Raw genomic sequence first — 72089 nt, 5'->3', positions numbered from 1 at the left:
CACTAAAGAATGATCATGTAGAGAATGCACAAGAGGGTCAAAGTGTTCCCTCACAATAATCGAAGAAGGATCATCTTCATCAAAGAGAAGATGAATGTCATCAATGATGTCTCCCAAATTTGCAATGTAAGAATCCACAAACAAACCTGCAATGTCTGTCAAGTACTCATCCCAGTGAATTGAAGCTAGAAGACATGAAATATCCTGTTGCAGTGAATCACAAGAAGGTAAAACTATCACACTAGTTGCATCATCAGGTGCAATAGGTGATGCGATATCAATAGGAGGAGATGAAATGCATGGCTCAAGAATAGGTTCACATGTGAGAATCCCCAAGTTCAAGTACCCAAAGTTCTCCTCAAAATCAAAATCATCAACATAGGAAGAATCAACCTCATCAATATAACCAAAATGTGAAAAAGAGTACAACTGAGATGCATGATCAACCACCCCAGTTGCAATGATAGTTATAGTAACCAAGTCTCTAATGATAACTAAATCAGGTGTGAACTACACAATTTTTCTAATTGCCCCATGTGTGATTTGATAGATGGAAAGAAGATTGTTTATCAAGTGAGGTACACAACACATCATTGAAGGAGTTATCCCCAATGGAAATACATCCTTTCCCAATCACATCCATGTATTTATGATTTCCAATCAAAAACTGCAGCATTTGATAAGGCTCAAATGAAGAGAACCTAGACTGTGAAGATGTCATATGATGAGAATCCCCTGAATCTAGAAGCCATCCCCCTGAATCATGACTAGTAGTAGCACAAAGAGTTTGTCTCTTTCCTTTATCTATCCCAAAAGAGTGATCCTTTCCTTTATCATTTTCGTTGGAAGCCAAAGTAGACATTCTAGAAGGTAGGTTGATTTTGTTCTTCTCAAGAAGATGCGTCAACTCATCAATATCCTTCTTGTAACAATGTTGTTCATTATGTCCTAACTTCTTGCAATATGCACAAAAAAGATTGTCCTTATAAGATTTCCTCTTAGGTGAGGATGTAGAATCACCTTGTTGTGGAGATGATGATGTGCTCCATCTTGTTGTGGTTTTGACTTAGGTTGCTTTTGATTCTTGCATTTTCCTTGATTGCTTTGATTCCCCTTATTAGCCACCAAAGCTTGTGACTTTGAAGATTTGAGAATCCCCATCTTAGTCAACTTAGATTTCTCAAGAATCAACACCTCTGTGAATGCATCAAATCAAGGAGAAATGTATGAGGAACCTTGAGCTAACCTATGGGTGTGAAAGCTAGATACAAAGACTGCATACTCTGAAGGAAGCTTGTCCAACAAGTTATAAACCAATTGAGCATCCTTTTTGTCAATTCGACAATCCTTTAGCTTTTCCCTTAGCTCATTTTCTTTTGTGACATAATCTTGGATTGTATCAAAATCCTTGGGATCCAATATTGTGAGTTCACTATCAAGCTTGTAGCCCTTAATCTCATCAACTTGTCCATACAATTTCTCCTAAATATCCCAAGCCCCTTTAATTGTGGTACACTTATCAATGTGAAATATCAGGTCATATGATACATACTTTCTAAGAGTTCCAAGTGTCGTAGCATTCTTAATGAGCCATTCAATTTGAGCATTAGGTTCAGCCTTAGGACTAGGTGGTGTTGTAATAGTTCCATTTACATAATGAATGAGTCATTTTTCCATTAGTTCACTCCAATCCTTGATCTTCCATGATGCATAATTATGAGGAGTTAAAAGTGGAAATTTAGGATCCCATAGCACCAAAATGAAAAAATACAAGATAGAGAGAGACACAATCACACAAGACACCCCCCCAAAAAAGGTGATTTGGCACTTTATACTTAGTGTATATACAATGGACCACTTGCAAAACAAGGCAAGGTGGAATTTTGATTTCAATTTTACAACTTCTCAAAATGGAATATAAGAGACTTCAACAAATACTGCAAGTGATCTAATCTAAGATCCAAGCAAAATGCAAGTATCAAATAGGCCAAAAATGACCAAATATTGAAATTCCAATTTCTACTCAAAATCACTGCAAGCAAATGGTAGATTATGAAAGTAGACAAAAAATTATGCACTTTCAAAAAAAATGGCACCTGAAAAGGAGGTTGTATGACCCTGGACGAAGCCTCTGAAGTTGCAAAATATGGCATTAGATAGGTGCAGTCATGAGAATCTACAAATTCTAAAAAAATTGTCTATCATAATCATAAAATTCTTCCACCACTATGAAGAGAACAAAATTCTAGCCCATTTCAAAAAAAATTGATAACTCAATGATGAGAAAATAGTTCCAAACCGGTACTAAGAGGGGAGGGTGAATCAGTACAAGCAAAAAACAGTTTCTCAATCGATTCCCCAGCAATTACTCCAAATGACTAGCAAATAGTGACACCGGTTTGAAGTAGAGTGAAACCGGTAAAACCCAGAACAACTAAAACAATCATAAACCGATTACTCACTTATCTTCCTACTCAACTCAGAACTACATTACCATTTCACCCTTAAGTATGAACAGGTAATCTACCTCATATCTTCACAATAGCTAGTTCAATATGTTTTATTGATAGGCATTAAACATAGAACCATCATATGCTTAACAGGTAACATCAAAGCATCACAAGATAAAAACATCACACATGAAACACATATTTTTTCACGTGGAAACCCAACTGGGAAAAACCACAGTGGGGATGAATACCCACAAGCTTGTTGTTGAACTCTTTAGAAGTCCACTATGTTAGGAGCCTTGTCCGATTAAAGACATTACAATAGGTTCTGCTAGGAACCGATCCTGTTAGGGATCACCTGGTTAAGGGATGGCTACAATACCCGGTTAAGGGTTAAACCTAGTTAAGGGTTACCTTGTTAGAGGATTTCAAGAACTCAATAGCTAAAGGATCTCCAGAGCTCTATAGCTTCCCAGAACTCAATAACTTCAAGTTACCCTGTTAAGGGATTTGTATCAAGCCGGTTAAGGCTACCTTGTTAAGGGATTTTACAACTGTTGAAGTGGTTAAAGATCAACAGGAATTACAATGATCTGGTAATAGAACTCAATGCTAATGCAGATCCATTTTGGCTCCTCTCCACCTTCTGCACATTCACTTTGCAAGTATCTCTTCTCTCCTTTGGTCTGGCAAGAATCACGTATCACTTCCCTTGGATACACACATACAAATTTTGCCAACAACTTTAGAAAGAAACACAACATCGACCTTATAGGAAATAGACAGGTCAGTAGCAAAAACCCTAAACCCTAAACCTATTAGGTTAAGCAATTCAAACAGTTCAATCTTGACCATTGAATCATACTGCATTAAATGCAACACTCTTGAATTGATCTCAAGACATTTTCCATCGTCCATTATCCACCGATTTCATGGTGGCTGATAACCCATCATGCGTTATCACCGTTTGACAAACTTTGCACATTCCCAAGGTGGATAGGGATAGTCTTCTTCATGCAAGATCCTTCACGTGCATAGGTTTTGCGTGGCAACATGATCTATTCTTCGTTATATTGCTAACTCATCACACAAAGATCACCATTTGAGTCACACAGGCTTAAGGTACTCCAACTGGAAATCCTAAAGTGGAAACTACCTACCAACTGGTAGTCATACAATGCTTCCATGTGTCGGTTCCCATAACTACATGTCAGTTCACCTTGACATGCCTGTTCATCTAGAACAAATATACCGCTTCACTTTGGCATATATATCGGTTCACACATATGCCGGTTCACTTCACTTCACATATTGACATCAATGACAACATACAATATCATTATGTCCTCATACCGGTTCACATAATGCCAGCAATATCCCCCTTTGGCATTGATGGCAATATACAAAGATATCTCTCTGCTTCACTTCACATCTTCTCCCCCTTTGACAACAATGCCAAAGTGGAGGCACAAGCATCCCTGTTTCATTATGTTGCTCCCCCTAAGAAGTAACATCCTTCAACACATCAATCAACAAAAATTTGACTATGCAATACCTGACTGATGTGGAACAAATACTTTTAGTTCACCTCCTGAAGGAGCAGTACCCCCAATTCACCTCTTAAATGCACAAATGTAGTCTTTGGGAGAGGCTTGGTGAATATGTCAGCTAACTGCTCCTTACTGGAAACATGTTCCAGTGCAATCTCTTTATTCTAAACCTTTTCCCTCAAGAAATGATACTTAAGCTCAAAATGCTTGGTTCTAGAATGTAAAACCAGATTCTTTGAAATATTGATAGCACTCGTGTTATCACAGAATATACTTACTGGTTCAGATACAGGAATTTTGAAGCCATTTAAAACATGCTTCATCCACATTGTCTAAGTGCAGTTCATGAAAGTTGCAACATACTCTACTTTAGCTATAGACTGGGAGATACAACTCTTCTTTTTACTCATCCATGAGACCAGTCTACCACCAAGAAAGAATGCACCACTAGTTGTGCTCTTCCGATCATCCACATTACCTACCCAATCAGTGTCTGTGAATACTTTTAGAATGAAATCATTGTTGTATGGGTACCACAATCCATAGTCAATTGTTCCCTTCAGATACCTAAGAATCCGCTTGACTGCAACCAAGTGGGATTCTCTTGGACTTTTTTGGAACCTTGCAGGAATGCCAACTGCATGTGCAATATCCGGTCTGCTATGCACTACATAATGCAACTTACCAATCATTGATCGGTATTCTTTCTCATCAACTAGTGCGGAATCATCCTCTTTTGACAATTTGCAACCGGTCACCATCGATGTACCAACCGGTTTGCTATCTTCCATGCCAAAGGTCTTCAACACCTCTTTGACATATTTGGACTAAGTGATAAAGATTTCATCTTTCATCTGTTGGATTTGGAGTCCAATGAAGAACTTAATCTCCCCTATGAGTGACATCTCAAACTCTTTCTTCATCTCATCAGCAAACTCATGACTCATCTTATCATCTCCACCAAAGATAATGTCATCAACAAATACCTCACAGATCAGGATCTAATCTCCTTCAGACTTCAAGTAGATATTGCTATCTTCACTTGTTCTCTCAAATCCAATCTTCACAAGATGGGAATGTAGGCGCTCATACCATGCCCTAGGTGCTTGCTTTAGACCATATAAGGCTTTATGTAGCCTACATACCATGTCACTGTCTTCAGATAGGGCAAACCCATCTAGTTGCTTAATATAGACCTCCTCTTCAAGTACACCATTTAGGAATGCATATTTTACATCCATTTGATATACTTTGAACCCTTTAAAAGCTGCATATGCAAGAAGCATACGAACTCCTTCCAATCTAGCTACAAGAGAAAAGGTTTCTCCATAGTCTTCTCCTTCTTCTCGAGCATACCCTTTGCACACCAATCTGGCTTTATTCCTAATCACTATGCCATCCTCATTCAGCTTGTTTCTGAACACCCATTTGGTGCCAATGACATTTTTATGCTCTGGTCTAAGTACCAAGGACCATGTACCATTTTTCTCTATCTGGTCAAGTTCCTCTTCCATTGTCTTGATCCAGTCTTCGTCTTTATGAGCCTCTTTGAATAATTTAGGCTCAAATTAAGAGATCATACATGAGATTTCTCTGATCTTTCTTCTTGTCAGGATTCCTGCATCCTTATCTCCTATGATCTTCTTAGGATCATGATTCAGCTTGACATACCGAGGAATGGTCTTTACTAGTTCTTCTTTCTTTTCCTCTTCATCCACATCTTCATCAGTATCAGCATTCACCGGTTCAGGAACACTGTTACTGGTACTTGGTTGACTGGCAATCGGTTCCTAGAAGGTTGTAACCAGTTCATTTATAGTTTGCTTACTGTCAGTTTCCTCAGTTTTCTCAGAGGATTCATCAACTCTTACATTGATACTTTCCATAATTCTCTGAGTCCTATTGTTGTAACACTTGAGAGCTTTACTCTTGGTGGAATATCCTAGGAATATTCCCTCATCACATTTAGCTTCAAATTTGCCCTAATGTTCACTCCTCTTGATGTAACATTTGCTACCAAATACCCTAAATTAGCTAACCACAGGTGTCTTATCGGTCCAATACTCATAAGGAGTTTTGTCCTTACCTTTCTTGATGAGTACCCGATTCATTGTGTAGACTGTAGTGCTCACTGCTTCTCTCCAAAAGGTGTGAGCTACCTTTCCTTGAATCAACATGGTTCTAGCTACTTCAACCATAGTTCGGTTATTCCTCTCTACTAGGCCATTCTACTATGGAGTCCAGGGAGCAGACAGTTGCCTCTTGATGCCAAATTCTTCACAATACTTGTTGAATTCACCGGAAGTGAATTCCCCTCCTTGATTAGTTCTGAGACACTTGATCCTTTTACCACTTTCCTTCTCCACTAATGCTCTAAAAGCTTTGAATTTCACAAAGGCTTCAGACTTGTCCTTCAAGAATGTGACCCACATCATTCTTGAGCGGTCATTAGTGAGAATCATGAAGTACCTATCACCCTGTACACTTCTAGTTTTCATAGGACCACACAAATTAGTATGCACAAGATCAAGCAAGTTGTCAGCAGTGAAAGATTTAGCTTTAAAGGTTGAGGAAGATATTTTCCCCAATTGACACTCTCTGCACAAGGTATTATCTAGTTTGCTTAGCACCGGCAACCCTCTAACTGCCTTGATCTTACTAGCCTTCACAATGTTATCAAAGTTTACATGGCAGAGTCTCCTATGCCATATCCAGTTATCATCAAACTTAGCCATAAGACATGTACTTATATTTGAATTCAAATGAAATAGGTTACCTTTGGTCTGCATGTCGGTGGCCACCAATTCACCATCTTTTCCTTTGATTCTGCAGACTCCGTTCTTTAATTCTAAAGTGAGGCCATTGTCATTCAACTGGGCAACACTCAGAAGGTTGTGTCTGAGACCATCAACCTAGTACACATTGTCAGCACTACTCTTTCCATTCAGAGAGATGGACCCTCTGCCTTTGACCATACATGGTGCATCATTGCCAAAGCGAACCACACCACCATCATACTCCTCCAAGGATAGAAACTTGCTCTGGTCACCTGTCATATGGTGAGAACAACTACTGTCAATGATCCACTCATTGAAATTATCAAATCGAGAGACAAGAGCCTTCTTGTCTGACACATCTTCTTTCACAGCAACAAACACAATATCTTCATTTTCTTCATCCTCTGATTCTTCATCTGTGACACCTTCATCAACTGCCACAAAACAGTTTCTCTGGTTTCCTCCTTTGAATTTCCTGAACCTTTATGGTTTATCCTTGTTATCACCATTAGGACAGTTTATAGCAATATGTCCTAGCCGATTACAAGAAAAGCATTTCAAAGGTAACTTACCTTTGTATTTCCCAGTTCCTTTAGGAAGCTTCCTGGCAAGAAGAGCTTCAAATGCCATCAAAATCTCCTCATCATTCATTTCCCTACTTTTTCTAGGTTCACCACTAGTGCTAGCTTCTTTTCCTTTTTTGGATGGTAAAGCAGAGGCTTTAAATGTTGATTCAGTCCTTTGAACACTATCATCAAAACTATTTATCTCATAGGTTGTCAACTTGGCTATGATGGAGTCCAAGGATACCTTAGTCTTGTCTATTGATCCCAGCTCCTGAATAGCAGCAACCCTTATTGCATAGACCGGCAACAGGGATCTCAGGACTATGCTTACCATAGTGGAATCTTCTATTTTCCCACCTGCACTCTTGATTTCTCCAACAACTGTTTTGATCCTTATTCCATACTGCTGAATGGTCTCACCTTCAACCATCCACATATCTTCAAACTTCCCTCTCAGGCTTTCTTCCTTAGCCTATTTTACATGTTCATCACCACCATAGATATTTTCAAGAGCATCCCATACCTCTTTGGGATTTACCTTGTCCTGAACATCAATAAACTCAATGTCAGATAGACTACTAATAAGGGCTTCCATGACTTGCCCATTTTCTTGTATCTCTCTCTTTTGGTCATCGGTGAGAGTACCGGTAGGGACAACATAGACATTCTCAACATAACTCCAGTGTTGAGCACCCATGCTTCTGATGAATATCTTCATCCTATCTTCCCATATACCAAAATTTTCCCTACTAAACTTTGGACCTTCCCTCTTCATCATTTGATTGGGATCTTTACCTCAAGCAGATAAGCTTAAAACACAGAGGACCTAGAGGATTCTCTGATACCAATTGATAACTCAATGATGAGCAAATAGTACCAAACCAATATTGAGAGGTGGGGGGGTGAATCAGTATAGGCAAAAAATAGTTTCTCAACCGGTTCCCCAGCAATTACTCCTAATGACTGGCAAACAATGACACCGGTTTGAAGCAGAGTGAAATCGGTAAAACCCAGAACAAATAAAACAATCATAAACCGGTTACTCACTTATCTTCCTACTCAACTTAGAACTACATTACCATTTCACCCTTAAGTATGAATAGGTAATCTATCCTCATATCTTCACAATAGCTAGTTCAACATGTTTTATTGACAGGCATAAAACATAGAACCATCATATTCTTAACAGATAACATCAAAGCATCACAAGATAAAAACATCACACATGACACACATATTTTTTCACGTGGAAACCCAACTGGGAAAAACCACAGTGGGGATGAATACCCACAAGCTTGTTGTTGAACTCTTTAGAAGTCTGCTCTATTAGGAGCCTTGTCCGGTTAAAGACATTACAATAGGTTCTGCTAGGAACCGATCCTGTTAGGGATCACCCAGTTAAGGGATGGCTACAATACCCGGTTAAGGGTTAAACCTGGTTAGGGTTACCTTGTTAGAGGATTTCAAGAACTCAATAGCTAAAGGATCTCCAGAGCTCTATAGCTTCCCAGAACTCAATAACTTCAAGTTACCCTGCTAAGGGATTTGTATCAAGCTAGTTAAGGCTACCCTGTTAAGGGATTTCACAACTGTTGAAGTGGTTAAAGATCAATAGGAATTACAATGATCTGGTAACAGCACTCAATGCTAATGCAGATCCATTTGGCTCCTCTCCACCTTCTGCACATTCACTTTGCAGGTATCTCTTCTCTCCTTTGGTCTGGCAAGAATCACGTATCACTTCCCTTGGATACACACATACAACTTTTGCCAACAACTTTAGAAAGAAACACAACATCAACCTTATAGGAAACAGACAGGTTGGTAGCAAAAACCCTAAACCCTAAACCTGTTAGGTTAAGCAATTCAAATGGTTCACTCCTGACCGTTGAATCTTACTACATTAAATGCAACACTCTTGAATCGATCTCAAGACCTTCTCCATCATCCATTATCCACTGATTTCATGGCGGTTGATAACCCATCACGTGCTATCACCATTTGACAAACTTCGCACATTCCCAAGGTGGATAGGGATAGTCTTCTTCATGCAAGATCCTTCACACGCACAGGGCTTACGTGGCAACATGATCTGTTCTCCGTTATACTGCTAACTCATCACACAAAGATCATCGTTTGTGTCACGTAGGCTTAAGGTACTCCAACCAGAAATCCTAAAGTGGAAACTACCTACCAACTGATAGTCATACGATGCTTCCATGTGCTGGTTCCCATAACTACATGTCGGTTCACCTTGACATGCCTGTTCATCTAGAACAAATATACCGCTTCACTTTGGCATATATACCGGTTCACACATATACTGGTTCTCTCTTCACATATCACATATGCCGGTTCACTTCACTTCACATATTGACATCAATGACAACATACAATATCATTATGTCCTCATGTCAATTCACATAATGCCAACAAAAATGAGCCAAAATGAGCAAGTTATGGTCTCCTGAAGTCATACTGCAAAATTGAAAAAGCTCACTGAGAGGGGGGTAAAAAAATTTCAAAAATACTCCTGACGTAGTGCTAATGTTAGAAAAACATGAGCTTAAATTTGATGTCCGTCTGACCATCATAAAAACCTCACTGGCCTCCACCCTTCGTGGCTTCTGTACCATATGTACATGCTAATGTGGCATAACCAAAATCCACCAAGTGTCGTACGAACACTGACATGTCTACACTAATGGTCACTGCGTGTCTGCATGCTTGGCAGCCAACTAAGATGTTGAGTTGGTAATTCATACTACTCACAGTGCAAAAGAAACACTGGGTGGGCGAATTGAGTGTCACCACGTGGTTGGCAGAGCTGGTCGACATGAAGGAAGCATTGCCCAAAAAGGAGGTGAGCGGGTCGTCGGAAAGTCGCGGTGGTGCGTGGGCAAACTAGCAGCAGTAGCGGCCGAGAGAAATGGAGCCTGGGTGGAGAAGTCACTGGAAGCGGAAGTGGTGGATCCTAAGTGGAGAAATTGTTGGAAGCCAGAGCGGTCGCTGGGAGCCGAAGCCAGGGTGTGTAGAGCCAGAGCCGAGAGGAGCGGTCGACAGGCGTGGTGGTCAGCAGGAAGTAGAGGCTCTGATGGAGTTTTCTAGAAAGAGAGAAGTGAGGAGGATGTGGTGGGGCCCAAAGAAACTTGTAGTACGAGCCCTACAAAGACAATAATGCGCAGGGTACGGTGGTCGGGTGGGGTCCGACCCCCCCCCCCCCCCAAAAAAAACAAATAATTTTTTGATTTTTTTTTTGAAGAAAATAAAACTTTTACAAATATCCCTCATTTAAAAAAATATATTTTGCGTATTGATAATAAATAAATAAAAATTCAGAATAATAAAAAATTATATATATATATATATATATATATATATATATATATATATATATATATATATATATATATATATATATATATATATTGCAAATCCATACGACTATAGCCAAATAGGCGGAAAAAAAATTCTCACCAAAATAGGTCAAGTTTATACTCAGTTTTTATGGAATTGGCCTCTCGGACTCAACCGTGATGTCTAAATCACCATAGGAAACCCCCAAAAATATCACCTCCCCAGATCTGAAAATTGAAGCCTCCGAAAATGACTAATCAAGACAAATCAATGATGCTCTATAGGCTGTGATACCATGTGCAATTTTGCCAAGATCAAGAGCTCAATGAAAAGTACAATAGAGAGTCAAAATAGATGATAGGAATAAATTGTATTCTATCAAGAGAAAATATTGATTAATTGGATCATCAATTAATCAATCAATTAATTTTGTTACATACAATGAATATGAGTCTACTTATATAGGCAAGGTTATATGAATTATAGGCAAGGCTATATGGATATGTGAGCACACAAACATGACATGTGGCTCAATAAGAAACAAGGGTAGGTAAGAAATAGGTGTGGTAGGTAGGAGAAACAATATAATATTCCACATGAGGTGGATCACCCACTGAATGTGGAATGTAACAACAAGATAAGACCACAAAAGGTGGAAATTCTCCTACACACACTATCTCAATGTGGCACAAACACCCAAGTGTCTCATACCCAAACTACTATGATATGCATGTACCTAAGTAAACTTTTAAGTAAGGTGTAATAATATCCAAGATGAATAAATAATTACACCAACAGGGAGGACTATGACCATTTCACCTTTTTTCGGTTTCTATCTCTAGTGGCATCATCCTTCTTGAACTTATGCTCTTTTCTAGTAGCCTTCTCATATGCTTCATCCATAGTGCTTGGTGCAAGAACATCTACTGACCCACCTATTCAATTATTGAGACCCATGATAAACTTCCTTATTTGGTATTTCTCATCTACTTGGAATTGGGGTACGTACTTAAGTAGTTGGGTAAACTTATCCCAATATTCATTAACAAAGAGTTCCCCTTGTCTAAGATCTTGAAAATCTATCAATTTGTGTTCAAAGAAGAGATGAGGCAACCATATTTGCCTAAACTTCTACAAATTGATCCAAAGTTACATCAACAAACCTCAAACCTAACTCAACCTTCTTGTTTTCCCACCAGCTGATAGTTTCTCCTGTCAATTGGTAAGATCCCCATGCAAATTTCATGTTCTCAGTGTACTCACGGATCTCAAAATACATTTCCATTTTAGTCAACCATAATTCAGTAACATCCCTTGACATTGAACTATCATACTTGGGTGTCTTGATCTTTTTCATGTCATCAATAATGACACTAGGTACATGTTTCCTTTTCCTATTTTGAGTAGGAATATGAGATTCCCCCCTCCCCTCTATTTTCACTTTGGATAGTGTGCTCGTGTCTACTATAACTATATTTGAATTGAGACTCTTGCTCCTCATCTCTATTTTCATTTCGACCCTCTACATGCTACTCCAAGTTTTGGAGAGTGGTATGGGTTTCTTGCATCAAGTGAAGGATTCAATCAAGTTTAGCCACCAGATTCTCTAGTGTCTTGATCCTTTGCTTCTATCTTGGATGTTTTCCATCTTATAGATTTATTTTAGTTCCTAGTGATATAAACATTTATCCAATTTTACTAAACATTCTAATAATTTACAAGAATTGAGAGACGTTATAAAACATAACAAAAATGGTATGTTTTCATTCATCACTTCCAAAAGATTATTAAAATGATTTAAAATCCAAGATCTCTATGTAAGAGTTGTTATCACTATCAATAATGGGATCTTCTTGCCATTCTAAATTAGTGTATGGAATAAGTATGAATCTCAGTCTAGGTGTTCAGTGTTCTACTGCTATTTTTTGTTCAACATGACCTTCAGTTGGAGTTTATGATTTTGGCTCAAGTTTCAAGTTTGTCTTAGAAAGGATGGATGCATTGACTACTTCCTTTCCTAAGGTTGTCCAACTATGTCTCTCCCTCTGAAGATGCTTTCAGGCTTTTTGCTAAGGTTTCTCTATCAAAATGAAGGGGACAACAAGAGTAATCAGGTGTAAGTCTAGTTGACCAAAGATGGACATATACTAGGTCGTGGACCTTCTTCCATTTGGTTGTTTGTATCCATATCTTGGCATCACCAAAATGCTTCGTTTTAGTTTACAATTTAAGTTTTTCTTGATGGTGAGCCCTAGGTTCAATGTCAAACCTGGTAGCTCTGATACCACATATGTAACAAACTAAACTCATAAAGTTGAATAAGAATGTAATACAAAATTCTAAAACTTAACAATTGACCAATGTAGAATTGGAATTTTTTTTGGAACAAAGTAAAGGAAGTTTAACTTTCCTACAAGGAAGTAGTATAATTAACTAATCATAAAAGAATACAAGTGCATATAAACAGTTTAAAGAACCACTCTATCATAATTCCACATAAAATTAAGAATAAGAGAAGTTTAAAGTTTACAATATGATGAATACTAAGAGGGGGGGTGAATTAGTATACCGAAAAACACTGCACTTAAACACTTAAACAGTCTAAAGATAAACCGGTAAAATAGTTTAACAGACAGGCTGGTTATCACACATGCAAACCAAAATGCAAATAAAGCATTCACCCACAAAAGCAATACAACCATAACACAAGATATTTGATGTGGAAACCCAAATGGGAAAAACCACGATGAGATGGAACTCACAAGTCACTATCTGCAGAATAGAAACCAGACCGGTTAAGGTCTTACAACGTTCTTTACCAGAACAGATCCTGTTAGGAATCTCAATCTTTGTTAGGAGATAAGTCCAATTAAGGACTACCTTGCTAGAGGATTTTAGATTCACAGAGGTGAACCACCTTGTTAGAGGATTTTACAAAAGGCTTTTGGGCCTACCCAGTTAAGGGCTACAGACTTGTCAAAGATGTGAGTAATCAACAAGTGTTTGATCTATCTAATAGCACAGACTGCTCGGTTAGATCCTTGATAGCTGTTTCTTAATGTACTCCTACATTACTTCAATCTTCTACACATTCATATTCTTTTCAACTCCTCAACCACCTTAAACCCTAGCCACAACATAAACCCTTTCAGCAACAACATAAAACCCTAGACATGATGTCCTTTTAGAGGAATCCGATTTCATGTCGGTCCAATAGGATTACATTTCAATTTCCTAGGCTCAATAAATCTAGACATACTCAGTAACATGACACAAGAAGCACCACTAGTGTGTTGGCACCATCAAACAATCGGTGGATTGGTAACTCATCACAAAATGTCGGTTGGTAACTCATCATAGAGTATTACTGGTTCATACAAAAAGCCGGTTGCCGGTTTGACAAAAATGAAGACTGGTAGAAATGTGTTATGTCGCTTTAATCCCTCGTACCACTTGAGGTCAACATGCCGCTTTAGATTGGTAAACACATTCTACAAAACATCAATAGTCTAATGACTATAATACAACATACCTGCAACATACTGGTTGAAACAAATACCGGTTGTGCTCTAACTCATACATATAAAGAGGATCTTAATGCAAGTGTGTGTCCATCAATGACAATCACAACATAAACATCAAAAATGCCAACACAATATTCATATATCAATATGAATTCTTTATGTACCAATCATCTGACCAAAGGGAAAGTATCATCAAGGTGGTTTACCACCCAATTATTGACCTGGAGATCCCCCACACATCTTCCTACTAGAAGTAGCCTTTCCCTTTGTGAGGGTGTAAGTAGGATGATAGATCTAATGCCATTTGTGCCTGGTGTTTTGACCCTACACAACTCTAGTTGGACACACACTATAGGTACCTCCTAACTAATATGACCTCTGACTAAGTAGTGCATCTAGACCATGTGAACTGATGGATACTTTCATAACACAACACCACCTTGGATAAATATTTTCATAGTTGCAAGCACATATGAACTTGCAGTCAATGTTCACCACCCTACTTGAATAGAACATCAATCTAGGGTTTTATCATATTGATCAACTAGGTTGTCTCTTATGCTAACTGCATATTGACAAGGGTTTAGAGAAACACTTTACTCTAAGTTTAAGAACTACTTTTTAGACTATTCTTGGTGTAGTCTTTGTTGTGCTAAGTTCATGGACAACTACCATTCACAACATGTTCATGTTATTTTAAATTAATTTAATTGTTGCTAAAGTTAACTGACACCATACTCATGAACATGAGATTTCATACTTGCATCCTTATATTTACAAATATATGCCTTCAACTCAAGGATTACACAATTGCTATCTTTACTTTTGAAAATCCAACAATTTTTAGTAATAATGAACCTTAACACACAATAGAAGAGTACAAATGTACTTTCTATACAAAACAAAGATGAAGACACAACGCAAACCCTTTCCTTATTTGTACCTTGTAACTGAATCCTAAAGCCCTGTTAATATGGTTTAACATCTTCAATGTACGCGCTAGTACAAGTATGAGTTAAGCATAGTTACATCTACTATTTATTTTTCAAGTATATCTCTACATAAATAGACTACCAGAGAGCATACAATTGTATGCTTTAACTTTTAATATTTTAATAATTATTATACTAAATTTTCTTCCCTGAATGTTGAATAAATATAAATGTTCACCACTTTGCATTTTGGATTGTAATAATGAATTATTTCATATTGATTTTGCTACTACTATATTCTCTTTGTCTCGGAATAGAGACACAACAAGAGGTAAATCATTACTATGTTAACCATAAAGGCGTTCAACATAGCCATGTTTATTGAATTAAATTTCTTGAAAAATAAGAATACTGTTGCAAGTATAGTTTATAAACCTAATTTCTCAAGTCATGAGATTAATTCATTCTGAACTAGGACAAAGTATTCAACTAGTTCAACTTTCATCATATCAGAATTTAACAATTGATTTTAGAGAAAGAACTTGACATATGTGCTTGTCTTCCAAGAGTGGTTGAGTTGAAAATTATTCCAAGGCCTTCGATATACCTTTCCTAGCTATGTCACTATAATCCCAAATCATTGTTCGTGTTCCTTAAGCTTCTCATACGAAAGAAAATAAGACCCACAGTTTCAATCTTCTAGTACTTGCAAATAAAACTATATAAAGACCCACGGTTCCAATCTTCTAGTACTTGCAAATAAAACTATTTCAAACTCATTTTGGTAAATAATTTTTTTATTATAATTCAATTATTATAATAATATCAACATAAGATTAATATCAATATTTACATTATATTGTTAAATAATAAATATATTAATAATTATAATTATTTAAAAAATTATTATTAATTGTTATAAATATTAAAATAATATGTTAATTAAATTATAATCTACATTACATATTAATTATTATGAGATTAAAAAAAAAAAAAGAAATTGTTATAGTGAATGATAATTAATTTTTCAACACAAATTTTTTAAAATAATATAATATTTTTTTTATCTCTATATTTATGACAATTCAAATTATATAAATAAAATTAATTATAAATTATAAATTTTCAACTCTTTTTCATTATTCTCTATAAATACTAACATGGAAATATTGTACCAATTGTTCAACTAAAATCATATTTATATTAAAAAATATTTCTTATTAATATTATGTTACTATAATTGATAATTTCATCTATTTATTAATTTGTTAATAATCAATTGAAATTGACATATTTGTTATTTATATAATATATATTATATGTTAATAAATTTATTATATAATTATATTTATTATTTATTATTTATTATTGAGATATATTCTTAATTATTAAATATTAAATTAATGAATAATTAATTAGATTTATTTATTTTATTATTAATGCTAAATTATTATTTTTTAATTTTAAAATATTAATGTTAATGATTATCATATTATACCAATGCTATATCATAATATTAAATCAATTCTATAATAATTAACTAGATTTATTTAGTTATGATTAATGCTAATTTTCTTATATTTTTATATTAATATATAAAATTTATATTCACAATTATTCTATTATATCAATATTATAAGGCAAGTACTCGCCACTACGTGGCACTTGTTTTCATAAGTATGGTTGATATAAATGTGGTTACTCACATATTCATAAATATGACCTTTGACAAATATGTATATCGATCACGAATAAAGAAAGATTCTTACAGTTAAATTAGTATCACTACATGATACTTATATAACTATGGGTGTATACTATATGTGGTGTGTATGTGTATGTATGTATGTATGTATGTATGTATGTATGTATGTATGTATGTATACACATATATATACATATATATATATATACATACATACATATATATATATACATGTATTTATGTTTATGTATATATATATACATAAACATACATATGTATATACATACATGTATGTGTATATGTATATGTTACTACTTATCAGATTGCCATTATTTTTATGTCAAAGTTATACTATATACTCTATTTGGTTATCTATTACCGAAATATTCAGTCGGTATGTACAGTCTAGTTGGTTACAGAAGAAAGCAGTCACAGAACGCAGTATACACCGAGCTGTCTACCGAGTATCTTTACATGTTTACTGAGCAGCAAAGATGACACACCGAGTTGATTTACACTGAGTGAAACATGTTACCAGATTCATTGAACCTAGACATGCACATGAAAACGTGTTACAAGATTGAGGCACATCTAACCGTTATCACATTGGAAATTGCACTTAAAGATTGTGTATGATTTTGAGGTTATCTAACCAATTAAATATTTTGCATGGTTATTCATTCAATAAATCATGTTTGTAAGATCGAAGCAATGAATTGGATCACCAGCATAAGAGATCTATTTATACAGCATGAGTTAAGAGTTAAAGGTGTGTGCATGAGTGTAAGAAGACTGTTACAGAGACACAGAGGTCACCGAGAAGGTTTTTAGAGAACAGTCAAAGAACAAAGTAAATAGAAGGGTTTACTGAGTTACTATATGGGTTACCGAGGTATGCTATAAGCAAGGTAATCTATTCTGAGCACATAGAATCTGCTATAACATTCCAGATGTAAAGTTGCAGATAATTGTAATGATTTTATTGTAATATTGTGAAGTTGAAAGAGAAACCTTTAATAGGGTAAAAGACTCTAATCAAGCCTATAAATTGTAAAGCCTCTAACCAGGTGCAGCATTTAGGTGAAGTGTTGTAAAATCCTTTAGCAAGGTAGATCTAACAGATCTTGTTACTCCTAACAGGGTAAGCTATCAGAAATAGCTAAACATGTAGCTCTAATTGAGCACTCTTTATTATTGCAGTAGTAAAGTTGTGGGTGCCATCCCCACCACAGTTTTTCTCTCTAACCAAGAGTTTCTACGTAACCAAAATATATGTGTTATGGAGTGAATCATGTATGATTGTTATCTATTAGTTTTAGTTTTATATTATGTTACTGCACTATTCGGTTTATGCATAATAGTAAAGATATTGTTGAAGAAATGTTTTGAAGTATTGATTCACCCCTCCCCTCTCAGTACATTAGCTTCCATATTGGGCCTAACAATTGGTATCAGAGCTTGAATCTTGGAAAAGGGTTTAACTACCTAAAGAGAAAGATCTTATCAATGGAAGGCTATAAACAATCTTGGAGGATTGTGTATCTGCAAGAAGAGTTGGACCATGCTAATCAAGTGATTGCAGACATGCAAAGGCAAATGCAAAAATCTCTGAAAGTGAGAAGAAGATTATCTAATGATTTGTAGGACTCTCAAGAGTTAGTGGAACAAATTGAGACATCATTTGAGAATAGTATATCTGAAGAGACTGAAGAAATGATTGGAGTATTGAAAGAAAAGAACAAAGCACTGGCTGATCAACTAAAAGCAATGAAAAGAGAACATGAACATTTCAGCACACAGATGACTAAAAATCTAGATGCATTGAGAATAGCTGAGGATAAAGTAAGAGATCTAGAAAGAGAGAAACAACAACTTGAAGTCTTAGTATCTGATAAGAATGATGAAATCACAAGGTTGAGTGGAATTCAACAAAACCTATCAGATCAACTAGGCTATGCACATCATGAAGCAATTTTGAAGAATGATGAGAATCAAGCATTGAAATTTGAAGTATCAAAGTTAACCGATGAAATTGAAACAAAGAAGAAATCCAAAGAAACACTGAAGAAGAGTTATGAAGCATCAAAGATGTTGGATGAGCAACTGAATGCAAGAAGACCCAACAAAGATGTAGGACTCGATTACAAAGGAAAAGACTCTACCGAGAAGGGAATTCATACTACTAAGAGAGGAGAATCATCAAAGCAAGCTGGAAATAGGAATAACATCAAAAGAAAGAAGCCTATTTGCAACTACTGTGGAAATCAAGGTCACACTGCCAACATATGCCAAATCAGAAAAGGTAAGCAACCAAATGTCACTAAGTCCAATGGTTATTGTTACAATTGCAATAAATATGGTCACACATCTAATCAATGTAGGACAAAGTCTATTAACAATTATTAGAAGGCAAAATTCAAAGGGTTTTGTAAAAACTGCAATAGATATGGACATAGTACCGAGAAGTGTTGGTTTAAGCAAAAGAACTATATGTGGTATGCACACCGAGCAAATGCTAGAGGTTACCGAACTCACACAGATCCTTACCGACAGTATTCTATAGTACCATGGGATTACAATACAAGGATATGTTGTGAATGTTGTGGAAGATATGGACATATTAGTGCTAACTATTTTATAAGGTTTGGGATGTACAACCGAAGATCATGGAGAAATCCTGGTATAGCATGTTTTCATTGTCACAAAGTGGGACACTTAGCTGGAGATTGCAGAGATCAACCTAGAAAAGACACCAAGGAAATAAAAGAAAAATTAAAGATGATTTGGAAAAAGAAGGAAATTGTGTCAAATGAAGAAAGCACCTTACCTACGAGTTAGGCGCTCCTATTCCAAATTAATCGATAAAGGTATGAAGGGACTGCATTCTCTGAAGGTTAAAATCTTAATAGTTCCTATTATATTATGTACTAAATTCAAAATCTGCATAGTTAAGATGTATTAGTAAGTTTGAAATTCTATCAAAGTCTTTTGAAGCATTTTACAGGAAACTTGTCAAGTCGATGAATACAGGAAGTTTGTCAAGTCGGTAAATGAAGGAAGTTTGGTTACTCGGTTAAAATGGAAAAAGGAGAGTAAATCGGTTAAAGAGGAACCGAGTGCATTTAATGTTTTTGACCTAACCCACACAGAGCCCGATAAGGTATTTTGTGTACTTAAAAGCATTTTCGTGGTCATTTACACTTACCAAGTTTTTGAGAAAGCAGAGCAAGCGATTCAAAGGCGATCAAACCTCCTACAAAGCAAATTCAAGGTATTTACATCAAATCTCAACACATTGTTAAGCTGGTTTACCGAGCGTATCTAGTTGACATTATCTACTAAGTATATAGCGTATGTCGTTTGAAATCCTGAAACCCTAAGGACTCTTTGTTAGTTTTTTATCTGAAATCTTCAAATGGCGCCAAGATCCAAGATCCCATAGTTGTCAAGAATGTAGAGAATCCCTCACTAAAATACTCTTTGACTCCCAAAGTTGCTTCTAAACCGGATGACAAAACCGCCTTTTCACTCATCCCGGATAGAGTGTTACTAGTCGAAGATGTGAGATTCTTCACCAAATGTCATGTTGAAGAACTCAGTCATGTTGAAATCAGAGACACCTATGATGAGCTATGTACCGATGGTATATTGAACAGCAAGTATGAGCACATCAAAGTCAAGGGATTAACTGAAGCCCTAACCTATCCTCATGTGTTCAAACCCCAGTGGGTCAAGTTTGTTCTGAGCAGAGTTCACGATGATTTCATGTGGCTAGAAGAACAACCATTTAAGATTACCAAGGAAATCATTCATCTAATTACCGATTACCCTATCTATGATCATGCTCGAGCCCAGAAGATGATATCACAGAAGGAATTGATCAGTTTAACCAGAGTGGAATCTAATTGCAAAGGATTGAAACTGAATAATGTCACTGATGAAGAACTAAAATTTGCCATTAGAGTAATGGGTTACTATCTCTTCCAATCGGCAAGGGAAAATAGTGTTCCCTGTGCAGCAGTAGACTTGGCTTACAAAATTGTGAAAAAGGGAATGAAAATTGAACTATGCGAGGTATTGCTGAAGAACCTATTTGAAAATTTGAACACCATTAGGAAGCCGAAGAAGAACAACTCATCTAATACTCTAAAGTTTGGATCACTACTGGTATGCATGTTTTTCTACTTTGAAAAATTCTTTCCATCAGTTGGTAAATTTATTTGGGAGCTACACTGACCAATCACCCATCAGATTAATGACTTCATTAAGAAGTTAGGAGATAATTTCAATGATATCATGGATGATTACTTCAGTAAATTTCAAGAGAAAATGCATAACAGATATAGGATACTACCCCAACTAGTAGAGAAATACAAAAATGATATATGTTTTGAAGTTGACACCGATTACTATTATGTGAATGTTGTGGAACTGAGGACTCAATCTTTATCACCAATGGGTTACGAGATTGATTTTGACATCACAAAACAGCAAATTGATGCATTTCTTACATTGCCCAGACATGCTACCAAGCTGAGGTATGGTACCTATGAGGAAGTAAAGGAAAAGGTAAAGATGAATATTGTAGTACCCAAAGCTACAAGAAAGACAACAAAGATGATTAAGGCATTGTCTGAGAAATTCGGAGAAGACTCTTCCTCTACACCTGTCAAAGGAACCATTTCCATTACCGAAGAGGAATCTGAAGCCCAAGAGGAAGCTATAACACTGAGCACTGAATTGCCTAAGGGTAAAGTGTTAAAGAGAAAGAAACAGGACACATCAAAAGTCTCACCGACTCCACCTCCAGTAAAGCGACCTAACACTAGAGCATCTGTAGCTTCACTGAGTAAGAAGACAAAGAGTGTTATTTTTCCCAAGGTAACAAAGACATACAAGAAATCTACTTGGAGACTCATTTTGGCAAAAGAGTCTAGTGATACCGAATCAGAGGATGCAAGCCAATTCCAGATTGTTAAGAGCAAGAAGGTAAATGTACATAGTGTTGAAAACTTCTATGCTAATCTGAAAGAATATGGAGGATTTGGAGGATTTAGATATGTTAAGTATGAAACTAGGAACAATGATGAAAAGAGACAAATTGAAGAAGTTGTCATCTGCACACTTCTAAAGTTCCGGTTAGCTCCATTGGAACTAGCTAAGTCACTTCCAAATGAACTATATCTGCATATTGATAATAGGTGGAAGTATGCAATGGACTCAGAGAAACAGATCAGAGAAATAAGTCTAGTCCATCTCTTTCCTGATATGGCAATAGCTGAAATAAAAGAACATCTGACAACCTACAATTCAAAGTTTCTTGTCAAACAAAGAGCCTTAAAATTGATGAATGGGCTATATATTGATGTAGAAAATGAGACAAAAGCAAAGTGGCAGGAAATCTTTAAAATCAAGGATGTCGGTGAGCAAGCTACAGTTGAAATCGTTGATGTCACCAAGCACAATCCTGATGTCACCGAGCAAGGTCCTGATGCTACCGAACAAGACCCTGCTGACACCATTCAAATAGATGAAGATGTCATGGATTCAGAGGCCCCAAACCAAGAAATGATAGAAGGCACTGCATATGCAAAACTTGTATCTAGTGAATCAGTCTTGGAACAAGTTCAGCCTTATCCACTGGTCAAGCAACCTATCTCAATCGAAACTCCTCAGGATACAGATAAAGGCACTGAAGGTCACAAATCTGCAACAGGAGAAGGTGCTACTCAAGAGCAAACATCTCAAGCACTTTCTAGCACTGAGAATGTTGCAACTGAGACACCAAGTACCGAGATACCAAAGGACTCTATAGAGGCTAAAGGAACTGATCAAAGTGTTGCCTCTACCAAGCAACCTACCGAGGGTAATCAAGCCTCACAAGCAATTGTCTTAATTCCATCGGTGAAAGGTAAAGAAAAGAAAGTGAAGAAGCATAGTTTTAAAGTTGATTTCAAAACTAATAGTGTTTCCCAATGTAGACATAGCAAAATTAAAAGGGCAAGCACTCATTAATTTCAGTGAACTGTGCAAAGCAAAGGCCAAACAAGAGAAGCAAATGGCCATTCAAAAGAAAAATAAAGTACTTTAGAAGGTAAAAGCACTCCTAATAGATATGCTACCTGAAGCTACAGTATCAATAGATGTAGCCATCCACATTCAACTGGATGAACTCCTAACAAAGATAGAGACATCTGGAGTAGATGCATCAGAGTATTTGAGCAAGCTGAAAGACAAAGAACTCATTGCCAAAATGATAGAAAAGGTACAAAAAGCTATAGCTATTGGCAAAGTTAAACTTGTCAAATTTATTGCTGAGTTGACTCCTCAACTCAAGCACATTCATTAATTATTTCAAAAACTCTGCACATTTTCTTCATTCATTAAAGACATTAAGAATAAAACAGAGGCAATTGAGAAAGAGATCACCAATCTCTCAAATAAGTTGACCACAGAGCCAAATTCAATTCAAAATTTTTATACAAAGCTTCAACAGCTCATGGCTCAACAATTGGACTTAAGAAATGAAGAACACAAGATCGGGATGGACATAATGACACTTCAGACATTATTCCTTCCACATCTTTCATCGGTCCAAGAACAAATCAACCAAGCCACATACTTATCTACTACTCAAGAGGGAAGCACTCTAGATGGCTTAATATCACTATTGGTTGATATTCAAGCATAGAATTCTTTAATGGACAGTGTAAAGGATGCACTCTCTATCGCTCTCACCGATGCCTGGACCAAGTAAAAATCCATTTTTGACTAGTTACCACCCCCGAATGGAAATTAAGTTTTTGATGTTTGTCAAAAAGGGGGAGTGATACCATATATTTGGGGAGTAATATGATATAGTCTTGGGGGAGTGATACAATATATTTGGAGAGTGATACAGTTTTGATACAGTATTAAGAGAATGATATAGTATTCAGAGTATAGTATACAAGGGGAGTATACCGAGCAGAATAAGCAGAGTATCCAAGAGCAGTATACAGAATAGTAAGCAAAGCACACAAGAACAGATCACCAAGCATGCAAAATCAGAGTTATGTATAGTATATCGACAAGGGGAGTATATCTGATATATTATTTTATTGACTATGGTATATACTGTCAGTATAGTCATTTTGCAAAGTATATAGATGTTTGAGTTATAACTTTGAAAGTAGTTTTTGTCAAACATCTCAACTAATGTCAAAAGGGGAGATTGTTACTACTTATCAGATTGCCATTAGTTTTATGTCAAAGTTATACTATATACTCTATACTATATACTCTAGTTGGTTATCTATTACTGAAATATTCAGTAGGTATGTACAGTCTAGTTGGTTACAGAAGAAAGTAGTCACAGAAGGCAGTATACACCGAGCTGTCTACTGATTATCTTTACATGTTTACCGAGTAGCAAAGATGACACACCGAGTTGATTTACACCGAGTGAAACGTGTTACCAGATTCATTGAACCTAGACATGCACATGAAAACGTGTTACAAGATTGAGGCACATCTAACCATTATCACATTGGAAATTGCACTTAAAGATTGTGTATGATTTTGAGGTTATCTAGCCAATGAAATATTTTGCATGGTTATTCATTCAATAAATCGTGTTTGTAAGATCGAAGCAATGAATTGGATCACCGTCATAAGAGATCTATTTATACAACATGAGTTAAGAGTTAAAGGTGTGTGCATGAGTGTAAGAAGACTGTTACAGAGACACAGAGGTCACCGAGAAGGTTTTTAGACAACAGTCGAAGAACAAAGTAAACAGAAGGGTTTACTGAGTTACTATATGGGTTACCGAGGTATGCTATAAGCAAGGTAATCTATTCTGAGCACATAGAATCTGCTAGAACATTCCAGATGTAAAGTTACAGATATTTGTAATGATTTTATTGTAATATTGTGAAGTTGAAAGAGAAAACTTTAACAGGGTAAAAGACTCTAATCAAGTCTATAAATTGTAAAACCTCTAACCAGGTGCAACATTTAGGTGAAGTGTTGTAAAATCCTTTAGCAAGGTAGATCTAACAGATCTTGTTACTCCTAACAGGGTAAGCTATCAGAAATAGCTAAACATGTAGCTCTAATTGAGCACTCTTTATTATTGCAGTAGTGAAGTTGTGGGTGCCATCCCCACCACAATTTTTCTCTCTAACCAAGAGTTTCTATGTAACCAAAATATATGTGTTATGGAGTGAATCATGTATGATTGTTATCTATTAGTTTTAGTTTTATATTATGTTACTGCACTATTCGGTTTATGCATAATAGTAAAGATATTGTTGAAGAAATGTTTTGAAGTATTGATTCACCCCTCCCCTCTCAGTACATTAGCTTTCCATATTGCGCCTAACAGTATATGTATATATACATACATATATGTGTATATGTATATGTACACACACACACACACACAAATATATATATATATATATATATATCATGTACATGTATGTATATGTATATGTATATATATACATGTATAGACATATACATTAATGTACATGTACATGTACATACATATATATACATGTATGTGTATATATATATACATGTACATGTGTATATATGTATGTACATGTACATGTGTATATATATATACAAATGTACATGTACATACATATATATACATGTACATGTGTATATATGTATGTACATGTACATGTGTATATATATATACACATGTACATGTACATACATATATACACATGTACATGGATATATATATATGTGTGTGTGTGTGTGTGTGTTGATCCTAATTGTAAGTTTGACAGCTATAATTCTTCTTCGTTTCCATGTAATAATGGGTCGTTTTAGTGTGAATGGTTCGTCAAATATTTGGATGTATTTGTAAAAAAAAAAAGAGGACTATATGTGAATTCCCAAAGTTCGCCCAAGTTATAATTGTACTTCACATCATGATGGTGAAGGGTCGCAAATCATGTTTTTGAGAAAATTGAGAAACTCTTTGTATTTGTATTTGTAATCCTATGAACGTTTTCAAAGTAAAGGATATGATTCAAAATAACATGTTGACTTCTAAACTCTAAGTTAAATGATCCCTCGAATCGCCAATAAATGAATGATAATATTGTATTGTCTAGGATTGTTATTGGCATTTCCGAAGAGTTTAAAGTAAACATGATCATCAACGGTCTACGCTGATAGTTGACCAAGTGTTAGCGGCAACATGGTAAAATGGTTAAAGGGACCAATGAACACCAACTTCGAGTTGCGAATGAGAAATTATCATCAAGTTGGTAAAAATCATCAAGTGACCGATATGTTTCTTTACGCAAGGTTTAAACATTGACATCTTCTTCATCGGTGAGTTGGCCAACTTTAACAAGTTACCAAGCATTTTGCATCAAACTCACTTATGCATGAAAGATATCAACAAGTTGACCAAAGGCTAAGCAAGCCAATACAAATATCGATAGCCAACTAACTGTTTTAAGTTATGTTTTGGATTGCTATCGGCAGCTTGGCTAAGTTGGCTAACATGCCGATCCTTCTCCAACTGGGAAATCGCTCGACCAAGCTCATTTGAACGTCCATTTGGCAGAAGGAACCTACCGCGTGGCTAGGAAAGAAGGTGAAAACTGGTTTTATAACTACCTTCACCGTTTGTTTTGCATGCCGATAGATATGCCTGCTATCGTGCTCTCTAGACTCCTATCGCAAGTTGAAGACCGCTCGCAGAGGTTGGATAAGAAGTGTTTAAACACCTTATTTCTGCATGGCTCCTTTCACGCAGGTGTAGAGGTATTCATTTCCAAGTGAATGGAATTGCAAACATAGCGCCAGGCTCTGCAAACATGGAATAGGTTGTAAACATCCAACAAACCATCGATGGGAGGAAGATGTATATCAGATATCACAGTTACAAATGCTCTGGTCGACCTGCATGCTATCGTGTCCCTTAACTCTACTCGCACTTGCAAATTTTAAAGATGAAGTATTGCATTTCAAGGTGTATTCTAGAAGTTATCGATGAAATACTGGAGAGTGTATGCTGTGCATGACTATTTACATGTTATCTGTAGCCAAAACAACTGCGTAAGCATCAATGAACCTCCATCTGCATCTCATTATCTATTGTGATAGGCATTCTCACAGAAATGAGACATAATGAAATGATCGATTTAACTCCCTTGGTCATTCATTTTTCGGGGTAGGATAATAGTTCATGCAGAATGCCTACACTATAGAGTTTCCTGCACGTTTTGAATAGTGAATATAGTTGCGATGGTGCCCACCGGAACGTAGGAAGATTTTGGTGTGAATGCCTAGGGTCTTTTGAAGATAGCACTTCATCGCCACGAGAAAGAATAAGGGTTTGTGTGAGCAATCTACAAGTAGCAAAGTGCAGTCGTATATGAATGATAGTGAGCAATCTACAGGTAGCAAAGTGCAATTCATATGAATGAAGGTAACATTGTGTCATTGATTGTCAAGATAATCATGAGCAGATTAATATCAGATGCCAGCTAAGAATCATTATGATGATCACTTAAAGGCCAATAAAATAATATCAAATTCTATGAGCAGCCATTCAAGGAGGAACAAATGGATCATCCATGATAAAGACAGTGGGTAGATCTTACTTATGGGCGAGACATAGTCACTTAATCAAGTCAGTCGCAAATCTTCAAAGTCTCAAAGTTTCAGTAACATTGACATAGAGGACTTCAATACAAAGGGTCTGTGAAAATACCATCATGAAGTACAAGGCTCAGGAGTATGAGTACGCTTTGATGATCACCACCATGATTCCAGAGGTTCATGATACCAAGATTCGGCACATAAATTTGCAGGAGATCAAAAGGTTCTTCATGAAAGGTGACAGATCAAAATTGTCTTGTAGAGTGGTGGGAAGTGGCTTGATTGAAGCAGCATGTTTTCCCATATCAATTCAATGTGCAGATTTGGTACTAGAATGCTCAAAAAGATATAATCCCGATGCAAGAGAGATAAGAGCTGCAGATGGATCCTTAATGGCCAAACTAGACGGAATTTCAATAGCTATTATTCTTCGTTTGCCATATAAGGAAAAGTTCACTCACATCAATAAGCAAAAAGCTTATAAATACTTCAGTGACAATAGAAGCAAATGCCTCAACAATCTGGCTAAAGAATGGATGGTTGCACCATGGGGAGGACAGTCTCAGCTTCCAAAAACAATCCATCGTTCTCTTTTCATCAAAGAGATTTGTTACCTGATTTTGTTACTCCATAGAGTGACAGGAAGTCCTGACTCCACTGAGTTTGAAATGTGGATGTATCTCTTCATAACAGTCATCTCTGCTGGTAAATAATTCATTGACTGGGGCCATCTCATCAGCAACTGCATACATGACCAGTTTGTGCACTTCAAAACAAGTCAACGTTTCCATATGATCTCTTACTTGATATATGCTATTGCTAATTTGAGGTCATGGCCAGGGTTGCGTACTAATGGTGTCCTGAATCAAGAAACTCAAGTTTACCATTATTACAAGCAATTGCAACTTGAGGAAAGCTTTGTGTATTTCAGGCGGGTGAATGATGCTTTCACAATGTGGGCAGTAAGGTTATTACAAGGAGATATTGCCACCAGAATATCAAAGGAAGCCACTAAATTGATAAAGAAATATGGAAATTTCTTCATCCAGTTTCGGAGATTTACCTATCTTCGAGTAGGAGGATTTGAAGGTTATCCACACAAGCTACCCAGATATGTTGATGATAAGCTCATTTTAGTTGAGCTTTGTTGGCAATTGGTTTCAGTTCAAAAGAAATGCAGAGATAGAAAGAATAGAGGGGTAGCCTTTCCCATTTGTCTCGGGCACTATAGATGTGAGTCAAGTTCAAGAGCAGATGAGACAAAAAAAGATTTATCCAACGTCAACTTGTCTCCATATCAGATGAGGTTTCCTTTTGATAGTAAGGATTATGTCAAGAGCAGCTTAAAGTTAGGCCCTGGCTATTTTCATTTTCCTAATCTCGAAGACTTTTGGGAGGATTGCGAAGACGAGTTCGAGGTTAGAAAAAGAGATTGGACTAGGTTAACTTTGAAGCAAATGAAAGATTTCAAGATGGATTGGACCATAGAAGGCATTGAAGATGATGGATCTGATTTGATTGATCCTATCTATTTTGAGCAAGTCCAGTCGCAGCCACTTCCCAGTTTGAATTGGGCAGATCCAGAAATGAGAGATGTTAGAGAAAGAACAAGTTTTGTAATCAAGAATTCTAAAGCCTGGATTAAGAAGAAGATTACTCAAATGACTGCTACCAGACCAACAAAGGAAACTCCAAGAAAGAAAGGAAGTCAGCTTGAGAGCTCTACGTCGCTACATTCTTCCCATACTCTAGCTAGGGATACTCCTTCTTACCAGAATACTCAAGGAAGTGATGGAGATGAAGACCCTCCAAGGAGGAACAATCTTCAAAACACATGTGGTGATGAACCCCGACAAAAGAAGAAGAAATTGAGAGCAAAAGACATAGAAGAAAATTCTATTGCAAGTCAAGTAAAGGATCAAGTTCCAGTGGAAATTCTGGATGACACAAGATTTGATGATGGAATGCATTCCATATCTCCCTCAGTTCCTATTGAATCCCTACGACAAGAAGCACAACAAAATACTTTAGTCATGGATTCATCATTTTAAAGTAATCCAAGCGATCAATTTGAAGAAATCAGAGAGGTGACTACAACACTGGTAGCAAGACAGGAAAACATCCAAGAGTCCACAGAAAATTCTTCATTCCCATGGTTAGAACAAAGTCTATTGAAGAAGAGGAGGGTAGAAAAGCTTGTGGTACCTGAATTTAGTAGCATATATGATCTTTTTGAAAGAGCTGAAAAACCGAAGAAACTCAAAGTATCCTCAAGAATAAAGACTGATCCAAATTCAAGGAATATGTGCTTAGAGATTGCTCAACCCATATCTGAGAAGGATACAAATGAGGCCACCTCTGCGGACTTTGTTATGACAAAGATTGATATGGGACCTTCTTCTCATGAGTCTGATATTCAGAACTTTAATGTGATGGCAGCTAGAATGGTGGAGAGAACTGAAAAGGATAAGCAATCCAAGGATCAATTGAAACAACAAGTGCACACTTTGTCTTCTTACTTGAGATCCATAGTTGATACCTCCACTATACCACTAAGTGTAGATCGCCAGCCAATTATGTTTACACCAGAAGGAGTAATTGAAAAGAATGTTATGGATAATCTTCAAAAGTACCAAGCCTATGGAAAGGTAACTGAAGGATGGGTAGAAAAGGTCAAAACTCTCACATGTGAATTCTTAGTCCAAGCAAAATCTATCCATGATGAGGCCTTAATAAAGAAAAATACTATTGAGAAAGACTTGAGGAATGTCAAGAAAGAGGAGGCAGCCTGGAAAGAAATTGTGAATGATTTTAAACAAATGATAGAAATTGGAGTGGACACCCTTGCAACCGAGAAAATCTTGCCTAGTAATGAAAAAGATTATCCAGAGATATGGATAGAAAGCATTAACTGGAAACTAGTGATCATAGATCAAGTTTCATCAGAGTTAGAAAAGCTCATGCTTTCATGTGATCAAGTGTGTACCAAACTCCAAGGACAACTCACTACTCTTCTCCCAGATGTGACATTGATGGAAGATTTGCAGGTGTTACATAATAGCTTCCAGAACATGGTAGATCAACAGCTTTTTAACAAGACAAACTTTAGTGAAAATACCATCGAAAGGTTGATTGATATTCACTATTCCTTGAGAACTTCTATGCCTCAGACACTCAGCATGGTGACAGAGCTAAGTGGCATTCATAGAAACTTGAAGACATGGAAAATGAGGATAGCTAACATCCTAATTCCCAAAGGAAAATCTGTCACTTCGGCCATTCTACTTTTCAGAATCTTCAGAGACAAAGGACCTAGACAACCTAATGTGCCTACAGAAGCAACAGCCTCATCGGCAATGCAAGGAGTTAGCTTAGAATAAGTACAGAGTTGCATTTTGTATAGTCTCCTTTTTTGTTGTGTTACTCGGATCATGTTTTTGTCTTTCTTTGTAAATAACTCTCATGATCGAGTTTCCTTTCTCTCATCTCTATTTCTGTATTGTAATAAAGGATAATCTTGGCTCTTTTCATATGAGGTAGTTATCCTAAGTTCTCATTTTGGGTAGTTATTCTAAGTAGTTATTTCTCCCAAAGTTGAGGAAGTTATTTCAAGTAGTTGAGGAAGTTATAAAGTAGTTATAAAGGTGGTTAGGGTAGTTACCTCAGGTGGTTACCACTTCACCTATATATACCTCATTATTATTCAATGTATGGGATTCCACTTTTTCACAAGCTTTGTATGAGAGACTTGGATAGTATTATTCAAGAAATTAAGCAATAGAGATCAATTTGGATGTGTGTTCAACTTATTCTCATGGGTTATTATCAATGTTCTTATGTTTAATTGATGATTACCTAATGCTTTCCCTTTAAAATTGAATGTGAAGAAGATTATTTCAAGTTGTGGTATCTCAAACTTGATTATATGGAATTTATTTTAAACTAGATTCATACCTTGTATGGCATTCAATCTTTCTTTATTGTTCGTTCTTTAAATTTTTGAAAAATCCAAATACCCCCATTATACGAGGGAGCTGCCCCTCTCAAACGCAGAGAATAATTACCATTCTTTTGTTTTTTGTGATTCTTCAACTGTTGTGAACACTTTGTTGCTAATTACAAGGCAAAACAAAGTTTTTCAAGAAAGTTTCTTAAAGCAACAAATCTGTTTACCAACAGATTTTTGGTGACTCTGCTGGGGATCGAAATCGAAACAAGAAGACAGTCGCTTTGATATTGTTTTTACTTGCCTGTCATGAAACAAGATGGTTCTTCCGCATGAGAACCTTTTCCCTGTGCTACAACTGAATCTTGATTGGATTCATGCAGAGCAAGAGGATATACTTTCGCAATTGGATACTTTAGCTTGGAGGAATAGAAGAAGTAGGGCTGAATATCAAAGAGTAAGTGCTATATTGGTAGAAGAAGAAAGACAAGCTCAGAATTCAGTGGTGGTCAGTGAAAGAATACTGGAAATATTTCCTCGTGTGTTCTTGATTCCATTAAATCAACAACCAAATCAAAGACAACCTAGAATATGACAAGTTGATCCAGAATACTAACAACTACATCAAGTGTTTTTGGAAGAAGTTGAATTATTACTTTCTTAGGAGAGTACATCCTAGACAATAACTTATTGTCATTAAGAGAATTTTTCTGTGCTTCCTAGGTGAAGAAGACAAAATATTTGATGTATGCAAGACTAGTACAAGCAAGGTGATTAGCAAGCACGCTGGCAAGCAAAAGGTATACTAGAGGTGATAGAAGCAAGGGTATCATTGATCCTGATTTTGTTGAACTATACAAAGTTGATTTTTCCATACCTTCTACCACTTATAAAAAGAAAGTTAAGTCTACCAGTAGACCTTCTTCGCCAAAGAAAGCAAGTGCTCATTCCTCATTTGTCCAAGCCTTAACTTTACTTCCTCCTCTTGTTATTAACTTTATACAACCAATCATGGCTCATCCACAACCAGTTCCATGGGGTGCTGCCATAGGCCCTCTAGCTTTAGGAAATTAATTGCATGATTTGCCAACAGGTTCAAGGAAGCATCTTCCGAAGTTCTCAGGAGATGGAAAAGTCACTGTAGAAGATCATATTAGTGCTTTCTTTACTGCATGCGCAATCCTCGGAGTTCAATATGAGGATGTTTCTATATGACTTTTTGTTGAAACTCTAATTGATGCCGCAGCTGAATGGTTTAATTAGTTACCATCCGGTTCCATTACTAATTGGGCGACTCTGTTACAAAAATTTGAAGAAAGATTTAAAACTATAGATGATGGTCATTTACTTCTTGCTCAATTAACCCAAATGAAGAAAGAAGTGCATGAGCCTATGAGAGACATTTGTGGCTCGTTTCAACAAAATAGTCAATAAATTAGCAGCTGATAAGAGGCCTACGGAGGAAAATCAAAAATGTTTCTTCATTAATGCACAACCTCCTGACATCAATTTCCAAATAAGAAGAGGACGAGTAGCTGATCTTGCTGCAGCACAAAGGTTAGCCATTGAAGTTGAAGATGACCTATTGAGTGCTGGAAAGTGGAATAAAGAATTACAGAAAGGAAAAATTCAACAAGCCAATCCTGCAACTACCGATCCAATGATTCAAAAGCTAGCTAATGATTTACTTCTATTGAAGAAGCAATTACCACAGAATCCACCACCTATGTATCAAGATATTCCTAGAAGGAATTATATTCCATATCAACAAAACCGGCAACCAAAGCTACCAACTCCAACACCAAGGTTGGCGATTGAGCATCCATCTACAAGTAATCATCAAACTGCTGCAATGTGTGATTTTCATCTCACAACAGACCACGATGGAGCTTCATGTCTCGAGATGACTAGGTTTATGCAGATGAACTAGACCAGTGAAAAGATCGAAGAATATGTTGAAGATGAAACTAATCAACAGTTTGGTCCACCTACAGTCAACTTTTTAGAATATGAGTCTGGCGAGGAAAATGAGAAAGATAGTGACATAAATAATCATTCGTGTAATGTGTTTACAAAGAATTGGTGCCAGAAGCTCAGGGAGAAAGCTAATTTAACTACAAAAGATAAAGAGGTGGATGAGGTTCCTAAGCAAATTCTTTCCAGGAAACAAAGTAAAGAAGAACTAGGATCATCTAGAAAAGCTGAAAAAGAAGTTGAACATGGTAATTCCTGTTTTGAAGATTCTTTTGATTTCATTGAATATTGTAAAAAGACTAAGGTGCAAATTTCTCAATTTGAGTATCTTAAGAAGAATCCACAACAATTGGATAAATTGGTGCATTGTATCAAAAAGGATTTCAAGCAACCTCACTCAGACGTACATCAAGAATTAGGAGAGAATTTTGATGAGGATGAGCAAGAGGGGTTTGTTTCAAAGGAATCATCTCTTGTTGCTACTTCCTTTTCTAATAAGCCAGATCCTTTCTATATTTCCTTATACATTGCAGGTTGTAAGTTGAGTAACTGTATTATAGATTCAGGTGCTTCTGATAACGTAATGCCTTCCAAAGTTGCTCATGCACTAGGCCTATCTTTAAATAAACCTACTGGTAAAGTGTTCTCAATGGAATCAAAGCAAGTACCCTTGGTCGGACAAATTAAGGATGCTCAAGTTGTTTTAGCCGCTCATCCTCAAAAGAAGTTGAAACTTAACATCTTGGTTGTCGATATTCCAGCCAGCTATGGTATGCTCTTAAGCCGCAGTTTCTATAAAGATTTGGGTGGAGAGATTCAATTAGATTTGTCACATGCCTTGATACCTCTTGGCAACAAGATTGTTAGATTGGACCCAAAACCCAAAGCCAAATACACAGTTCTCAAATCTGATGATCCAAGAGCTGAAATATTATATGTTGAGACGGGCCCAGGTACATATATGATGTCATCGAAGAAGGAGAATGTTCCTGAAATTCTGGCTCCTGACATATCTGCAGAACTTTGGGTAATGTAATTTGATGGAAGTTCTTCATCTTTGGGTTCAGGTGCTGGTGTGGTGTTGATATCTCCTTAAGGGGAAAAGTTTCCTAAAGCCTACAAGCTCGCATTTGATACTACCAATAATACGGCAGAATATGAAGCTCTTCTTCTAGGTTTGGAATTTGCCAAAGAAAAAGGAATCAAGAAGTTACAAGTTATGGGAGATGCTGAACTAGTTGTCAACCAGGTGAGAAGTCAATATCAGACTAAAAATAAAAGGCTCAAGTCTTATCGAAACAAAGTATGGGATGAGATCGAAAGTTTTGATGCTTTTTCCATACAAGCCTTCCCAAGAGAACAAAATACAAAGGCAGATTCTCTTGTTGTTTCAGCCTCTTTATTACTACCCCATCCTAAGTTTGAAAAAGATGTGTATATAGTAGAAATGATCTACCGACCTAGTGTGCCAGATAATAATCAAAATTGGCAAGTTTTTGATGATGATAAGCATATCATCTCATTCTTAGAGGGCACCGGAACCTTCTCAAATTCATCCTTTGATGGTAATCATTCTTTGACAAGCCAACAAAATATAAAAGAAGAAGATAAAGAATCAGAGATTTTGCAACTAAAAGGAAATACTATTCCTAAGGGATTAGTCACTCTTGAGAGTCTCTTTGATAAGAATGATCAGTTTGTAAAGAATGATGAAAAGAAGCCCTCAAGTTCTCCTGATACAGAAAAAGTAAATATTGGTTTTGAAAATGATCCCAAGATTGTTTTAATTGGAAAATGCTTGTCCCACAAGGAAAGAAAAGTCATCATTGATTTGTTGAATAGCTATATTGATGTATTCGCATGGTGCTATGATGATCTCAAAGTGTTCATGAATGGCGAATTTAAGCATCATATTCCTCTTAAGCCTGATTCACCCCCATTCAGGCAAAAACAAAGGCAATTCAATCCAAAGATAGCAGATGCAATCTTTGCGGAGGTAGATAAAATGTTAAAGGCTAAAATCATTTATCCAATCCATCATTCTACATGGGTTGCAAACATAGTGCCTGTTAGAAAGAAGAATGGTGAGATAAGAATTTGTGTTGATTTTCGCAATCTCAATCAAGCATCTCTTAAAGACAACTATCCCTTACCAGTAATGGACCATCTCCTTCAAACTATCTCTGGTTCGGAGATGATGTCGATGCTTGATGGTTTTTCTGGATATAATCAAATCGGTGTAAAACAAGATGATCAGCATAAGATAGCTTTCACTGCTTCGTGGGGAACATTTGCCTATAACCATATGCCTTTCGGTTTGATTAATGTTGGTGCCACCTTTCAACGTGCAATGGATCTTTCTTTTGGTGACTTGAGAAATAAAATTATTGTTGTATACCTAGATGACTTAACTGTTTTCTCCAAGAAATGTGAAGAACATGCTTATCATTTAGAGTGTGTGCTACAACGTTGCAGGCAACAAGGTATTTCATTGAATCCAAAGAAATCCATTTCTGGAGTGACAGAAGGGAAATTATTAGGTCACATTGTTTCGAAAGAAGGTATTCATATTGATCCAGAGCGAGTCAAAGCCATTCAGCAGTTACCATTACCTTCCAGTAAGCCTGGTGTTTGCTCTTTCTTTGGCCAGATTAATTTTATAAGAAAGTTCATTCCTGATTTCTCAGAAATTACAAAATCCATTGTTGACATGATGAGAGATAATGTCACATTCAAATGGTCAGAGGAAGGAAAAAGGGCTTTCAATCAGATCAAGTCAGCCATTGTGGATGCACCTACATTGGTTTATCCAGATTTCTCCAAAGATTTCAATGTATATTGTTATGCTTCTGACACTACATTATCCGCAATATTGACCCAACATCATAATGAAAACATTGAGGCACCGATTTCTTTTATGAGTATTCCACTGAAAAAGCATGAATTGAAGTATTCTCCAATTGAAAAGCAAGCTTATGCAGTGGTCAAGGCTATGAAGCAATTTCACTTTTATGTTCTAAATTCTCATTCTATAGTGTATGTCCCAGATACTGCAGTGAAGACCATACTCACACAACAATAAATTGGTATGAGCAAGCGAGCCTCTTGGATTGCAAAGGTTCAAGAGTATGATATCGGTATCAAACCAACCAAGCTTGTTCGTGGGCGTGGGTTTTGTAAGCTAATAGCTGAGAATAATTCTAATGGGAATGTTGTTCAAAAGTCTGAACTACCTTTGGTTCTATTTGTTAGCACCACAGATGAGTGGTTTTCCAACATAGCACATTTTCTCACATACGGAGAATGTCCTTCTCATCTAACCCCTAGGGAGAAACGAACTATCAAGTTGAAGGCTACTAAATATATTATTTGGGGTGATGTTCTTTATAAAAAAGGAATAGATGGCACATTTCTTAGGTGTGTAGACAAAGAACAAAGAAAGAAGCTCCTTCAGTTCTTTCATAATGAAGCCTGTGGAGGGCATTTTTCTTCCTCAGTAACGGCTTTCAAAATATTGAGAAACTGCTATTATTGGCCTGGAATGTTCAAAGATGCGGATGAGTGGGTAAAGAGATGCGAAGCATGTCAACAATTCAAGGGAAGAGTACAACTTGCCGCCCTACCTTTGAAACCTGTGATTATTGAAGAACCATTTCAGCAGTGGGGACTAGATTTTATCGGTCCAATCCATCCTCATTCCAGTGTGGGTCATACTCACATCTTGGTAGCCACTGATTATTTCACCAAGTGGGTTGAAGCAGCTCCAGTTAGACAAACAACATCAAAAGTAGTTTGTGACTTCATCAAAAAAAACATTCTTGTAAGATATGGAGTTCCACAGAAAATCATCACCGATAATGCTACCAACTTCTCTTCTTATGAAATATTGGCTTTTTGTTACAAGTATGGAGTTATACTTTCACATGCATCTGACTATTATCCTCAGGGAAATGGTCAAGCTAAAGCGAGCAATAAGAATATCATCACTATTCTCCGCAAGTTAGTCAATAAAAATCAGAGAACGTGGCATAAGTATCTATATGAAGCACTGTGGGCTGATCATACTATGAAGAAGCGGGCTATCAAGATGTCTCCATTCGAATTAGTTTTTGGTGTGGAAGCTAGATTACCTATTCCATTGGAGCTAGCTTCTCTTAAGTTGCAAGAAGTAGTCGAAAATTATGAATTTAAAGATGCATTGGAAAAACGGATATTGTACTTAACCAAGATGGAAGAACAGAGAGAAACAGTAGTGGATAGAATCAGAGAACATCAAATGCAAGTGAAAGAACTATTTGACTGGGAAGCCAGGGAAAGATCTTTTCAAGTTGGCAATTTGGTCCTATTATGGGATAAACAAAGAGAACCAAAGGGACTACATGGTAAATTTGATTCACTTTGGAGAGGACCTTTTCAAATCAGGCAAGTCTGTGGTACAAATTCATTCTATCTGGCATACTTAGATGGCACACATATGCCCCTTCCTTATAATGGGAAACACTTAAAATTATATAATCCATAAGCTTATCTACCTGTCGTCTTGTATATAGCTTAGTTAGGAGTTTTGGCTTTGTTCCCTTTTGTTTGTGTGTGTGTCGTTCTTTCTCCTTTTTGGTTTGGTTCTCCCTCCTTGTTCCATGTAAAGTAGTGCACTGATCCTTTTGACACTGTTGCCCAATGAATACACTGACTGTCGTTAACCAAAGATTATGGGTTCCTTCATCGTCCCTTACAGTCCTCGTCCCCAGTCAGAGCCAGTTGTTGATCCTAATTGTAAGTTTGACAACTATAATTCTTCTTCGTTTCCGTGTAATAACGGGTCATTTTAGTGTGAATGGTTCGTCAAATATTTGGATGTATTTGTAAAAAAAAGGAGGACTATATGTGAATTCCCAAAGTTCGCCCAAGTTATAATTGTACTTCACATCATGATGGTGAAGGGTCGCAAATCATGTTTTTGAGAAAATCGAGAAACTCTTTGTATTTGTATTTGTAATCCTATGAACGTTTTCAAAGTAAAGGATATGATTCAAAATAACATGTTGACTTCTAAACTCCAAGTTAAATGATCCCTCGAATCGCCAATAAATGAATGATAATATTGTATTGTCTAGGATTGTTATTGGCATTTCCGAAGAGTTTAAAGTAAACATGATCATCAACGGTCTACGCTGATAGTTGACCAAGTGTTAGCGGCAACATGGTAAAATGGTTAAAGGGACCAATGAACACCAACTTCGAGTTGCGAATGAGAAATTATCATCAAGTTGGTAAAAATCATCAAGTGACCGATATGTTTCTTTACGCAAGGTTTAAACATTGACATCTTCTTCATCGGTGAGTTGGCCAACTTTAACAAGTTACCAAGCATTTTGCATCGAACTCACTTATGCATGAAAGATATCGGCAAGTTGACCAAAGGGTAAGCAAGCCAATACAAATATCGATAGCCAACTAACTGTTTTAAGATATGTTTTGGATTGCTATCGACAGCTTGGCTAAGTTGGCTAACATGTCGATCCTTCTCCAACTGGGAAATCGCTCCACCAAGCTCATTTGAACGTCCATTTGGCAGAAGGAACCTACCGCGTGGCCAGAAAAGAAGGTGAAAACTGGTTTTATAACTACCTTCACCGTTTGTTTTGCATGCCGATAGATATGCCTACTATCGTGCTCTCTAGACTCCACTTGCAAGTTGAAGACCACTCGCAAAGGTTGGATAAGAAGTGTTTAAACGCCTTATTTCTGCATGGCTCCTTTCACGCGGGTGTAGAGGTATTCATTTCCAAGTGAATAGAATTGCAAACATAGCGCCAGGCTCTGCAAACATGGAATAGGTTGTAAACATCCACCAAACCATCGATGGGAGGAAGATGTATATCAGATATCACAGTTACAAATGCTCTGGTCGACCTGCATGCTATCGTGTCCCTTAACTCTTCTCGCACTTGCAAATTTTACAGATGAAGTATTGCATTTCGAGGTGTATTTTGCAAGTTATCGATGAAAGACTGGAGAGTGTATGTTGTGCGTGACTATATACATGTTATCTGCAGCCAAAACAACTGCGTAAGCATCAATGAACCTCCATCTGCGTCTCATTATCTGTTGTGATAGGCATTCTCACAAAAATGAGATGTAATGAAATGACCAATTTAACACCCTTGGTCATTCATTTTTCGGGGCAAGATAATAGTTCATGTAGAATGCCCGCACTATAGAGTTTCCTACACGTTTTGAATAGTGAATATAGTTAAGATGGTGCCCACCAGAACGTAGGAAGATCTCGGTGTGAATGCCTAGGGTCTTTTGAAGATAGCACTTCATCGCCATGAGAAAGAATAAGGGTTTGTGTGAGCAATCTACAGGTAGCAAAGTGCAGTCATATATGAATGATAGTGAGCAATCTATAGGTAGCAAAGTGCAGTTTATATGAAGGTAACATTGTGTCATTGATTGTCAAGATAATCATGAGCAGATTAATATCAGATGCCAGCTAAGAATCATTATGATGATCACTTAAAGGCCAATAAAATAATATCAAATTCTATGAGCAGCCATTCAAGGAGGAACAAATGGATCATCCATGATAAAGACAGTGGGTAGATCTTACTTACGGGCGAGACATAGTCACTTAATCAAGTCAGTCGCAAATCTTCAAAGTCTCAAAGTTTCAGTAACATTGACATAGAGGACTTCAATACAAAGGGTCTGTGAAAATACCATCATGAAGTACAAGGCTCAGGAGTATGAGTACGCTCCGATGATCACCACCATGATTTCAGAGGTTCATGATACCAAGATTGGGCACACAAATTTGCAGGAGATCAAAAGGTTCTTCAAGGAAGGTGACAGATCAAAATTGTCTTGTAGAGTGGCGGGAAGTGGCTTGATTGAAGCAGTATGTTTTCCCATATCAATTCAATGTGCAGATTTGGTACTAGAATGCTCAAAAAGATATAATCTCGATGAAAGAGAGATAAGAGCTGCAGATGGATCCTTAATGGCCAAACTAGACAGAATTTCAATAGCTATTATTCTTCGTTTGCCATATAAGGAAAAGTTCACTCACATCGATAAGCAAAAAGCTTATAAATACTTCAGTGACAATAGAAGCAAATGCCTCAACAATCTGGCTAAAGAATGGATGGTTGCGCCACGGGGAGGACAGTCTCAGCTTCCAAAAACACTCCATCGTTCTCTTTTCATCAAAGAGATTTGTTACCTGATTTTGTTACTCCATAGAGTGACAGGAAGTCCTGACTCCACTGAGTTTGAAATGTGGATGTATCTCTTCATAACAGTCATCTCTGTCAGTAAACAATTCATTGATTGGGGCCATCTCATCAGCAACTGCATACATGACCAGTTAGTGCACTTCAAAACAAGTCAACGTTTCCATATGATCTCTTACTTGATATATGTTATTGCTAATTTGAGGTCATGGCCAGGGTTGAGTACTAATGGTGTCCTGAATCAAGAAACTCAAGTTTACCATTATTACAAGCAATTGCAACTTGAGGAAAGCTTTGTGTATTTCAGGCGGGTGAATGATGCTTTCACAATGTGGGCAGTAAAGTTATTACAAGGAGACATTGCCACCAAAATATCAAAGGAAGCTGCTAAATTGATAAAGAAATATGGAAGTTTCTTCATCCAGTTTTCAAGATTTACCTATCTTCGAGTAGGAGGATTTGAAGGTTATCCACACAAGCTACCCAGATATGTTGATGATAAGCTCATTTTAGTTGATCTTTGTTGGCAATTGGTTTCAGTTCAAAAGAAATGCAGAGATAGAAAGAATAGAGGGGTAGCCTTTCCCATTTGTCTCGAGCACTATAGATGTGAGTCAAGTTCAAGAGCAGATGAGACAGAAAAAGATTTATCCAAGGTCAACTTGTATCCATATCAGATGAGGTTTCCTTTTGATAGTAAGGATTATGTCAAGAGCAGCTTAAAGTTAGGCTCTGGCTATTTTCATTTTCCTAATCTCGAAGACTTTTGGGAGGATTGCGAAGACGAGTTCGAGGTTAGAAAAAGAGATTAGACCAGGTTAACTTTGAAGCAAATGAAAGATTTCAAGATGGATTAGACCATAGAAGGCATTGAAGATGATGGATCTGATTTGATTGATCCTATCTTTTTTGAGCAAGTCCAGTCCCAGCCACTTCCCAGTTTGAATTGGGCAGATCTGGAAATGAGAGATGTCAAAGAAAGAACAAGTTTTGTAATCAAGAATTCTAAAGCCTGGATTAAGAAGAAGATTACTCAAATGACTGCTACTAGACCAACAAAGAAAACTCCAAGAAAGAAAGGAAGTCAGCTTGAGAGCTCTACGTCGCTACATTCTTCCCATACTCTAGCTAGGGATACTCCTTCTTACCAGAATACTCAGGGAAGTGATGGAGATGAAGACCCTCCAAGGAGGAATAATCTTGAAAACACATGTGGTGATGAACCCCGACAAAAGAAGAAGAAATCTAGAGCAAAAGACATAGAAGAAAATTCTATTGCAAGTCAAGTAAAGGATCAAGTTCCAGTGGAAATTCTAGATGACACAAGATTTGATGATGGAATGCATTCCATATCTCCCTCAGTTCCTATTGAATCCCTATGACAAGAAGCACAACAAAATACTTTAGTCATGGATTCATCATTTCCAAGCAATCCAAGCGATCAATTTGAAGAAATCAGAGAGGTGACTACAACACTGGTAGCAAGACAGGAAAACATCCAAGAGTCCACAGAAAATTCTTCATTCCCATGGTTAGAACAAAGTATATTGAAGAAGAGGAGGGTAGAAAAGCTAGTGGTACCTGAATTTAGTAGCATATATGATCTTTTTGAAAGCACTGAAAAACCAAAGAAACTCAAAGTATCCTCAAGAATAAAGACTGATCCAAATTCAAGGAATATGTGCTTAGAGATTGCTCAACCCATATCTGAGAAGGATACAAATGAGGCCACCTCTGCGGACTTTGTTATGACAAAGATTGATATGGGACCTTCTTCTCATGAGTCTGATATTCAGAACTTTAATGTGATGGCAGCTAGAATGGTGGAGAGAACTGAAAAGGATAAGCAATCCAAGGATCAATTGAAACAACAAGTGCACACTTTGTCTTCTTACTTGAGATCCATAGTTGATACCTCCACTATGCCACTAAGTGTAGATCGCCAGCCAATTATGTTTACACCAGAAGGAGTAATTGAAAAGAATGTTATGGATAATCTTCAAAAGTACCAAGCCTATGGAAAGGTAACTGAAGGATGGGTAGAAAAGGTCAAAACTCTCGCATGTGAATTCCTAGTCCAAGCAAAATCTATCCATGATGAGGCCTTAATAAAGAAAAATACTATTGAGAAAGACTTGAGGAATGTCAAGAAAGAGGAGGCAACCTGGAAAGAAATTGTGAATGATTTTAAACAAATGATAGAAATTGGAATGGACACCCTTGCAACCGAGAAAATCTTGCCTAGTAATGAAAAAGATTATCCAGAGATATGGATAGAAAGCATTAACTGGAAACTAGTGATCATAGATCAAGTTTCATCAGAGTTAGAAAAGCTCATGCTTTCATGTGATCAAGTGTGTACCAAACTCCAAGGACAACTCACTACTCTTCTCCCAGATGTGACATTGATGGAAGATTTGCAGGTGTTACAGAATAGCTTCCAGAACATGGTAGATCAACAGCTTTTTAACAAGACAAACTTTAGTGAAAATACCATCGAAAGGTTGAGTGATATTCACTATTCCTTGAGAACTTCTATGCCTCAGACACTCAGCATGGTGACAGAACTAAGTGGCATTCATAGAAACTTGAAGACATGGAAAATGAGGATAGCTAACATCCTAATTCCCAAAGGAAAATCTGTCACTTCGGCCATTCGACTTTTTAGAATCTTCAGAGACAAAGGACCTGGACAACCTAATGTGCCTACAGAAGCAACAGCCTCATCGGCAATGCAAGGAGTTAGCTTAGAATAAGTGCAGAGTTGCATTTTTTATAGTCTCCATTTTTGTTGTGTTACTCGGATCATGTTTTCGTCTTTCTTTGTAAATAACTCTCATGATCGATTTTCCTTTCTCTCATCTCTATTTCTGTATTGTAATAAAGGATAATCTTGGCTCTTTTCATATGAGGTAGTTATCCTAAGTTCTCATTTTGGGTAGTTATTCTAAGTAGTTATTTCTCCCAAAGTTGTGGAAGTTATTTCAAGTAGTTGAGGAAGTTATAAAGTAGTTATAAAGGTGGTTAGGTTAGTTACCTTAGGTGGTTACCACTTCACCTATATATACCTCATTATTATTCAATGTATGGGATTCCACTTTTTCACAAGCTTTGTATGAGAGACTTGGATAGTATTATTCAAGAAATTAAGCAATAGAGATCAATTTGGATGTGTGTTCAACTTATTCTCATGGGTTATTATCAATGTTCTTATGTTTAATTGATGATTACCTAATGCTTTCCCTTTAACATTGAATGTGAAGAAGATTATTTCAAGTTGTGGTATCTCAAACTTGATTATATGGAATTTATTTTAATCTAGATTCATACCTTGTATGGCATTCAATCTTTCTTTATTGTTCGTTCTTTAAATTTTCAAAAAATCCAAATACCCCCATTATACGAGGGAGCTGCCCCTCTCAAACGCAGAGAATAATTACCATTCTTTTGTTTTTTGTGATTCTCCAACTGTTGTGAACGCTTTGTTGCTAATTATAGGGCAAAACAGAGTTTTTCAAGAAAGTTTCTTAAAGCAACAAATCTGTTTACCAACAATATGTATATGTACATGCATACATATATATATGCATATATATATTTACATGTATATACATATATACATGTACATACATACATATATATGTATATGTATATACATATATATGTATATGTATATGTATATACATATGTATGTACAAATACATGTACATGTATATGTATGTACAAATACATGTACATGTATATGTATGTACAAATACATGTACATGTATATGTATATGTGTGTATATATGTATATGTGTGTGTGTATATATATATATATACATACATATACATACATACATACATATATGTATATGTATATATATACATATAACACATAGACATATACATGTACATATATATACATACACATATATATATGCATACATACATATATATATATATATATATATATATTTATATGTGTGTGTGTGTGTGTATGTACATGTACATGTATATGTATATACATATACATATACATACATGTGCATGTGCATATATATATATATATGGATGTATGTATACATACATGTATATGTATGTACACGTATATGTATACATACATATACATACATACATACATATATATATATATATAGACATATACATGTACATATATATACACATATACATATATATATATATATACACATATATGTATGTATGTATGTATATGTGTGTACATGCATATGTATATGTATATATATGTATATGTATATGTATATACATACATATACATATATAAATATGCATATACATATATTGTGTGTGTACATGTGTATATGTATACATGTACATGTATACATATACATATACATGTGCATATATGTGTGTGTGTATATGTATGTATACGTATATGTATACATATACATGTACATATATGCACATGTATATGTATATGTATGCATATTGATATACATATACATGTAAACATATACATATACATACATAAATATATATGTATATGTATACATGTATAGATATAAATCTATATACATATACTTATAAATATAAATATATATATATACATATACATATACATATACATATATATGTATATATATATATACATATACATATACATATATATGTATATATATATATATATACATATATATGTATATGTATATGTATACATGTACTATGTGTATATATACATATATGTATATGTATATATACATATATGTATGTATACATACACACATACATATGCATATATATATGTATACATACATATATGTATATATATAAATATATATACATATATATTTACATACATATACATACATATATATACATGTATATGTATACGTATATGTATATATGTATGTATGTATTTACATATATATGTATGTGTATATATACATGTATATGTATATGTATGTATGTATATGTATACATATATATATACATATGTATACATATGTACATATGTATATGTATACATATGCATATGTATACATGTGTACATATGTATATGTATACATATGCATATGTATGTATACATACACACACGCACACACACATATATATGTGTGTGTGTATATGTATGTATATGTATATATATATATCTACATATGTATACATGTATATATATGTACATATATACATGTATATACATGTATATATATGTACATATATATATATATGTATATATATATATATGTACATATATATATATATGTATATATATATATATGTACATATATATACATATATATATATATATGTATATATATATATATATACGTATATATATGTATGTATATATTTATGTATACATGTGTATGTATGTACATATATATACATGTATACATGTATATATATGTACATATATACATGTATCTATATGTACATATATATATATATGTAAATATATACATATATACGTATATATATGTATATATACATATACATATACATATATATATATAGATGTAGATATATATATATATATATATATATATATGTCTGTCATGCCTGTGAAGTGTATACATGTGATACCTGTAGCTGCAACACAAAACACTCAATAAATCATTGCAAGCATGGTTAATGAATTTAATGCAAAGAAAGATACAAAGAAAGATAAAATCATAGCTAAGCGATCTATCGCCTCCTAGTAAATGCGAGTATGAATTTTGCTCTCAGATCTGGTTAGGCAAATTCCAGTGACTTGACTACACCTAGATGGAGGATTTAAATAATAAATGATGCATTTAAGATAGAAATGATAATGATTAAGCTACATGATTCCATGATTATGCTAGAAAATATGCTAAAATGATGCAATTAAGCTATGATAACAATGCTCAAATGATAAACTAATATTGCATATGCCTTTAATAACAATGCATAAAATGTAAATGAGATGGGATGAATGGGATGGATGGAGATCCTTTGTGCTCCAAAATGGGGCTATTTATATGATTTCCAAGGCTATGGGTGAGGTGGTAGGAATCAACGGTCAAGATCAAATCTGAAGATATCAATGGTGAAATTGGAGGAGGTTGGCAAAAAGGTGGGATTAAAGGGAACATTTTTCATCTCTATGGTGACAAGTGTCAAGAAGCTTCTAGAAGAGGTTGGATGAAAGGGAACATTTGTCATCTCTATGGTGACAAGTGTCAAGAGGATTCCAAAAGAGGGAACATGTGGCCCAAGAATGCCATGTGTCTCAAGGGGAGAGTATCTACACCCTAGGAGGTTAGGATAAGGAGGTTAGAATGTGCAAGCCAAGGTAGGTTTAATTAAACCCAGGGTTAGATGGAATGGGTTAGGTTTAGAAGGGATTAGGTTAGGTGGTTAAAAGTTAGGAGGCATGTGGGTAATTTGAATTTAAAAATTCAAATAATAAGAAGAGACTAATTAATTCTCAACAACTCATAAATTGATTTGTTTTAATTAATTAGAAGATCAGAAGAAATGATTTTGATGCAGAAGAATTAATTAATTTGAATTAATCAATCAAAGGGAATTATTGAAATGAACCTATTAAATAAATCCTTAGATTTATTAATAAGTAGATGAAAAGGGAAGATTTTAATCATATTGTTGATGAATTTAATTAAATTGGGGATGAGGATTAATTAAATAATTGCTTATTCAATTAATTATCTTCAGACCATTTTTAGGTATATACAATATATACACATGTATGTGTGTATATATATGTGTGTGTGTGTAGATATATATGTATACAAATACATATGTGTGTGTGTGTGTGCATGCGTGTGCGTGTGCGTGCACACACACACACATATACATATGTGTACATATATGTGATCCTTATACTATACGCACAAAATCATTTATGTATTAAGTACATTACATTTAAATTAAATTATAAGTTCAGAATGATTATCAGTTCAATTCTTAGCTTCGAACTTAGTTCTACAAAGTCTTAATTCAACATCATGAGTTTTTTATTAACAACGAACCTTAACAACACAACTATTTGTCTAGGGTTAACCATAATAGGAACCTAGTTCACGGCTCCACAACCCTAGGTTCTATCATAGCATGACATGACCAATACTTATAGTCTTTAGAGACTTAGATGGCAACTCAAACCTTCACTTGCTTACATCCCATACCCGATGATACTTTCCCCACCTTCTTGGAGGATGATGAATTTCATGCAACCACTAGGTTATAAAAATGTAGTTAGCTTAAAATCTTATCAATTATTCTAGCATGTATAAATATGATTAAATGGAAATACAAAACTTCATTGACTATTTTAGAGTCCTAAATTGTACTCACCTAAAATTTTGTCCTCACTTAGACCTCACTTTGGTGCTTTAGCTTCCAAGGCCTAACTAAAGTGTTGATTTTGCTCAATTTTAATGGGGACCTAGATCCCATTTTGACTAGTGTCAAAAATTTAATGTTTTTTGACAAGAAAATATAAAAGGAGCTCTACCTCTCTCATTTTAAACCTAAAAAATTGAAATTGAGGTCTACATTCTAGAAAAATCAAGTAAGCAAGCAATCAGTCTTTCATCAAGCATTAGGGAAGAAGTCAAGTCAAGTTTCAAACATTAAAGATGACATCCATTGGTGCAAGAGTACCTCATCAATAATCTATTCATGACCATAAGGATGAATATTAGGATCATTAGCATGTCTTAAGAATGTATTGTGTTTCATGTATGCAAATAAACCCCACCATGTAAGCCCATGCTACCAATTAGGCAATTTGAGAAGCCAATTGGGACAATGTGGTAAAAAGGGGTAATAGATGGTCTATATTTGTGTTTGATAGGTTTTATACATGTTTTATGTGTATTTGGTTGGTACATGTATGTGGATCCCAACCTTAGAGAGTATGACAACTTTTTGTGCAAAATTGCAAAAGTGCAATTTTTTTGTAAAATGCAACTTTTGAGTGCAAAAGTGCAACTTTTTGTAAATCGGTTGGGAGAAGCATTTCAACAACTCCAACCTACTCCAAATTTGGTGGGAAAGCATTGGAGATTTGTATAATCCTTGTGCACTCGATTCCCAAGATTTTTGATGTTGGATTTGGAGTTTTGAGAAGTAATAATACGCAAAATACTATAGTTTTCCCAGAAATCCTGAGTTTGCAAGACTTGCACATGCCTGTACGGATTGATTTGAATCCAACCATCCATGGAGTAGATAGAGAGATGAAATATATTTCTTTTGGTGGAGGTCGAAGGTCTTAACTATTCTTGAGTAGAGAGAACCCTCCATTTTTTTTACTATAACCTATAAATTGAGGGTTTGGAGAGGGTTTTGAACAAAAATGACCTTATCTTGCACTCCAGTCCATTAGAAGACTCTTCCTTTGGAGGGATGTAGTATAAGGAACTATAATTTAGTGTTTTCATGGTTTTCTACAGGGGAAACTTGGTTGTGTGGAGAAAGGAACAAGCTTAGGTAGGCATCTCTATGTGACTACCTAGGGCACAATTTAGGACAGTCATCATAAGTTGTCATAGCGGTGGATTCTAGGCATGCAAACCTAGAATTATAGGTTTCTCACTATCCCCCACATGCCCATAAAGTTTTTTATTCATTTGGTGTATCGGTAAAGGTAGTTGCTTTGGAAAATATGGCTAATTGCCCCTATTAGGTCTCGTAGCCTTTGACGGGAACATACCTTGTATTTGTAGATCTGGCCAAACCATTTTGGGGATCAATACAAATTCCAAAAGGGTGTCTGAAATGGTAATTTGTTTGTATGGGTGTGATCCATTCTATCATCAAATAGGGCTAAAGTCGAGGGGGTAGGCTTACAGAGGAGGTATAAGGAATTGATGCTCTAAACCAAAACCAATGATTGAAAGAATCCTTAGATGACATGTGTTGGCCAACTTCAAAATTCCAAGGAGTAGAGGTCACCGATAAAGAATGTTTGAGGAGTTGAAGCCTTTTACTCATCTTGAGTAGGCCTAAGCTTAGTGAATGTGTGTGCAGTTTCACCCAAGGTGTAGAGTCCTTCCTTGTAGGACCCTTGTGTGTAGTTAGGGGGTCACTAGCCTAGCCTTGTTTGGGATTTTCATTAGGATTTTGGGTAGGCCTCTGCATCAAGTGGTATTAGAGAAAAGGAGTGTCCTTTGGAAGAGAAGGAGAAGACAAGATGTCAAAAGAAGAAGGGTCCCATGAGGCACCTTCAAGAATGACCAATGCGGAGTTGAATGTCCTAGTGAAGAAGCATATGGTAGAAAGCAGAGCAGTCAAGGCTAAGAATCAGGCCTTGAGAAGTGAGATGGACCAGTTGAAGGATATAGTGAAGAGGGGAGAGAGAGACTCTGGAGAAGAAGGGGATGAAGAGGATATCCCTATGCAGGAAGAGCTAGAGGTACATGCAGAGCAGAGACCCCTAATGAGTGTCCTCAAGTCCATGGAAAGAAGAACAATGGTTATAAAGATGGATCTATTAGTATTTGCAGGCAAGATGGAGCTTGATACAGTGATGGAGTGGATAGACTCCTTGGACAATTTCTTTGAGAGTGAAGACATACTAGACCACCAGAGGGTGAAGATGGCCCAATCTAAAAATGAAAGGGACTGCCCTAACTTGGTGGACTTTCATCCAGTATGAGAGGGTGAAAGAGGGAAAGAGAAGAGTAGCTACATGGAAGAAGATGGTGGCTTTGGTGAAAGAAGCCTATGTCCCAATGGACTACAATATCCAATTGCATAGGAGGAGATAGAATTTGAAACAAAAGGAGATGGGTGTGAGTTCCTATACCGAGGAGTTCATGAATTTTTGTGTGAGGACTAAGGTGAAAGAGAGTGAAGATGAGAAGGTGGCAAGGTATCTCAATGGGTTGAGATTTACAATCCAAGAAGACTTGAATCTCCACACCCCGGAGATAGTCCAAAAGTGTTTTCAATTGGCACTCAAGGTGGAGGAGAAGTTGAAGAGAAGGTAGGATCAAAATGGCAGAGGCAAAGGGAGACATCAAAGAGGAGGAAGAGGCCCTTTCAGAGGTAGAGGAAATGGTTTTGGATACCAGGGAGACTCTAGCCAAGAAGGCAATAGAGGAGAGAGAAGTTACAACCAAGGAGGGGACTATAATCCAAGAGGGAACTTTAGGGGTAGAAGACCACCCTCTAGAGGAAGATCCCAAGGCAGAGGACCTCCTAGATGTTACAACTACAACCAAGAAGGGAACATGGCCACTAGATGTCCGGAGAATGCTTCTAGCTCCATGGGAGAAAGGAGAAGCAATTTGGTGGAGGAATCTGATTGTCAAAGTGTGGCAAGTGCAAACACTTATCAAAGTGTTAATGCTCCTGATAGTTGTGGCTATCCCGAAAGAGGAGAGGCTCTGATGATGAGGAGAGCAGTAACCACCATCAAGGTACCTGATAAGGAGCCTAAACAAAGGAAATCTCTTTTCAAAACCACTTGCAAGGTAGGAGGAAAGGTATGAAAGGTTCTGATAGACTCTGGCTCCACTAAAAATTTTGTATCACTTGAAATGGTAGAAAATCTTAAACTTAGGAAGCTACCTCACCCTTACCCCTACAAGGTATCATGGCTCACCCAAGTTCAACAAGTAGTGGTGGAAGAACTTGCTTGGGTGGAGTTTCAGATTGGATCTTACAAGGATAGACTACTATTTGACATAGCCAAAATGGATGCATGACATCTCTTGTTTGGGAGACCATGGCAGTATGACTTGAAAGCTCATCACAATGGGTTGAGAAACACCTACTCAATCACCAAAGATGGGAAGATGATAGAACTCTTACCTCTGATAGAGGAAAAGATGGAATCAAAAGGGAAGGATACAAGAGTGTTGATAGTAGAAGGTAAACAATCCATGAAGAATATTGTAGAGAAAGGTGCAGTTTTCTATGCCCTCATGACTATCCCCAAGGTGATAAGGAAAGAGAAGTTTGTAGAGGAGAAAGAAGGAGGACCAAAGCACATAGACCCGGCAGTCAGACAATTGCTTGATAAGAATCAAGGCATCATATCAGATGGAATGCCAAGGTCCCTACCACTGGTAAGGGACATCATTCATTTCATAGATCTAATCCCTGGATCTACATTGCCAAGAAAAGCAGCCTACAAGCTCACCCTAGACCAGAATGCAGAAATGGCAAGGCAGATTGAAGAGTTGCTTGAATCATGACTGATTGGAAAAAGTCTAAGCCTATTTGCAGTATTGGCAGTCCTTTCACCCAAGAAAGAAGGCACTTGGAGGCTTTGTATAGACTCAAGAGCCATCAACAAGATAACCATAAGGTATAGGTTCCCAATCCCTAGAATAGAGGATTTACTTGATTTCTTAGGGAGTGCCAAGTATTTTACAAAAATGGATCTAAAAAGTGGATACCATCAAATTAGAATAAGGCCAGGGGATGAATGGAAGATAGATTTTAAAACTAATGAAGGGTTGTATGAATGGAAATTCATGCCATTTGGGTTGTCCAATGCCCCTAGTACCTTTATGAGGTTAATGAATGAATTTTGGTGGAATTCATAGGAAAATTTGTCATAGTATATCTAGATGATATTTTGATCTCCAGTCACACAAGGGAAGAGCACCTCAAACACATAGATATGGTTCTCAAGAGGTTACATGAAGAGAAACTAATGATAAATTTGGATAAGTGTTTGTTCATGTAGGAGGAGATCATCTACTTGGGTTTTGTAATCTCACAAGGTGAGTTGAAAATGGACCAAGAGAAGGTAAGTGCTATACTATCTTGGCCTACACCTAGAACTATGAATGATGTCTAAAGTTTCCATGGGTTAGCAACTTTTTATAGGAATTTCATAAGAGGATTTAGTCATGTTTGTGCACCCATGCCTAACACCATAAAGGGAGGACAAAAGTGCAGGTTTAGTTGGACCAAAGAGGTAGATGATTCATTTGAGACATTGAAGAAGAAGGTTGCATAACAACCAGTCCTTGCCTTACAAGACTTCAATAAGATATTTAACGCGGAATGTGATGCAAGCCACGTGGCTATTGGAGAAGTGCTCAGTCAGGAAGGAAGGCCTATTTCTTTTTTCAGTGAAAATCTAAATGATGCCAAGAAGAGATACTCATCTTATGACTTGGAGATGTATTCTCTGGTACAGTCTGAAGAAGAGGAGGCACTATTTATTGCCTAAGGAGTTTATAGTTTTTACTCATAATCGGGCACTTAGTTTCATAAATAGCCAAGATAATTTAAACTAGCAGCATATGAAGTGGGTAGAGACCCTACAAGCCTTCACATTCACCCTCAAACACAAGAAGGGAGTCAAGAACAAAGTTGGAGATGCTTTGAGCAAGAGGGTCTTAACCATCAACCAAATCAAGATGCAGAGTGTTGGTATTGATTCCTTGAAGAGTATGTATGTTGTTGATGAAGACTTTGGAGAGATCTACAAGGTATGTGAAACTTTTGGTGACCGGTATCATATTGAGTTTTCTAAGTTTTTGATACAAGATGGATTTTTGTTCAAAGGAGTGCAGTTGTGTATTCCTAAGTGTTCCATGAGGTTGAATATTATTAGGGAGAAGCATTGTAGAGCTATGGTAGGTCATTTTAGCCTTGACAAGACCCTAGACCTTGTGAAGAGACATTACTTCTGGCCTAAATTGCAAGCAGATGTAAGAAAGTTTGTGAAGACATGTGTTATATGTCAGAAAGCCAAGGGGAAATCTCCAAATGCAGGTTTGTATCAGCCCTTGCCTATTCCTTCTAGGCCATGGGAGAGCATAAGTATGGACTTTGTGTTGGGTCTACCTAGGACAGGGAGAGGATTTGATAGTGTTATTGTAATGGTGGACAGGTTTAGTAAAATAAATCATTTATTGCCATGTAAGACTTCTTGTGATGCATCATATGTTGCAAACCTATACTTCAAAGAGATAGTCTGGATACATGGATTGCCCCTAAACATTGTTTTAGACATAGATGTGAAGTTCATAGGTCACTTTTGGAGGACTCTTTGGAAGAAGTTGGGGACTAACCTAGCTTTCTCATTAGCCTACCATCCTCAAACGGATGAGCAGACTGAAGTTGTCAATAGGTCATTGGGAAACCTATTAAGGTTTTTGATAAGGCAACATGGAGAGAAGTGGGATAACATTTTGTCACATGCAGAGTTCTCTTACAATGACACTATAAATAAGAGTACCGGTAAATCTCCTTTCCAAATTGTTTATGGCATGCACCCAATGGGAGTGTTTGAGTTAAGAGATTTACCCAAAGAAGAAGCCATTAGTGCAGATGGTGAATCTTTTGCATCAGCCATCAAATAGGTGCATGACCAAGTCAAGTCTCATCTCCAATAATCTACAATAAAGTATAAGGCTCATGCTAATAAGAAGAAGAGAGATGTATAGTTTAATGTTGGGGATTTGGTATGGGTACATTTGAAGAAGGAGAGACTCCTAAAAGGAAAATACACCAAACTCATGCAGAGGAAAACTGGACCATGTCAGATATTGAAAAAGTATGGACAAAATGCCTATCAGATCCAACTTCCTCCTAATCTTGGATTATCACCCATTTTTAATGTGTTTGATCTTACACTTTTTAAAGGTGATGGCAATGAATAAGAAGAACCAATGCAGGTTGCAGCAGACAATGACATTCCAACGCATGAATCACCTAAGTTGAGAAAAGTGTTAGACACTAGAGTCACAAAGAAGACAAAGAACAAGGAGTATATTGAGTACTTGGTGGCTTGGTAGAACAAACTAGACTCTGAGGTAGTTTGGATGACAAGTGATCAAATATCTAATCATGGTGCAGATGTACAAACATTGATCTCAAGTGGGCTTGAGATCTCTTCTCCCAGGGAATATGGTGCAGGAGAACCTCATCATCAAATCTATTCATGAACCTAAGGATGAATATTAGGATAATTAGGGTGTCCTAAGAATGTCTTGTGTTTCATGTATGCAAATAAACCCCACCATGTAAGCCCATGTCACCAATTAGGCAATTTGAGAAGCCATTTGGGACAATGTGGTAAAAAGGGGTAATAGATGGTCTAGATTTATGTTTGATAGGTTTTAGACATTTTTTATGTGTGTTTGGTTGGTCCATGTATGTGGATCCCAACCTTAGAGAGTATGACAGCTTTTTGTGCAAAATTGCAAAAATGCAACTTTTGAGTGCAAAATTGCAAAAATGCAACTTTTGAGTGCAAAATTGCAAAAATGCAACTTTTGAGTGTAAAATTGCAAAAATGCAACTTTTGAGTGCAAAAGTGCAACTTTTTATAAATCAATTGGGAGAAGCCTTTCAATGGCTCCAACCTACTCCAAATTCAGTGGGAAACCATTGGATATTTGTATAATCCTTGTGGGATCAATTCCCAAGGTTGTTGATGTTGGAGTTGGACTTTTGAGAAGCAATAATACGCAAAATACTATAATTTTCCCAAAAATCCTGAGTTTATAGGAGTTGCACATGCTTGTACGGATTGATTTGAATCCCACAATCCATGGAGTAGCTAGAGAGATGAAATATCTTTCTTTTGGTGGAGGTTTGAGGTCTTAACTATTCCGAAGTAGAGAGAACACTCCATTTTTCTAACTGTAACCCAGAAATTGAGGGTTTGGAGAGGGTTTTGAACAAAAAAGGCCTTATCTTACACTCCAATCCATTACAAGACTCTTACTTTGGAGGGATTTAGGATAAGCCATTTTAATTTAGTGTTTTCATGGTTTTCTGTAGGGGAAACTTGGTTGTGTGGAGAAAGGAACAAGATTAGGTAGGCATCTCTATGTGACTACCTAGGATACAATTTAGGACAGTTATCATAAGTTTTCATAGCGGTGGATTCCAAGTGTACAACCCTATAATTAGAGGTTTCTCACTGTCCCCCACATTCCCATAAAGTTTTTTTTTCATTTGGTGTACCAGTAAAGGTAGTTGCTTTGGAAAATAGGGCTAATTGCCCCTATTAGGTCTCTTAGCCTCTGAAGGGAACAGACCTTGTATTTGTAGATATGGCCAAACCATTTTGGGGATCAATACAAATTCCAAAAGGGTGTCTGAAATGGTAATTTGTTTGTATTGGTGTGTGGAACATTTTGAAGATAAGATCCATTCTATCGTCAAATAGGGCTACAAGTCGAGGGGGTAGGCTTATAGAGGAGGTATAAGGAATTGATGCTCTAAACTAAAACCAGTGGTTGAAAGAGTCCTTAGATGACATTTTTTATCCAAATTCAAAATCCCAAGGAGTAGAGGTCACCGGTAAAGCATGTTTGAGGAGTTGAAGCCTTTTACTCATCTTGAGTAGGCCTAAGCTTAGTGAATGTGTGTGTAGTTTCACCCAAGGTGTAGAGTCCTTCCTTGCAGGACCCTTGTGTGTATTTAGGGAGTCACTAGCCTAACCTTGTTTGGGATTTTTATTATGAGTTTGGGTAGGCCTCTGCATCATCCATGATCTATGTTTTATGAAGACAAAATACATGAAATCCTAATTCCTTTATGAAGATCAAACAAAACTTCATTGAGGTATATCATTAAAGTGTTTCAATCATTTTCAACATTTTCATCAAAATAATAGTATTTAACTGTAGTCTTTCATTTACATTTATCAATTCAATTTCATGGTTAATTCCAAAACCAGGGTTTGCCTTAGGCAAACCCTTATTCCCAACAATTTTCCCTTTCTCTTTATGTGCAGGAATAGGTGTAGAGCTACATTCAAGAGGATTGAAAGAGTTCACAGAAATGAGTAGGTTCATCTTTCAACAATGAAAAATTCAAAGAACCATGGCAAATTGATACTACCTGGTCCCTAAAAATCAGGCCAAATGTCATGCCCTGCCATGAGGCCCAGAGGACAAACATCCATGAACATGAAAATGTGAATAATGTTTTTTTAAAAGATACAATTAACAAGATACATAATGAATCAACTGACAAATGTCCTCAAGGCCCCATAATGATATAACATGAGGTTATACATCATCTCAAATAATTAACAAGGAACTGCTATACAAATTACAATATAAATCATTATATGGGTACAAGTTTCTCATTACATTACTTGGGAAATTTACATAAAAATTTCAAATACATAAGATGGATCCTCAATATAAAAATCTCCAAAAGTCCCATGTAGGGAAGTATACATGAATCTAGTAAATCAATAACAGTCTTCAAAACTTCTCCAAGCCATCACGATCATGAAGTTGAAAGAGCCAAGCCCAATGGGTGTAAAAAGTAGTCCACCTAACCATGTGGCACCAAAATGTCTACCTCCCATGCTAGGAGGTACCAGCCAGACCCACTACGCAAAAGCAAGACAAACAAGGGTACCAACATGACTCACATGACAATTCTATTAAAGAAGCTCACAAGGGAACACCACAAGATTCATATAAGAATAACATCCAAACTCGAGAAGCCCCAAGCAAACCAAAAAATAATAACCAAACATGAAAAAACCAACCACTTCCAGAAGCTCAACAATACATAGAAGGAAATAAATGCAAGTTACCACTAGGTGGCAAAGGGAAGAGTGTCATCACTAGGATGTCATGGGTTACCCTGGTAGCTCTTTGCTAGGTCCTGACCCCCATCCTGGGTTACCTTGGTGACCTCTCCTAACCCTCGACCCCCATACATTCACTAGTGGACCACACCAACCTTTTGAGGAGACAAGATTGGTGGAAGCCATTCTAGGCCCTTCTCCACTTACCCTCAAACCTATATGAGTGTTTATGAGCAAGGAGGCATCAGAGAATTATCTTAGTTAATGTGAACTAACTACCCACCCAAGTTAATTAATTATATTATCACTTGATTACAAAACTTCCATTGGGTTACCCTAGGAACCACTTTGGGTCTCGACCCCCAATAGAATCCACTCCCCCTAATTGCACCTAGGAATCAAAATAAACAAGGCCATGATATATAGAACATAAGGAGACAAGATTCCTACCATAGCATGACATATCTCACATGCTATAAAAGATCCTCAAAAGGGAGAAATAACATCAATAGGCTAGGAATGGTCATGTAGCACACAAAAATCCACTGAAACAAAATATCAAGAGAAAACAGTACATCAATGGCCAACAAAGAATACTTGACTAACAAGGAGGTCTAGAAAGACACCAATAACATAACATTCAAAGACAATAAGTAGCATGCACAAAAGAAACTCTAACACTGATCAAGCCTCTGGAAGCTAAATACAATTAAAATATTATAAATGGGTATCCAATTATGAAGGACAAAACAAACCAATACCAAGGTCGCATAAAGAAAAATGTAACGAGTACAATTCTACTATTAACTCCAAGGAGTTCAAAATAACATCTATACTTTACTAATTCCCATTTAACCTGAAGTTTACTAATATCCCAAGTCCAAAATGTTAAAATTCATTCAATTCCTATTTACACCATAAAAATAACTTTTCATTGTTCATTCATCTTTGACAACAAAATATATTAATGCCAAACTAAATGCATGAATTGATCAATACTATAAGGAACAATTTAGAACTCAAGGATAATTTATACATTTACTTATACAACCATAATATGATTTAAATAAAACTTAAACTTAAACACAGTTTTGTAATCAGCTATACTCCAAAAATCTGAAAGACATAAACGTAAATCTTTTTGTATATAAAAGTATATATACATACACACATATATAATATATATGTATATGTATATGTATAGATACATATACATATACATATACATATATGCATATATGTATATTGTTAGGGTTTCAAGCAGATCTGAAGCAAATATGAACTAACAATTATATGCATATTTAAATACAAAATATAAAGAAATAAAACAAGACACAGATAACACAGTGATTTAACATGGTTCACCCAGAATGGGTTATGTCCACCATACATAGCCGTCCAATCTTTCTTATTATACAGCAAAAATAGTACATCAACCTTACAATGCCTTAAGCATCCCAGCCACTTATAACATGTGTTTTTAGGGCAATAAACAAAGTCAGCCTTTTTAGGGTTTTATTACAATGTTGGTTTTCATCAACAAAAAAATGGCAAAAAAAATTTTCTCGGGGGCTGCCGGTCCGGCCCCGAACCCCGGCGAGGATACGTGCTGAGTGTATAGTACTTTGCTGATCAGTCACCACATTTCAACAATCTCCCACTTGGAGACTGATACTACACGACACCACTGTACATGCAACATCCGCTAGATAAAACACTAGGACTTGACTGGTATAAATTCCACAATTATCAATCAAGAAGACCAACAGAAACTGATGAAGAAATCAGCTTCTCCTGTGGAACTGCCTTTGTGAACATATCGGTGGGATTCTCACTTGTGTGAATCTTCTCAAGCTGTAACTGACCCTCCTCCAAAATATTCTGGATGAAGTGGTACCTGAGCTGAATGTGCTTTGTCCTTGAATGAAAAGCAGAGTTCTTCACAAGATGAATGGCACTCTGGCTATCAATATACAATGGGCTATCCTCTTGTGTCTGACCCAATTCCTTCAGAAAACATTGCAACCAAATCATCTCTTTGCTGGCTTCTGTAGCAGCAACATACTCAGCTTCAGTGGTTGAAAGTGCAACAACCTTTTGCAGCCTAGAAATCCAACTGACTGCAGTTCCCCCTATAGTAAAAACAAACCCTGTAGTACTCCTCCGTGAATCAATATCACCCACCAGATCAAAGTCAACAAATCCACTTAGAGCAGCATTAGATCCTTTGAAACATAATGCCTTCGTAGTAGTTCCTTTCAAATACCGAAGAATCCATTTCATAGCATTCCAATGTTCCATACCCGGATTACTCATAAACCTGCTCACAACTCCCACTGCATGTGCAATATCTGGCCTCGTGCATACCATTGCATACATCAGACTGCCAACAACTGATGAATACAGGATGTTAGACATTTTATTAACCTCTTCTTGTGCCTTTGGGCACATCTCCTTAGTCAATTTGAAATGACTAGCCAAAGGTGTACTAACTGCTTTTGCATCCTGCATGTTAAATCTTTTCAACACCTTTATATACTCACTTTGGGACAAATTCAAGGTTCTATTTTTCCTGTCCCGTGTAATCCTCATACCGAGAATTTGCTTAGCTACACCCAAATCCTTCATAGCAAATGACATGGCTAATTTCTGTTTAAGATCATTTATATATTGCATGTTAGACCCAGCAACAAGCATGTCATCAACATAAAGCAACAAGATAATATAACTGCCATTATCAAATCTCTTAAAATATACACAATGATCAGAATGACATCTATGATAACTGTGTTCAGCCATGAAACTATCAAATTTTAAATACCATTGTCGGGGTGCTTGCTTTAGGCCATACAAACTTTTCTTTAGCCTGCACACCAAGTTCTCCTTACCTTTGATCTCATATCCCTATGGTTGCAACATGTAAATTTCCTCCTCCAAATCTCCATGGAGAAAAGTTGTTTTGACATCTAATTGTTCAAGATGTAAATCATCTGCAACCACAAGACTAAGTACAGTTCTAATTGAAGTCATTTTTACAACAAGAGAAAATATTTCATCATAATCTATACCCTTTTTCTGTGCAAAACCTTTTACCACAAGTCTGACCTTATATCTTTTCTGACCTCCTTCCTCCTCCTTCAGCCGATAAACCCATTTGTTAGGCAAGGCTCTTTTTTCTGCAGGTAAAGGGACTAAGTCCCAAGTCTTATTTTTCATCAAGGAGTCCATCTCCTCTTTCATGCCTAGCTGCCACTGTTGTTTGGCATCCACCTGCATTGCTTCTTCATATTCTTCTAGTTCACCAAAATCCGTTAATAAAATAGAATACAAAGAAGGAGAAAATCTTTCAGGGGGTCTACTTGTCCTCGTAGAATGTCTAACACTTGCAGGAGTTTGTAGGATAATCTATTGTTGCTGAGCATCAGGTACCTGTGGCAATTCATTTTCAGGAATCTCATCCAACACCACATATTCTTGTTTGTCCTATTCATGCTTCTTTTCCTACATTTGTTCTTTATACATAACCTTCTCATTGAATATAACATCTCTACTTCTAATTATTTTCTTATTTTCAAAATCCCATAACCAATAGCCATATTCATCTATCCCATATCCAATGAAGGTACATTTCTGAGATTTAGCATCAAGCTTGGTTCTGTTTTCTTTATCAACATGGACAAAAGCTTCGCAACCAAAAGTTTTTAGAAAAGAATAATTTACCTTTTTACCATTCCATGCCTCCTCTGGAATACCACCATCCAAAGGGGTTGAAGGTCCTCTATTTATCAAATAGACAGCAGTATGTACAGCATCTGTCCAAAAATGTAAGGGCAATCCAGCATGCAATCTCATGCTCCTCGCACGTTCCATGATGGTCCTATCATTCTCTCTGACACACCATTTTCCTGTGGAGTTCTTGGAACTGTCTTCTGCTTTCGAATCCCATTTAAGGAACAGTAATCTTCAAATGCTTTGCTGCAATACTCACCTCCATTATCCGATCTGAGACACTTCAACTTTTTTCCTGTCTCATTCTCAACCAAAGCTTTCCATTTCTTAAAAGTTTCAAAAACATCTGATTTTTGTTTTAGGAAATATACCCATGTTTTTCTGGTTGAGTTATCAATAAAAATAACATAATAACAAGAACCACCAAGAGATGATACCTGAGCCAGTCCCCATACATCTGAATGTACAAGCTCTAACTTCTCACTCTTCTTCTCTTTCCCAACCTTGAGAAATCTGACTATTTTCTGTTTACCATAAACACAGTTTTCATAGAACTCTAAATCAATCTTCTTTAGTCCTGGCAATAGATTTTTGGAGTGAAGGAGTTTCATCCCTTTCTCACTCATGTGCCCAAGCCTATGGTGCCACATTATCGAATCTGTTCTTGCAACATTTATTGTTGTTGTCCCTGCAGTAACTTTATCTGTAGCAGCTAAGGTAGAGTAAGTGTTACCAGTACACAGATATAATGTGCCTACCTTCACACCTTTAGCTACTACTAATGATCCTTTAGTGACCTTCCACATACTGTCTGAGAAGGTAACTATGCAACCTTCACTACCTAGTTGCCCTACAGAAATTAAATTTCTTCTTAAATTAGGAACATGTCTTACCTCTTGCAAAAACCAGTCATTACCATTCTGCAACTTGATCTTTATCCTTCCTTTTCCAACAATTTGACAGGGCTCATCATCACCCAAATATACCTGTCCAAAATCACCTTGAACATAATCTAGAAAATATTTTCTATGGGGTGTAGCATGAAATGAAGCCCCAGAATCTATTACCCAGGAATCATTAACATTATCCAAACATAAGATTAAAGCATCTTGTAAAGTATTACTTGCAATATTAGCTTCCTTACTGTCCTTTTCATTTTTGTCTCCTTTTTTATTTTTCCGAGACCAACAGTCTTTCTTTAGATGACCAGGCTTTCCACAGTACCAGCAATCTTTCTTTCCTCTAGATTGAGAGCGTCCTTTCTTTGACTTCCCTCGTGACTTCTCATTCCCAGGGCCTTTTCCTCTTTCCTTTGATCTTCCTCTGTTCTCCACATTCAAAACACTACCCAATAATGTTGGAGTCTCACCTGTTCTTTTCCTTCACATTTCCTCGCTTAGGATAACACCAACAATATCATCAAATACCAAAATATTTTTACCAGAGACAGAGTTACTTACAGCCATAACCAAGCTATTCCAGCTTTCTGGCAAAGAACATAAAATCAAGAGAGCCCTAACCTCTTCTGCAAAGGTAATTTTTACCAAAGACAATTGACTGGTAATTGTATTAAATTCATTTAAGTGCTCCGCTATAGATCCTCCCTCACTCATTTTCAAATTAAACAAACGCTTCATAAGAAATACCTTATTCGAAGCCGAGGGTTTCTCATACAGCTTAGCCAATGTTGCCATCAAATCTACAGTCATTTTTGCTTCTGTTATATTGAATGCTACAGATGACGCAAGGCATAGTCGAATGGATCCCAATGCCTTTCTATCTAAAATGTCCCACTCTTCATCTGATATTGTGGTCGGTTTCTTTGCCTTTCCTTCCAATGGCCGCCACAAATCCTTTTGATACAGGTAATCCTCCATCTGCATTTTCCATAACTGATAATTCTAGCCATTAAACTTTTCGACCTTGAATTTGGAATCCTCCATTGCTCCCACTCAAATATGAAAGTCCTGCCAATTTACAGAAAAACCTCGCTCTGATACCAATTGTTAGGGTTTCAAGCAGATCCGAAGCAAATATGAACTAACAATTATATGCAGATTTAAATACAAAATATAAAGAAATAAAACAAGACACAGATAACACAGTGATTTAATGTGGTTCACCCAGAATGGGTTACGTCCACCATATACAGCCGTCCAATCTTTCTTATTATCCAGCAAAAACAGTACATCAACCTTACAATGCCTTAAGCATCCCAGCCGCTTATAACATGCATTTTTAGGGCAACAAACAAAGTCGGCCTTTTTAGGGTTTTATTACAATGTTGGTTTTCATCAACAAAAAAATGGCAAAAAAAATTTTCTCGAGGGCTGCCACCCCCGCTTTTCTCAGGGGCTACCACCCCCGAACCCCTGCCCGGGGCCCGGCCTGGCCCCGAACCCCAGTGAGGATACGTGCTGAGTGTACAGTACTTTGCTGATCAATCGCCACATTTCAACATATATATATATATACATATATATATATATATACATATACATATATATATACATATACATATATATATATACACATATATATATACATATACATATATATATATATGTATATATATATATATGTATGTATGTATGTATGTATGCATATACATATATGTATATATACAATCACATTAATACTTAACAAAACTGAGTTTTATTCACAGTTAATGAATACTGTTATATTCCCTTATCTGAAAGAAATAGACAAAAATCTTTATTTGTACACACACACACACACACACATATATTACACTATACAAAATTAAATTTAATTAATATTGACAAAGCAAATTAATAATTAAATCATCGCACAGTGAAGGCAGAATAAAATCCCATAGCGAATGGAGAGGAGCACGGGTGTCATGGGGTATTTCCCCACCCCACGGAAGTAGGGATGGCTCCCCACAGTAAGGGGAAGCCCACATTGTGGTTCGAGTCCCCCCCACATTGTGGGTGAGAATCCCTTCGGCCCATAAAAGATCACACAGGGATAACAAGTGAATACGCATGGAGATGACACAGATCAAACAAGTATTATAAAACACGGACCAAATTATTAGTGTGCACACATAGATATTACAAATAGCTATATTCATTTATATAATTACACACACACACACACACACACACACACACACACATATATATATATATATAACCGAGTGAAAACTAGGATAAAGATAAATGGTTAGTTAAAACACAAATAAAGATAAGCATTCAAATAAACTTAACCAATATCATTATACCTTCATAGTCCTCACTTGCTCCTCAGATTGAGAGTGATGAGGTTGTAATAGCGCCCTTCTCCAACCTGATTGGATTTTATCCTTGATTAGATGTGATTGGCTCTCCAAATATGCACAAGATGATGATAAAATAGATGGATTGAGGATGGGATGTGTATGCAAGATGGGTGGCTAAGTGATGGTTGTGGGGAAATTTCACTATAGTTTGGGTGATTGGATGATTGCTTGGGCTCAAATGGGCAGCATGAACTTACTTAATTTTGAGATGTAAAATGAAGGAGTGGAATCTCCAATTTATATAAGAAGGAAAGAGGAAATGGAGGGCTAGGATTGATCCAATATGGAGGGCCAAGATTGCATGTGATCCAACACATGGATCAAGGGAAGTTGACAAGACAAGTGTGGAGTCCAAGAGATATGTCATAAAGGCATTTCTTGTCTCCACACTACTCAAGGTTCATTGGGAAGGCTTCCCAATGCACCTAGGGAAGACAAAATGAATAAAAATATTCCTTGGATGATGGGAAGGAGGAATTAAAAATTATCCAAAAAAGGGAGCATGGGGATTGGAGGAATAAAAAAGAACTAAAAATTCCTTGGGTGAAGGGAAACCTAGAGGAATGTGAGATTTTGAAAATCTCACATTCATCTAAGAAAAGATCATTTAAGGAAGGTAGTTGGATGGGGAATGCATAAAGAGATGTGAGGAGATCAATTAAGGAATGTGGTTAAGTGAGGGGACAAGGAGTTGACTTTGTGGCTAATCATGAGGATTGGCCACTAGAAACCCATTAGAAGAGAGTTTAGAAGACGGATTAGGTAAGATTAGAGCAAGTGTGATTTGTAGGAGGATTTGACTAGGAGAGATAATAAGTGGAGGCAATTAAAACTTAGAGGAATAATGGTAAGTGGAATTAAGAGAGTTTCTAGAAGAATTAATTAGGCTAATGATGGATTAGAAAAAGGTGATTTGTAGGAATCATAAGGGTTAATTAATTAATTGAGATTAATTAATTAAAGGGAAGATTTAGGAAGAATTACTTTTGGATACCTTATAAGAATAAAGGAAAATTGATTTATTAAATAAATCAATCATTGGACTATAGTGACAATATTAATTAAATTCAATTCAATTAATATTGAGAAGAATAAGGATTAACAAATTAATTATGTGTGAGAATTAAATTAATTAAAATAATTAATTTAAGTGTCTACATTTTGCCCCTCTTTTACGCAGTGGCAAAATTTGGCAATGGGTAAAAGATAAAAGAAAAATGATGCCCCAGTGTAGAGTGTGGGTGGTGTATACCCCCTCAAGAGTTTTTTGGAATTTTTTGAAAAAATAAGCGGATAATTCTTGAAAAGAAGAAGGGAGGAGAAATGACGAGCGAATGAGAAAGAAAGAGAGAAATGATTGAGAAAGTATGAGAGGAGATAGAATAAGGGAGAAGGTGAAGGGATGGGCCCGCAAGGGCGCCCATATAAGCCACACAAGGCCCAATGAAGGGTCATTGTCACACATAAGCATTGGAGCACATAGAAGCTTAGAGAGTAGAAGAAGAGATGGACCACGTTCTGACACATGAGCACCGCATCGAGAGGGTTATCCTATTAATCTAAGAGGATCCAGTTAATACTGAGAGGGGGGTGAATCAGTATTAACAATAATTCATAATTTAACGTTAAACTGAAAAAAAAATTCACCAAATCAATCACAAACCAGTAATAAACTATATACCCTTACCAGTAACCACTGATATCCAACTATTAAATTGATTTATCAGAACTCCTCATTAAGTGTTCATCAACATGCATAAAATAAAAGTAAATCAAATCAACACATCAAAACCATTCACCATATGAACACCAGGATTTTCACGTGGAAACCCAAATAGGGAAAAACCACAGTGAATTGGTACCCACAAGACTTTGCACTCTTTCAGAATATGCCCTGTTAGAAGCCTAGCCCAGTTAAGAGCTTACAATGATGCCTTGTTAGGAGCAGACCCTATTAGGAGTCACTTAGTTAAGGGATTTGCTATGATGAGCTCTATTAGGAGCTTTGCCCTATTAAAAGCAACCTCGCAAGAATATTTAAGACTCGGATGTTGAGCTACCTGGTTAAGGGATTTACAATTTAAGGCCTATTAGGACCTACCCGGTTAAGGGATTTTGTCTACTACAACTGTTAGGGGACAACAAATGAAAGACCTAAGAATAGCACTAACTGCTCGTTGGTTCAGATCCAATTCAGCTCCAATTTTCTACACTCTAGCAGATACACCACACCGGTTCGGCTTCACACTCTTTTCTCAAATCACCGACACAACAAACATCAACTATACCAACCTAAATAACCTTTACATCTTAGTCAGTTACAAAACCCTAGATACAACAAAACTCAAATGAATTTACAATAGACATCATCATTCAGATCATTAAAACAATTTACAAGATAATATCAGTCGTTGAATGATCGTAACTCATCACCGCAACTCGATTTGATAGGTAGTCAAAACCTATAAAACACTCTTTTATGCTCTTCGTTGTTTCCCAATAAATTTCATCCTTAATCCTGCCAAAACAACAACTTATCTTTTCACACGGGTTGTGCCACATCACCATTAATATTTGAATATGATATAAATCACCGCCAAACCATAAAACATCATCGGAGAAAGAATTTGTTACCAATTCTAAAACCCTTCTTAAACCCTATAGAAAATACAATAGAAATCATAAACATGACTTCCAGTAATCAAAACATGATGCGGTTTCGGTCAAAAATACATTACAATAATACAAATACATGTTCCAAACCTTAACACTTGACTCATCACCAATCTCCATAACCAATAAAAACATTTCCACGTTTACCGGTTAAGGTCCCAATTCCTATTTCACCGTCTTCATTACCAGTAAGATATTTCCGGTAGACCAAAAAGACTTAGATGACAAAATAAACATTTAAAACATAGTTGCCACATAGTTTGCCATCAATGAAAACACAAATAACTGATCAAAGTCTTTAAGACAATAATCTCAATCTCTTCATCACTATATCATTATCATCAGTCCTTTACCAGTTCATCAACATTCTCCATCAGCATCAGTTATGCCAATCATGCCAACATTCTCCCCCTTTTGCATTGATGGCAACACCAACATATTCAACTGTCAACTATGAACTTCTCTGCTACCTTCACTCGCTCTTCTTCTTTTGCACTTCATCTACCGATTACTTATTCGCCTGCTCTAATTCTTCTCCTCTAGATCATATTACTTCTCCCCCTTTCTATTAAAGTTCTTCTCCCTCTTTGACAGCAATGCCAAAGGTGCAAATGCATCACCGATCTTCATTCCTACTGTCGTTGTCTCCAATATCTCTACAAATCTCATCTAAGTTGCTCCCCCTACGGAGTAGCCAACATTTCATCAATCCATGATGAAAAATATTCATTAGGCCCACTGGACTGATGCATCTCCTGCATCTTAGTTGATCTTATCTAGGGGTATGACCCCTAATTTACCTCTGAGGTACTCAAAGGTTGTCTTCAGCAAAGGTTTAGTGAAGATGTCTTCTAACTACTCTTTGATTGTCACATATTCCATTATGACTTACTTCTCTTGTACTCCTTCCCTCAAAAAGTGATGTTTTAGTTCTATATGCTTTGTCCTTGCATGTAACAAAGGATTTTTTGAAATATTAATAGAAATAGTATTGTCACAATAAATAATCACTAGTTCATACATATCTTGCTTAAAACCTTCCAACACATGTCTCATCCAGATTGTTTGTGTACAATTCATAGATGATGCAACATATTTTGTCTCTATCGTTGACTGTGATACACAAGTTTGCATTTTACTTGTCCAAGCAACCAATCTACCTCCAAGAAGAAAATCTCCACCAGTAGTGCTTTTTCGGTCATCAACATTGCCTGCCCAATCTATATCAGTAAACACTTTCAAAGAAGAGTCACTTTTATAAGGATACCATAAGCTATAATCCATTGTGCCTTTCAAATATCTAAATATCCTTTTCACCACTACCAAGTGAGTCTCCTTGTGATTCTTCTGAAATATAGCAACCAAACCAACAGCATGTGCAACATCAGGTCTACTGTGAACAATATAATGCAACTTACCAATCATGGAGTTGTATTCCTTTACATCTAGAGAGGGTGAATCATCCTATTTTGACAATTTACAACCTGTCACCATCGGAGTACCAACTAGTTTACAATCTTCCATGCCAAAAGTTTTCAATACTTCTTTTACATATTTACTCTGACAGATAAATATTCCACCATCCAGTTGCTGGACCTGCAACCCAAATAAAAATTTAATCTCACCAATAAGAGACATTTCAAATTCTTTCTTCATCTCCTCAGCAAGAGCTATACATAAATCATCATCACCACCAAAAATTATATCATCAACAAAAACTTATGCTATCAACATTTTGTCATTGTTAGTCTTTAAATAAACGTTAATGTCCTCACTGATACACTAGAATCCTATCTTGATCAAATGTGCATGAAATATTTCAAACCATTCTCTCGGTGCTTGCTTCAAACCATATAGTGCCTTGTGTAATTTTCAAACCATATTTTCATCTTCACTTAATGCAAATCCATTTGTTTGTTCTATATATACTTCATCTTCTAGGATACCATTCAGAAAAGTTGATTTAATGTACATTTGATATACCTTAAACCCTTTAAAAGCAGAAAAGGCAAGTAATATTACACCTTCCAATCTTGCCACTGGTGTAAAGGTTTCACCATAGTCTTCTCATTCATGTGCATAGCCTTTTCATACAAGTCTTGCTTTATTCCTTACAACCTTTCCATCTTCATTTAACTTGTTTCTAAAAACTCATTCTGTACCTATAACAATCTTGTCTTCTGGTCTAGGAACAAGTGTCTAGGTCTTGTTTTTCTCTATCTGATCCAATTCCTCACGCATAGCATTAATCTAGTCATCATCCTTCAATTCTTCTCTTACTTTTTTATGCTCAATAGTAGAAATCAAACAAGAATTTTCTCTGATTTTCCTTCTAGTCTATACACCAGCATTCTTATCTCCTATAATTTGGTTTTCAGAATGATTTAGTATAACATACCTTGGTATTACCAATTATGGTGATGTGCCTTCTGCTTCATGTTCATCATCTTCTTCATCGCTTTCTTCATTTACCGGTTGGATGCCTATTTCTGCATCATTTTGTTCATCATTCTTCTGCACTTCCGATTCTATAAAGACAAGTTTGTTTTCATCATTTTCAGGCTCAGAACTGTTGGTCTCATTAGGTTTCTCAAATAATTCATCAACCTTAACATTTACACTTTCAATTATCTTCTTAGTTCTCTTGTTAAAACATTTAAATTCTTTACTCTTGGTAGAGTATCCAAGAAATATCCCTTCATCGTACTTAGCATCAGATTTCCTAGTAACATCATCTCTCTTAATGAAACATTTACTCCCAATAAATTTAAAGTAGTTGACATTAGGAATCTTACCATTCCAAAGTTAATAAGGTGTTTGACTATTACCTTTCTTAACAAGTACCTGGTTCAAAGTATAAATAATTGTACTAACTACTTCCCTCCAAAACATCTTTGGTACTTCACCTTGTATCAACATGGTTCTAGCAGCTTCCACAATTGTCTTGTTCCTTCTCTCAGCAATTCCATTTTTTTGTGGAGTTCTAGATGCTAACATCTGCCTCTTAATTACTTGTTCATCATAAAACAAAACAAACTCATCAAAAGTGAACTCACCTCCCCGATCAGATCTTAGACATTTCAAACTTCTCCCGACTTCCTTTTCAACTAAATATTTAAATTCCTTGAATTTATTGAAAGCCTCAGACTTTTCTCTCAAAAACGTTACCCACATCATCTTTGAAAAATCATCAATAAAAATCATAAAGTACTTATCACCATAATAGCTTCTAGTCCTCATAGGACCACATAGATCAATGTGAACTAAATCAAGGATATTCTCTGAAGAAAAAATTTTACTCTTAAAAGATATAGAAGTCATCTTCCCCATCTGACATTCCTTACACAACACATTGTTTGGTTTCACAAGCTAGGGCATACCTGTTAGAAATTAGGATCTTAGGATACTAATTATTATAAACAAGATTATAAAGTAAATGAAATATGAAACATACATGCAAAATGTACACATTACACAAGATATACATGGGGAAAACCCTTTTGGGTAAAAAACCCCATAAAGCATCATTTAATTAAAACACTTACAAATATAGTCTATGATAAAATAGACATGAACCTGGGGATACTCCTCCAATACTTCCACATGGCCAATAATACCTCATATGCATAGTGATACAACTCACCATAAAGCTCCAAATTCACACACCTCTCAAATGAGAGAGAACCTCCTTAAATATAGGAGGAAGGGTGACTTCACTAGTCACACCTTTTCAATAACCCCATCTCATAAATAATTAATAATCTAATAGTTACTAGATTATAATTATTTCAAATGGGATATGCTTATAAAGCATATAATATATAAGGTTTTATAACCTTATATTAGAACATTATATATAAATGTTATAAGGATGTGCTCCCTAATAACATTATGTTCTAACACTCCCCTTAATGTTAATAGGGGATCACATGTCAATTTCCATGGAACAAAAAATGAAGCACCCCAGTAACGTAGGTCTTCTTTGGCAGTGATAAATAGGGACACAAATATATGCCAACATGAAGATCATGCATTCCGAACTACATGAAAGTCATCTTGTCATAATTTATAATCCCAGCGTTTTAAAAATGATGTTGTGAGGTCTTGAAAAATTATATTGGAGCCGCGGTCCCCTCAAATTAGCCTCTCCCCAGGTTCAATACATAGTGCCCGTAGGTCTTAATACAATGCTTTTACAAGTGGAAGTTTTACAAGGAGAAGAATTTACAATATGCCCGTAGGACTTAAAAAAATCTGCCCGTAGGTCTTACGATACTATGTCCGTAGGACTTAAAAAAAATCTCCCCATAGGTCTTACAATACTGTGCCCGTAGGACTTAAAAAAAATATGCCCGTAGGTCTTATGATACTGTGCCCGTAGGACTTAAAAAATAAAGGATTTAGCCACTAGGTGGTGTCATTGACATGCACACTCCCCCTCAATGGCATCACCTAAGGCCAAGCATTATTTGAATTTGGAGCATATAATGCCTAAAGGTCTTATGCCTATTAGGTCTTAAATCTAGGATTTAGCCACTAGGTGGTGTCATGTACACTCCCCCTTAATGGCATCACCTCAAAGCCAATCACTGTATAGAGGATTTCAAAGTGATGGCTAAAAATATAATATATAGTATGTGCTCATGGCTTCAAAGTGTCTTTATTATAAAATGCTTTCACTTAAGTGAGGTGCCCATGATCTTCAAGGTGCCTTTATTATATAATGCTTTCACTTGAGTGAGGTGACCATGATCTTCAAGGTGCCTTTATTATAGAATGCTTTCACTTGAGTGAGGTGCCCATGATCTTCAATGTTTATTTTGATCTTTAGAAATGATATTCTCTAGAAAGAGTAAAGTAACTTCAAGTAATATAGTACTTTCATATGTATCCAAATGGAACTCTTCCATAAATCTTCAAGGCCATATTGATTCTTCATATTTTGTCCATTTGATTCAAAGACACATAGAAAATAGTCTTCTTATTAAAGTATTGCACCATCCATGTAATAGCACTTGCACCATATGTTTTGAAAGCATAACCTCGCCATAGAAGAAACAATATAGTTAGTAACATAGTAATCAATTAAATTAATTTTTGGTGCAAAGAAAGAACATAATAGTATGCATTTTCCATTTGGCAAAGATCATATAATATTCCTCATAAATGTAAAATATAGTCCAATAATTGGTATCAAGGAGATCACTGTATATTTTCATGAGAATAAGCATGAATAACTAGTTGTCTTGTTTAAGATACAAAATAGA

The sequence above is a fragment of the Cryptomeria japonica genome, chromosome 8 (genome assembly GCF_030272615.1).
Source record: "Cryptomeria japonica chromosome 8, Sugi_1.0, whole genome shotgun sequence".
NCBI lineage: Eukaryota > Viridiplantae > Streptophyta > Pinopsida > Cupressales > Cupressaceae > Cryptomeria > Cryptomeria japonica.
The sequence above is the reverse complement of the archived record's forward strand: the minus strand, read 5'-3'. Positions refer to the sequence as shown.